This window comes from Papaver somniferum, chromosome 5 (assembly GCF_003573695.1).
Source record: "Papaver somniferum cultivar HN1 chromosome 5, ASM357369v1, whole genome shotgun sequence".
NCBI classification, from domain to species: Eukaryota; Viridiplantae; Streptophyta; class Magnoliopsida; order Ranunculales; family Papaveraceae; genus Papaver; species Papaver somniferum.
In genome coordinates this window covers 163,902,247-163,971,875 of record NC_039362.1, presented here as the reverse complement: position 1 = coordinate 163,971,875, position 69,629 = coordinate 163,902,247, and the positions used below count along the sequence as shown (strand labels likewise).

Genomic DNA, 69,629 nt, shown 5'->3' with positions numbered 1-69,629 from the left:
AAACAACTTTTCGTTATCATTCAATGGATACAAATTCTAAATATACAATAGTCATTTGTGCATGTGGATTCTTTACTCGAGCGACTTTAATTCTTTTGTGTGTGTTTCGCACACATTGCCAATTCATTCAACCATGCATTTCGATCAAGAAGATAAGAAGATTTTTAAGAATCCTGATGAATATATATAAAAAAGCAAAGAAATCACCAATAACCTAATTCCTCACATCTCTATAATTTTATTACTCACGAACTACCATATTCCCACCCACAAACAATCACCAGTACCAAGCATCACCACCACCAACCAAGACCACAACATTTCAAAATCAGAGTGATAATAAACCAAAAAAAAAACTGAGCATATTCATGTCATATGACATGAAAACTTATGCTAGGTAGAAATAAAAAACGTTGGTTATAAATCATGTTATTGGATAAGCAACTGATCTCGTAAACATTGAGTAATACGCTAAGTAGAATCAAAAAATTTCCAAAACAAAACAAAGAGGATAAGCAACACTATAAGAGTGTTGAATCCGCACTTTTAGTATGTATTTGCCCCGCAAAGGACCATTGTACTATTGATGAGCTCAAAGTTCCCATCCTAATATTTCCATCCGCCAGATTTTGTACTTCTGATGGAAGAGATACCAGTGAAACATTTTGGTATTAGTCCATGCAGAATGGAAAAAACGTAGGTAGTTGCTCAAACGCAAAAGTAAAATTAACAGGAAATGGGCTATATAGCCAAAAACACAAGTTTTCTGGGCCATATGGACTGGTAGAAGTTTCGTCTGGGTCAAATGGACAGTTCAACTTTTTAATTGAAACTGACCCAATTACCCTTTTGTAACTGCACGTTCTCCGTCTCCTCAACAAAACCACGTTCTCCTTCTCTCTTCAGATGAAAACCGCAAACATCCTTCTTCTTCATCTTCTCACAAACTAGAAGAGGAACAAATTCGTCCACTGTTTCCCTAAACCAAAAACCATCAGAAATCGATTTCCTCCACAGTCTCCTAACCATCAACAGTAGCAGATTCATCAGAAACCATCCGAAAATCAGTTTCCTGCAATACTTGTTATGCATAACTGCTTATGCAGTAAAAGCAACTATGCATAACTGCGTAGCTTATTATGCATAACTGCTTATACAGTAAAAGAAACTATGCATAACTGCGTAGCTTATTATGCATAACTGGTTATGCAGTAAAAGCAAACATGGTGAATTGCATAACTTATTATCTATCCTGCATGTTGCTTGTTATGCATATCTATCCTGCATGTTGCTTCAGAAAAAAAATTCTTACTCAAAATTAAAATATCAAATCAACAACAACAAAGATCAAATTTAAAAAATCAAATCATATCTATCCTGCATAACATCTTAGGCAGATCCAAAATTAACTGCATGATTTGTTATGCATTGTTTAGAGTATCTGCATAACTTGTTATGCATAACTGGTTATGCAGTAAAAACAGTTATGCATAACGTTATGCATAACTGCTTATGCAGTAAGAGCAGTTATGCATAACTGCGTAACTTGTTATGCATAACTAGTTATGCAGTAAAAGCAACTACGCATAACTGCGTAGCTTATTATGCATAACTGCTTATGCAGTAAAAGCAACCATAACTGCGTAGCTTGTTATGCAGATCCAAAATTAACTGCATGATTTGTTATGCATTGTTTAGAGTATCTGCATAACTTGTTATGCATAACTGGTTATGCAGTAAAAACAGCTATGCATAACTGCTTATGCAGTAAGAGCAGCTATGCATAACTGAGTAACTTGTTATGCATAACTGGTTATGCAGTAAAAGCAACTATGCATAACTGCGTAGCTTATTATGCATAACTGCTTATGCAGTAAAAGCAACCATAACTGCGTAGCTTCTTATGCAGATCCAAAATTAACTGCATGATTTGTTATGCATTGTTTAGAGTATCTGCATAACTTGTTATGCATAACTGGTTATGCAGTAAAAACAGCTATGCATAACGTTATGCATAACTGCTTATGCAGTAAGAGCAGCTATGCATAACTGCGTAACTTGTTATGCATAACTGGTTATGCAGTAAAAGCAGCTATGCATAACTGCGTAGCTTATTATGCATAATTGCTTATGCAGTAAAAGGAACCATAACTGCGTAGCTTGTTATGCAGATCCAAAATTAACTGCATGATTTGTTATGCATTGTTTAGAGTATCTGCATAACTTGTTATGCATAACTGGTTATGCAGTAAAAACAGCTATGCATAACGTTATGCATAACTGCTTATGCAGTAAGAGCAGCTATGCATAACTGCGTAACTTGTTATGCATAACTGGTTATGCAGTAAAAGCAACTATGCATGTTAAATCCTACTCAGAATAAAATCAAAAATTAACAAAGATTAATCTTCAAATTCATAAAAAATCATCAACAACTAAAAATTACTTCAAAATCGACAGAGAAACTTCAATTGGACAAAAACCAAATCAAAATTATTTCAATTGAAATTTACTGTTCGACGCTATTAGATGAAACTTCGATTCAACAGTTGAAACTCCAATTGAAACTTCGATTCAACAAACTATTCAACAATCATTAATCACCATGATTGATCAACCAGATCTGAAAAAGACACGAGCTCTGAAACTTTGATCGAATTCTGCAGGTGAGGAATAAACGAGCTCTGCCGGGACGGGGAGGTTTTGAAAAGAGAAATAAATTCTCTTTGAAAAGAAGAGTTTAAAAGGTTAGGGGTATTTTAGGTAAAACATATTTTTTTATTTTTATTTTCCTGGGCCAAATATCCAAATTGGCTATATAAACAGTATATTTTTGATGTTTGGCTATATAAACAGTATCAAAAGCTAAGAATCTATTTCACCCAGGATTTTTGTGTTTTGGTCTTTTTGACCAATTTTGTGTACAATTAAAGGCTGTGCATAAAAGTAAAAACACATAAACTTTATAATGAAGAATTAAGAGACACTCAGTGTACCTCTAGATTTGACAAATTTTGTTCTTAAATAAAGTAGTCCTACATTTGCAATTCCACCATTCTGGTTCATAGTTTGTTTATTGATGAATACCAACACAATCAACAGTTTTTGGAACTTGTGTTTCTTCACTTGGTACACATCCGCCATATCTTTGCCAACTTGGTAGTTTACAAATAGGTGTACTAAACATCTTGTATCCATGCCTTAAATCTTTTCCATACCCTGAATTCAGAAAAACCCAAACAAGCCATTATTAAATTGAATGAAATGGAACAAACCCATTTCTGGAGAGGATGAGATGAGAAATACCGCCACCACCAAAAGGACTTAAAAAATTAAGAACTTCAGAAAATATATATACTCGGTGATTAATATGTAGCGAACTTTGGCTGTTTAGGAAAACATCTTTGTCTTTTTTTCTTCTTCTTCGACAGAAGCATTAGCCATACCTTATGTTTGAACCCTCACTGACACCTAGTTCGTACTTAGAATTACCAGCAAAAGATTCAAATAGCACGAGATGCTCTACGTCAGCTGTCAAAGCCGATTATATCCTAATTACATAGTGACTAGAAAAATCGACACTAATCAAACATATTATGGCTCATTATTCAATATACTTATAACTGCAAAGTACAAAAAGACAACACATTCTCAAATGAACACTATAAAGTAGAAAAATGAATGATTCCCAACTATTACATGGATCAAATCATAAAAATCTAAATTATATCATGGATCAACTATAACATGAATGATCCCATCTATAACATGGATCAAATCATTAAAATCGAAACTATAATTTATAAATATGTTGTACTCACCTTGTATGTTCTCATTTCAGAAATTGAAAAAGTAGATTAAATTAGGGTTTTGATAAAATGAAAAGGTTTACTGTTATCATGCCTTCATATAGTTTGTGTTTATTCGAACGTCACAATAAAGCTACTTCCATTGATGCTTCGGAATCTCATTCCCTTTCTCTCTTCTGCAGGAATAAGGAGGAGCTCAATATGATCGTGTTTGGGAAGGTATTTTATGTGAACAGTCACAGCCGTAGATTTACAAAACTATAAGAATTTTAAATGCTCCATTACTTCCACGTCCTGTAACATCAAATAGAAGATAAATAATAAGAATTTTCATCTGATCTATCTACAAAATTACTAACACAATAAGAAAGTAAGAATTGAAACAAAAACGGCAATAAAAGGAAAGCCCAAAACTTATATCAATCGATACCTGAAATTATCCGATTTCAAAACTATTAAAGCAGTTAGAGAAATCATATTGAACGGAAGTCTCTGATTGTTTTCTATTTTCCTGGTTTTTTGAAGTGTTTGGAAGACAACCAAATAGTTTCGCCTCTTGGTTCTCTCTCCACCCCTCCTTCCAAATTTTGGATACGAAAAGTGGCCTAAGCCACGCGTGTGAGCCGACTCTATCTCATGCCTAAACATCACTTCTCAATCGTAGATTTATCTTTTTGAGGACAAATCTAGATCACCACTAACATAGGCAAACTTAGCCAAACTGTATTTTATACTCTAGATTATAATTAAGTAAAATACACAAGTGCGTTAACTCCGTAATACTTGATATTGATCCTATATATTTTCAGTTATTTCCGAACCTATTATCAAGTACATACTTGTTATCGTATCGTCTCGATAGTGTATCCATAGTCAATCACACGAAGTGTGAACCGAATTTTTGTATTGTCACGACTCTGCCCATAGACGATCACTTTCGGTAGAGGACTCATAGGTGAATAAAATAAAATATTATGGTGTATTTGGGTACCCTCGTCTTTTCACCTGTGATATTTCAATTATAAAGATAAACAACATAATGCGGAAAAAGAAACAACATAGACACCAGAAATTTTGTTAACGAGGAAACCGCAAATGCATAAAAACCACGGGATCTAGTCCAGCTTAAACACCAAACTGTATTAAACCGCTACAGACACTAGCCTACTACCAATTAACTTCATACTAGAATGTACTTAAGCCCTGAAAGGTATCCCACCGATTATGGTACAGTCGCGCTCCTACGCCTCTTGAATTCCAGCAGGACTCTGCGGAATTGATGACCTTAGTTGACGTCACACCAACTAAGAGTTGCTTCAATTCAATCGAAGACTTTGAACCAATATGCCTCCCATAATTGATCCTATATATATGATTTCCTTTACGATAAAAAATATATCCATCAAGGTGATATGGAAACCGATAACAATAAACGAAGTCTAGCTAATCTCAAAATCGGGACTTATGCAACCCGAAGTGCGACCTAGATTATTATTCACCTCACAAGTATAAAGCTTGTGGAATCAACAAAGTTTGATACAAATAGAACTCTGATGATTTCCATCTATGTTGATCGAGTGAGTAGCTCAACAATCGATCAAGATAAGGATACTCGAGTTATTAAGGAAAGATAACTGGACCTGGCTTCACGAATCCCTTATGAAGTATTTGTAGTCGCCAAACCCTAAAAGGGTTAAGAAGAGGACGACACTAGTTACAAATAGGACACACCAAAGTAGTGTCGGGATTCAAAGATCCTAGTTGCTTGAAGTTCCCCTTTTATAGACATTCAAAGCATAGGTTGCTTTAGATTTAAGCTAAGATAGCATTGGAACCAAGCAATAAATATCCGCCGCTAGATGAATCTGAATTACATAAACAAAATATACACTATGGTTAGATGAAACCGTAATCGAACCGTGTATAAACACTATATTCAAGGTGGTTAGCCGAAACTAGCCGATTTGAACATTTTCATGAAAATGTAAGACATTAACCTTGAGTCACTATCATGTGATCAAATAAGTATATTATTTTTAGAGAATTGATCAAATGCTAATTATCTCGTAGAAATAATTTAATCGCACCTGAAAATAATCGACATGGTTAGTATGTGTACAAAGTACAAATACCATTGTCCTTCATGAGTCATTTCAGTCGCAGTACGCGTACCGGTTTTCAAGCTAACAAGCCAAACCAAGTTTCGGAGTTAACAAAACTATTTAGGTATGCGTACCTGTATGGATACCTTAAGACTATGACCGCTTCCGGAGTTGACATAATTATTTTGGTACGTGTACCGGTTTGGATACACAACCGAGTTAGATAACACATAACTATTTTGGTAGGTGTACCGGTTTGGATACTAACCCGATTCTGTAACCACGGTTCCTAAATGGTTTGCATACGAGTATATGTACCGATCTGGTTCACGAGTTGAACAAATTTTTACATGGTGTTCATAAGGATATGCGTACCACAAATCTGCAAGTCGATATATATAACTACTCCGCTACGTGTAGGAGTACATGTAATACGACTTCATACTTGTAACAACTTTCCCAGTTTGTAAGCCTGATAACACTGTCTTGTATCTGAATCTATAGTAGTTATATATTTTTCTCTAAATCGATTCGAAACAATCCCGAATAATATCGATGACACATATCACTGTTCCAGGATATTTTAGAATGATAGAACTTAAATCATGATTTTGATTCCGAATAATAAATTGACCTTAATCGAAATTCTTCAAGTATGAAAAAATGTTCATTAAGCTTAGTCATTATATTTCGAGAAGTCTCTTAACTTGATAATTAGTTCTCAACTCGAAATTCTTGTATATGCATAATAGTCTAATTAGTTATGAGACGTCGTCTCAATGATAGAAAAATGAATATAACTTGAGAAATATGTGGTCCAGTCTTCACTTACCTTTTGTTGATGAAGTTATCCAAAAGATTCGGTTGATCTTTGCTTTCAAACGGTAGAACGTAATGATGACTGGCATGATCCACTCTTTCTCAACTACATTTCTATCCGAGTCCTAGACTTAAGTAATTGTAGACTAGAAATCAAGATATATTTTTTCCAACTAAATTTGACAATAAGCTTGAGATAGAAACACTTGTGAGTTCGACCAAGCAATTCTCGAACAATTAGCCTCTCTATTTACATAAGGACAACTCTTATACTTTTTGAACAAGCATCAAGTTCTAGTATGAATGACGTATAGAAGTCAGGTAGAACTAGGAAAAGGAGTACTACTCATTGCTTGCTTCAATTCCTTAAAATCCCTATCATCTTGACTTTACCATGCAAAAATATTTTCCTTAGAAAGATTAGTGAGTAGTTTTCAGATCACTCCATAACCCTTTACAAACTTTCTATAGTAACCAGTTAAGCCCAAGAACCCTCTCAACTCGTGTTTTTTGTGTCGACCAATATATCATACTAGATATCTTAGAAGGATCAATAACTACTTTTTTTTTAAGTAATTAGGTTTCCATGATACTTCAACTCTGGGGAAAAACAACATTTGGAATTCTTAGCAAACAATTCATGTTGTCTCAATAGATTCATAACTTGCCTCAAATATTGAACATGCTTCAAATGAGACTAGTTATAGATCATGATGTTATCAAAGAACACCAACACAAATTTTCTGAGAAATGGGTTGAACACTTCATTCATGAGAGCTTAAAAAGTTGTAGGAGTATTAGCTAAGCCAAAGGTCTAAAAAGTTGAAGGATGTTATCTGTTACGTTGGTTTGTAGGAATGAAATTTGATTTAATATTGGAATGTTATGGTCAAGGGTTCTCTTGGGTGGTAACAATTTTGGTTCGTTGAAAATATCTTCATATTGATGAAGTAGGTTCTGAATAGTTGGGGGTATTGAATGAGTAATAGTTGCTATAGAAATTGCAAAGAAGTGTCCTACCATTCCATATGCATGTGTTTATTTGAAGAACTGCACTTACACTAATCATCTTCAAATAAGGTACATCCCTAGCACCCGATAGTGTTATTTTGTTTTCTCGATGCACAAAACTGATGTAAAGATTCTCAAAGTTAAACAAAAGATTTCTAAGTGTCCTTAGCCAATCAACTCCAAAACTATATCACATCCACTAAGTGGTAGTAGTCTCAGATTACCGGTGAATTTGCTACCTTTTATTGACCATTGCAGTTGATTGCACATACCAGAATGGACTGTCTTGTCTTTATATTCCACTTTGACTAGACGATGAAATGTGGGTTCTACTACACATTTTAGTTGTTGAGTCATGAAGCTCTGTGTGCGTCCAGTATATATCAAAATGGTTATAAAAAATTTCTTGTGATAACCAGGAATCCTGATGGTCTCACTGTTCGTTCTTCCAGTCAAAGCATGAAAAAAACTTTCCATGTCTGACTCTATTGGAGAAACATCCTCCACTCCTTCTACATTGTGAATTATCTCTTGTTTTTTCTCGTCTTCTGGTTCATCTACCACTAGCATGTAAAGATATCGCTGCTTGCATTTATCACCCGACTTAAAATTTTCATCACACTTATAGCAAATACCCCTATCTCTTCTCCCATTCATTTTCTAATGAGTTAGTCTTTTGATAGAAGGGTAATTATAGTTAGGTATTGGGTTAGAATTTCTGGCTTGAAAAATTATTTTGCTGAAAGTGGGTTTTGCTGATAAGTATAATGAAGTGATTTTTGATGTATTGATAGATGATGATGGAAAGCGAATTTTGGTGGATTGTGGTTTAAAAGTTGATATGTATTTCTTTGAACGCACAATTGGGGGATACTGTTATTAATTGGTGGATATAAATTACTATCCCCATCAAATAGTGTATGTTAAGGGGTGTTTTTTGGGTGCGGAAATACTAAAATACCATATGGTTAATTAAAACATTATGAAAAGACTATAATACCCTTCCTCAAAATAAAAATCTGAAACTTAAAATCAAAAAACCAAATTCATATCCCACATTCCTTTCATCTGTTCCGACACACTCTAGGTTTAGGGTTTTGAATTTTTTTTTTTGTTTTCTTCATCGTTCTTCATCGTCGATTCAAAAATTTCTTCGTCGATTACCCTATTCTATAACCATGCCTCCACGAAAGAAACCCAATCCCAATCCGAAATCTTAATCAAAGTCAGTACCTCAACAAAAACAAGAAGAACTGATCAATCAGATTGCTCTTGAAGAAGAAGAATAAGAGGATTCAGACCATCAAACTCTCGAACAAATGACTTCTATGAGAAGATAGGTGATTCTGAACTGTTCTACAAGTGTTTTAATCGATTTAAGGCAGTGGGTTTAGGTTATAATCGCGAACCCTAACTCAAATAGTTGAGTTACGGTCAATTTCGGCATTGAAATTAGTATGAATACAATGCCGGTTATGAGTTGTGATATTGAATTTAGTATGAATACCATGTCGGTATTGAGTTTCGACATTGAATTAAGTATGAATACTATGCAGGTTAAAAAACTAAAATCATCTGAAACTGAATGTTGATTCCAGGTGAAATACCACGCTGACATTATGTTACGACATTATTTTGAATTTTTACGTCTATGCCGGCGGTGATCTTTTGGTATACAGGGATAACTTAAAAATTAGCTAAGACCAGCGACATTGTCCACATTTTCTCAACAATTCCGGGTTCATGTCCGGGCATAGTTATTTTTTAAATTACAATGTCGTTTTTTGGTCTCGGCATAGACGGTATTTCGTGAAACAGTTCCGACACCTATGATTCTATGCCGTTATTCATAATATCTATGCCGGTATCAGATATGATTGTGAGTTGTCTTATATTTATTTCGTGTGTCTTTTGATATAGGGTTAAATCCAAGGAAGCTAAGGAAGGAAAAGCTAAAGATGTTGGCATTAAGAAAAGAAAGAAGAATGCTCTTGGTACTCCCTCATCTCTGCCTCCTCGAGGGAAAGAACTTGGGCGCAACAAGCGTTTGGGGGCATCTACAAGAGGGGGAAAATGGGAGAGTGGTGGGGACCGTAGAAAACTTGTAATCCGTGAACATACTGGAACAGTTGATGATGAACATGATGAGAGGACTCCGTTACACTAGTTTCTTAATTCCCTTAGTGTCTATACCGGTTTGTCCATACACGCACAAATTTTTCCTTGTACTTATCCAACCATTGCTTCCGAAAATACGAGAAAACACTTGGATACATTTCGTTCCAATTGGCAATAAACATGTTCAGTTATTTTCTTACGTATCCTCGGTGTTAAAGCATTGCTCGGTTGAACCCACTAGCATTGGTATGTCAAGTTAGTTGTCAATTTTAGTTGCCAAAACGCATTCTTGATTTAATATAATAAAGATAGTTTCGGAATAGGTTAAGTCTAAGAAGTATAATCCTTGAAGGATGAAGTTTGAAGGCTACAAGAAGACATCAACAAGGTCATCAACAAAGGTATGTGGTAATTGATTTCATTTGGATTCTTGTTAAGTTCTACCTTTCTAATCTATCGAAACAAATGCTCACTCTATGGAAAAATTCGTGTGACGGTTGATGTACATTTATGTATATATACATATATACTCGGGGTTATTTGAGCCACGAGTTTTGTGACAATGACAATGACCTTTATCCCTGGAAAGGTTCTCATGTTATAGAGAATAAGCTTACGAATTTAACGAGCCAAGAATCACTCAATTCCGAGTTATAACGATTAAGTTATGAGTGATTTATTAAAGTGTTGTTGTAATTGTTACAGTTCGTTAGTAGGAAACAATCCATGAACTGTTTGTAACAGTTCACGTACTTGAGCCCAATTACGTGACTAGAAGCCATTTTTGGTCAAGTTTTTGATGTTTCCTTATCTAGGAAAGATAGCTATTACTCCAAACATATTTCATTACCATATTAAAGTGTTTGTGATTCCTTCCTAAGATAAATTGTGATTTATTCACATAAATACAATATTTGCTAAATTAATTATTTATTTAAGTGGGAATTATATAATTATTCCTCCTTATCATGGGTTTCACAAATACCCTTATGAGACAATAAAAATACCCCCTCTCCATTTATAGGCCCATCAGGGGTCCATTAATAACTTTTTTGTTTCCATATTTACCCACATCACACAAAATCACTTTCATTATTTTATTTCCAGATATGACTCTTTTCTCTCCATCTACCTCCCCCGCCATCACCAAAGCTAGAACCTCTTCACTTCTTCATCGCTGCTACCAGTGTACCACCATCATCTCTTATGCCACCACCGCAACCAACACCATTAGCGCCACCATCTTTATCGTCACAACCATCACCATATTTTCTCTACTTCCTAATCAATATCGATTTTCACCCAAGTCAGTTTCTTCCGCCGTGAGTAATTGAATCCACCATCTGCACCACCACCTCCTAAATTGATTGTATATCGATTTTCCACTTTTTTAGTCGCAGAAATTCAATATGGTGACGAATTGACGAGAACCTAATTTTCAAATCCTAATCTTGGTAATTAAAAACATCAGATTCATTCCGATTTCAGTTGATTTCAGTTTGAAGAACCAGAAATCGATGATAACGATGTATATCGATTGGGAAGAGACGATGAAAATCTTCATCAATAAGTGGATCTGAAATTCAATCATCATAAAAAAATTAAAAGATAAGTTTGATCTCTTACTGTAATTCTAAGTAGTAGCCTAAATTTGATATTGGTTTTGATTTTTTTGGTGTTGATTCAACATGATTTCTTTGTTTATTTCGATTTTAATTGAGCTCTTGATTGTAATTCATTTCTGAAACAAGCAAATGAGTTTGTTTGTACTAGTGAGGTTGGTGGTGCTGATGGTGAGAGAAGCATCGGGTATTGGTGTTGTTGTTGTTATGGTAGTGGAAGGTGTTGTTACAACGGTGGTGGTGGATGTTTGTTGCATTGCAGGTGATGGTGGTGATTTTTATTGTAGTAGTGAGGGTGATGGCGTATTTTTTAAGGGATCAACTATTGTTGTTGACACCACTTATGGGATCAACTCTTGTTGTTGACACCATTTTTATGGGATCAACTACTATTGTTGATTCCATTTATGAATCAATTCATATTGTTGACATCATTAGTATAGTCATGCTTGTAGTTTAAATCATGTTTGTTAAAAAAAATAGATACTTTATAGTACGAGTACCTAAAATGCTCTTCATACTGTGTATTGCCTCTCTTACATCAACATTATAAAGACTAGTGTGCTTATGGATTTCGTTTTTTGTGGTTTTTGAAAGTGTTAGTTGATGGGTGTGGTAGCGGTGGTTCTGAAGGTGCTGGTGGTGGCTTTTGTTGGGATGGTGGAATCAACAATGGAGATTGACTTATTTTGCAACTATTTTGTCTTCAGGAGCAGATTTGGGAACTACTACATTGGGGATTTATGTATGTATCAGGTACTGAAATCACCAACAATGCATGATATTAATAATTTATGGGATCAACTATTACTGTTGATTCAATAAATGGGATCAACTCCTGTTGTTTACTCCATTTGTATGGGATCAACTACTGTTATTGACAGCATTTCCTTGGATCAGTATAATTATGCATGTAGTTTAAATGCTTTGATTTTTATAGATGTAAATTCTTCAAAATGTTGAATTTGTGGTGCAATGGTAGCATGACTGATTCCACGTCAGATGATGCGTGTTCGACTCACGCCAAATTCACTCATTCATATATGTCATTTTGTATCAAACTTTGGTTGTTGTAGGTCATAGATGGTTATTCCAGAGGTTATATTACGATTTGGGTTTGACATTTTTGATTCATTGCTCTAGCACGAAAGGGCTTAACGATTAGGTTTCATACTTGTTGGATGTTTCTTTTTTTTATGCTTTTTTGGGTTGGAGTTGTTATGTTTTGTAACAGCATACATTCTGATTTGTTTTTATGAATGTTATTCTTGTGTTTCTTAAGGATATGTCAGTTTGCAGGTTCCAGGTTTATTGATTTACACAGGAAACATACTTATATAAATATGTTGATCTCATTTTTTGTGGATCAACTTCCATTTTTGATCCCACTTAAAGGGATCAACTTTTATTGTTGACCCATTCACTGGGATCAACTTTGATTGTTGACACAGTAAAAGAACTGGAATATGTATTAGTAAAGTTATTTTTGAACGTTTATTTTTTGGATCAACTTCGGTTGTTGACGCCAAATTTTGACGGCGACGGTGGTGGCGGAAACAGCGGCGGCAACGGTGACAGCAATGATAATGGTGGTGGTGGTGGTGGTGAAATATTAGTGGAGGTGGTGAAATATTAGTGTGGTTGTAGTTAGTAAGTGGTGGTGGTGGCGGTGCTGGTAGTGGTGGAATGGTGGTGGTGGTAGTGGATGTGAAATAAGAAAAAAATTGTTAATGGATAATAAGGTTTGTAAATGAAAATAATTATAAAGTGATATTAAGGTAATCTATTTATTAATGAATAATGTTTTTAAATGATAGGGGTATATTTGTTGTTATATACATGTATATTTGTTAGGTGTCAAAACTAGAGGTATTTAATTAATATATCCTTTATTTAATTATTTTGGCAAGAGTTGTAACTTAGGAAAGATTCCCAAAATTAGGAGAGTCTTGAAAAAGGAAAATAGCTTTGCTAAACTTTCAAGTTACCTTTCACTATAAATAAAGGGTTCGTGAGTGCTACACGTTTTTCATCCCCTTTGGAAAATTGGTGTAAGCTTCATAAGGTTGTTTTCCATGTCTTATGTTCTTCGTGAACAAGAGTGAGATAAAAGTCTTTGTATTGGGGATCACAAAGCCGAGTTGGATTTATCTTCGTGATTGATTATACAACTGTAATATAGGTTTTTCACCTCTTGTCTATTCTAATATTTTTTCTTCTGATATAAAACCATTCAAGAGTTTTTAATCACAAACCCTATGTTTTGATAGATTTCAGTTTCCGATCGTATACCAACACTTGTTAGTCGAAATCGGAAGCTAGAAAGAAAACTTCAATTAAGGTATCTCGTAAAAATCCTTAAGAAGTTTTATACAAGATAACTCTAGATTTATTCTAATTGTTCTTGTTGTAGAATTGTTAGGATTTTCTTAACTTGGAAAATTGATCTTTGGAATCTCCCAAGTTCACTTACGAAAATCAGGTTCATGGACTCCTTGTGTGTACGCATACTGATTGTAAGTTAAAACCCTAATCTACAAGTTTGTTTCAGTATCTCTACTTTTATCTGGTAGTTGTTCTAAACAAACACAAGATTTCCAAAACCTTGATTTACATCAAAAGGGAAATCGATTCGGTATTTTATAAAAACAAAAGATCGAAAAATATCAACTGTGTTGTTGTATCTTTTGAAGAGAACTTTGTTCTGCTAGAAGATTTTCGGGAATAACTTCTAAAGAGAATTTGTGTTTTGCTAGAAGTTATACGAAAAGAATTTCTAAATAGAATCGGTGTTCTGCTAGGAGTTCTACTAATGATTCAATACAGCTAAAGCAGGTATTACATCTAGTCTGAATAGGTAGTAGGAAATTGGTGTAACATCTTATAATCAGTGTGTGTTTATTCTGGACTAGGTCCCGAGGTTTTTCTGCATTTGCGGTTTCCTCGTTAACAAATTCTGGTGTATGTGTTATTTCTTTTCCGCATTATATTTTATTTATATAATTGAAATAATACAGGTTGTACGTTAATCAATTATAGTTGTTAAATCCAACCTTGTATGTTGGATAATACTTGATTGATCTTGGACACTTGACTTTGTCTTTTCACATTGTTAGACTAGTCTAGACTAACCCTGTTTTAAGTGAACACTGTGTTGAAATATTCCTTTAGTGATTGTTGCTTAAAGAAGTTTATACACGGTGGGTCTTAAATAGGTTGTGATAAAAACAAAGATATTGGTTTGATACCGTCCAAGAACTCACACACTATAATCAGGTTTACAAACTTGTTTTTGTTTAACTTTGATTCAGTTGAGAGAGAGATATAACTCTTGGAGATACTTTTATTTGATTGAGTCTGACTGTCTAGTTGATTCTCTTGAAAGTATATTGGAGTAATTCAATTCAGATTTCCAAACGAAATATTGGGTGTGGTTGTTGTACCCCTGCTTTTTCACTCGGTAAGAGACCAATAAACTTTCTCCCAATCTCTTAGAAATTCCATCCACTTTTTATGATTTTCATCATATTCTTTGTCCACTTGCTCTTTAATCTTGCTTCTTTCATCTTCTTCTTCTTCGGGTGATAGTTTGTTCTTGCAAACGTCTTCCTCTAGTTGAACAATCATTCTCTTCTTAATATCCTTCTTAGTAGGTTCAAACAAAGCATGACAAGATTTTATCACATTTTGACGTATATACATAGGAAATTTTGTGCATCCGGAAAGATGTCGGATATTGCATTCATTAATGCATCATAGTTATCGGTTATGATGACCTTCGGAAGATGATTTTCCCGGAAGAGTAATTTCAATTGTCGTAATGCCCAATTATAATAATAATCCTTCTCGTTTTCCATTAAACACCAAGCCAATGTGAATGATACCTTGTCCGATGTTTGCCCCATGATGTTGAACAACATCATATTGTATTTTTTTGTCTTATAGGTGCAATCCATCATAAGAACACCAAAACATGTATGAGCCAATTTTGCAAGCAAAGGAAGAGAAATGAATATTTGAAGGGGATTGTTGTCCATCACTCTTTTAATGATACGCGTGTAGTTGTGATCCCAAGCTATCTTCTCAAATTCTTGCATAACGCTCCTAACTTCCCATTCCACCTTTCTAATAGTTTCTTGTGCGCTATAAATTATACTTAGAGAAGAAACGTTTGTCGGATCCTTTTCCTTGAAGCCTCTTAGAATTTGTCTTGGTTTGATACATGCTTTGGTCAATCTCTTTACATCCTCCATTTCATGAGGTTTTAGCTTCGCAACTAGGGAGTGACCAACAAAATCTTTCGAATCCGGGTGGTTATGGCGGCCGAACCACACCATACAATCCCATTCATTGTCTCTTAAATTAAATTCAAGCTTAAAGGGGAAATTATCCTTCCTCGTACGAGTCTTGTATACCCTATTAGTTTTCTTTGGATATACATAACCCTTTCTCTTGTGGCTATTCTTCTCCTTGTACAAACCACTTCTCTCGCAAGTCATCTCAAAACGAATCTTTGAACCTCCGGTATTCCTCACCAGTACGAACATATTCTTACGAGCCGTCTCTTTATCCCAATTTATTGCTTCATTTTTACTTGTTATTCCCTACATAAGGAAAACCACGGTAGATTATAAGGTTCATTATAAGCAATTCCTAAGTAAAGTTTAAAATACTAGGTGAAAAGTATTCTTTGATAACATACCTGAGAAATTTTATAGTATTCCGACGTATCCCGACCTAGCTGTCTTACATTTGTTGGATCAAAATATATCACAATCTAAGGAACGAATGAAAAGAAAATTAAATTAGTTCCTAAAAAGATTAAAATACTATGTCGGACCACAGTTCCGGCATGTTCGAACTGAACCGAAACTGAAGACCAAATCTGAAATACATCCGGCATAAAAATTTCATTGGAAATCAACACCGGAAACTTTTGTGCCGACATGCTCATTACCCATGGCTCCACGCCGGTACAAAGTGTCGGATTGGTCGATAATTAATCAACCACGTCGATATTTAACTTTCAAAGTCACTCAATCCTGTATGTTTTTTTGGAGGTACTGGCATGATATCGTTAGAATTGAACCATGCCGATAGCATACTCTGTAGAATATTTCGTGGTAGGTAAAAAGTAACTTTTGTACCGGCATAGTTTTTTGGTTGTATACAATGCCGACTTGCATTTCATAATGGGGGATATTATTAGCTGACATGGCTTTATTATGAATACTATGCCGGTAACGGTGCTATCGGCATTGTAGTAATACTGCGTCCATGCCGGCACCGAGCTATTTCAGCTGCAACAATGGCGAATTCAAAGAAAAAAAATCAAATTTTCAACTCATTGACACCTTTACCGAGAGTGATTGTATGTTGAACTTGTTTACTTTCTTGGGTTGGTTCTTCACGAAATACTTCATGCTCATAAAAATCATGATCTAAGAGTGTTGGTTCCAAAAATAATTGCAATTGTGAATTGTTATCATTAACTGAAGATTCAAGATATACTCCTTGTTGTAGTTGAGCTAAAGATTCAGCAACAATTCTCTCTTCACAATCATCCACCATTTTCACCAAAAAAAGATCTCTCTCAAATTTTTCCCTCCTTCTACTCTCACCTCACCCAAATAATAATACACACTAATCATTTATCAAATAATATTATAAATTTCCTAATTATAATTAAACACTAAACCTGATTAGTGAGTGTAGATTATGAATTAGTTAAAATACATAAATAAGGGGTGATCCTGATTTGATATTTGAATCCAGTTTTTGTCCTTTTCCTCTATCCCCAAATTAATATAAGTATCCCCCAATTGAGCGTTCATTTCTTTTGTTGGCCACTCACGGTGAGTTCTTGTAGTTTTGCTAGCTGAAAAACTTCTGAAAGAGTAGTGGGTATTTCTGAGTTCATCTTTCAACCCACTAAAGAAACTTAACACAAAGTAAGTTTCAGTAAGATGAGTTTTTTTTTTTACAAAACATGATATCCTTGAGGGTTTCAAAATTTTCATAATAATCCTCCACATTGGAGATTAGTATCAATTGATTAAACACTCCTACATAGTTATCATTTTCTAAATCCTCAAAACGAGTACAAACTGAGATGAAAATGAGACCAAATGACATAATCTTTGTTAGTCTGACAGTCTAAGTTATGTTAGATTGAGAGAAGTTGTACCTATTTTTTCAGATTTATCTATGGACTTCATAGAGTAAAACCTTTCACACTATGGGTCGAAACTCCTGGGTTCTCCATCAAACTTCCCTAACCGTTTGAGGTCTGTGAGATTGACAGTTTAGATTATTAGAGAACTAGAAACTCATTTCTCCGGTGATGTTGAAAAACCATGATCTCCTGAGTTTTCAGCTGCATCATTTGGTATGTGTTTTCCTGCCATAGTGGATAGTATTTTTGTGCTTTGGATAATAAAATCTCATAATATATCTTGTGTGCTTGAATATTTTTTCTAACGATAATATTTTGAATTACAAGGTTTTTTTTTTTTTTGAATTACAAGGTTGCATATGGTTTCAAAAGTCTCTTATGTCTTTTCTGATGAAGCCATACGAGCTTCAGCTTCTCGTGAAGTAAAAGCTGCAGGATCCTCCATAAACATCTATAAATCCTTCACGTCATTGTCTACATCATTGATTGAAGGACTTGTCATGGTGGAATCGCAACCTGACCTGCTGCTAATACCAACTGTTGTGGTAACAACAAAAGATTAGATGAACCCTAAAATCACTAAAGAGCAGACTCTGCCTCTTTGGTAAAGAAGACAACCTTAGATTTACCTTTTTATTTCATAAGCCAAAATAGAGAATACAACCATCCTTTATATGCATTCTCTTACAATGACCTACCTCGAGATGCTCATAACTCAATCCTAGCCGTTAGCCACATACAGCTATTTAAAGTCTCTCTTAACGACTAGCAGACCCACTAATTAAATTTACTAGGAATTACCAATAGGTACTATTATAGTGATACTAGTTAGTGGCAGGTCCACCCACTAAAGCCAAGTAACTAGAGGTCCATAATAAAAAGAAAACATAAAAATGGACCCAATTTTTTAATCCTAGGTCTTGTACACGTGCGGGACAAATCATGTGAAATTTTCAAATACCTAAACTACCCTTCCAATCCCATATTTAAGCATCCTATTTCAAAGTTTCTAAAAAAAGATACCAGCGAATTCACATCCGGGTTTCTGCTCTCTTTCTTCTTCTCGCGTTTGTACTAAGGTTTCTGAAGATTTCTTTAGTGATTTTAACAGCTATGTTGCTTAATCTTTTCTATTTTCTTCTTTCTGCTACAGTTTCATGGAGATCGGTTGTGTTCTTTTTGTTTTTTATGAATCTTGTTCGTATTTATTCAGTTATTTGGTTAGATTGTTAAGTTTTTAGCTTATTTTAGCTTTCGATTTGATTATCTTTCTGTTTTCTTTTCAAAATCATGTTTGTTTTCACTTTCAGATCGTATTATCCAGCAGTACATATATGACATACTCATTGTTTCTGCTACAGTTTTTGAATCATGTTTAAGATTTGAATTTTGGATCATGGAGATCGGTTGTGTTCTGTTTGTTTTTTATGAATCTTGTTCGTATTTATTCAGTTATTTGGTTAGATTGTTAAGTTTTTAGCTTACTTTAGCTTTCGATTTGATTATATTTCTGTTTTCTTTTCAAAATCATGTTTGTTTTCACTTTCAGATCGTATTATCCAGCAGTACATATATGACATACTCATTGTTTCTGCTACAGTTTTTGAATCATGTTTAAGATTTGAATTTTGGATCATGGAGATCGGTTGTGTTCTGTTTGTTTTTATGAATCTTGTTCGTATTTATTCAGTTATTTGGTTAGATTGTTAAGTTTTTAGCTTATTTTAGCTTTCGATTTGATTATATTTCTGTTTTCTTTTCAAAATCAGGTTTGTTTTCACTTTCAGATCGTATTATCCAGCAGTACATATATGACATACTCATTGTTTATGCTCTTGGATTCTGTTTCTTGCATAGATCTCTCACTTTTTTTAGTTTGACCCATCAGTACATATGTGAAATACCGTATTACGTGCTTCGATTCTGCTGTTTCTCCTAGATTCTTAATTATTCTTTGTCATGCAGTTGATTTTGTAGTTCATGAATCTGCAGTACATATATGGCATACTCATAGAAACTGCTCTTAGAATCTGTTTCTTGCATAGATCTCTCACTTTTTTTAGTTTGACACATCAGTACGTATGTGAAATACTGTATTTTAATACTGTTACATCTTTGTCACATTTGCAGGTTCAAAACATGTCTGATGCAGAGTGTTCCAATCCAAATACCTACTGCTATGCATACATTTTTTATAATCATCATCATTTTGCTCACCTGGTTACTTTTAAGTCTAGTATTGATGACCTGAAATTTCTTATTTGTGAAAACTGGAGAACCTTGAACCCTTCTGAGATTATCATCACTTATGTTGAGAATGGTGTCAAAGTGCCTGTGATTGCTGACTTTCAACTTCATGGTGTCGCTGCCTTGCATTTTTCAAAGAAATCGGCGTTCTTTGAGCTGCATGTGGATTTTCTTTCTGCTGGTAGATGTAGTTCCTCTACATTCAGCGACGTCGACAACAATTCAGAACTGATTAGGGCAGATAGAGATAGTTATGAAACTGATGGAAAAGAAATTGTTAAACCTCTTCTGTCCGATGGGTGGGAGAATGTTTTTGATGATCCGAACAAGCTTTTTCGTGGTGGTGTTGATGCTGTTCGGTTGGCATGTCAAAAGTATTGTTTGAAGACTGGGTATCGCGTAACAAAGGTGAAGAATGATCTTGAAAGGTTCACAATGAAATGCAGTAAAGTCCCATGCACTTGGATGATCCATGCAGTTGCTATTGATTCTACTTGCGATGTTTTTAGGATAAAAAAGTATGTTGGGAGGCACACTTGTGGAGCTGGTGTGAAGTTGAGAAGTCCTAAAGTATCGAAGAAGCTGGTACAAAACCTTATTCATGATCGTGTGATGCACAACCCACTTATCAAGCCTCGCGAAATTGAAGATTATATAAAAGTTGGTGCTGGTGTTAATATCAAATATCACCATGCATATCATGGTTTGGAACGGTCACACCATGAAATTTTTGGGAATGATGTAAAGTCTTACTCTGACCAGGTTTGGTGGGTGAATTCATTGAAAGAAACAAATCCTGACTCTTATGTGGATTTTCAGTTTAACCATGCAACTCATACATTTGAAAGGTTATTCATTGCAATAGGCGCTTGTATTGAAGGTTATAGACTTTGTCGACCAATGATTTTTGTTGATGCAACTTTTCTGACCGGGAGATTTAGAGGTACCCTTATGGCTGCTACTTGTCTGAATAGGAATCAAGGCAAGTGCTCTTTGTTACGTTTTAATTGTTATTGTTTACAAGTTATTCACTGCTTTTAATCGTTGGAACTTTTTGAGTATATGTACTTAAAAGTTATTGTGTCTAACACACACTAATTCATATATGTAAGCATAAGACCTTTTTTTGAGTACAATATGTCTATTATGTACTGGAAATTCTTAGTCTATTTTCCAGTACATAATATATGTTACATCTATTAATATAGCAACATATTTAGTGACAGTATATAATATATGTACTGTTTGTTTTTTGCAGGTTTTTATCCGCTAGACTTTGCATTTGTCCCAGGAGAGGATGTTGACAATTGGGATTGGTTTATGTGCAATCTTAGCAACATTGTTGATGACCGTCCTATCACCTTTATGCCTGATCGTCATGAAGGATTGTTGAGGGCTATTCCTAAACACTTTCCTACTTCCCATCATGGCTATTGTTACTACCACTTGCAAGGAAACTTACCAATCAGGAAATCAGACGAGAAGTACAAAGAAGTTATGGCTTGTTTCAAAAAAGCATCTTATGCTCTCACACCAGCAAGATATGAAGAAGCACTAATGGAAATGGAGTTAATGGGAAGGCCTGGGGTTGCTGAGTATTTCCGCAATATGCCTAGGGAACATTGGTCCAGCGCGTTCTTCACTGGCTGTAGATTTCGTCAGACTACATCAAGCGTTGCTGAGTCCTTCAATAATTGGATTCAGAAAGACAAGAGGTTGTCTGCCTGCGCCCTCGTTGACATGATCAGGTTTGTGTGTGTTTTTTTTTTGTTGGTGTTTTCTTTGTTTTTGGTTCATTTTTTTTTTGTTCAAATTTATTACAGGTGTTCTTTTTGTTCCATTCATAGGTTACGCGTTATGGAGTTGATGAATGAACGTCGCGAAATGAGTCTTTGATGGACCCAGAGAAGCTCACTCCTACCTACGAGGCGTTACTTAAAGAACATATTCAAATTGGTCGAGTTTGGAATGTTACTCAGTCATCTGCGTATGAGTATGATTCACCTAGGTTAGCTTTATCCCGTAAAACAACTTTTACTGTACTATAGCATACATGTAGGAGTGAATCATATGTTTTGTTTTTTTGTATTTGTTTGCAGTGCTGCATATATGTACTGCTTTTAAGTTATTTGTGCTGAAAAGCTTTTTACGCATCTGCAGGTCTCACACTGTTGATCTGCTGAACAAGACTTGCACCTGCCAAAGATGGTGTGTTTATGGTTTTCCATGCTCTCATGCTACAACAGCTATTTCTGCCAAGGGTGATCGATACGTAGATTATATCGAAGACTACTTCAAAGTTAGAAATTTTCAGCAGCTGTATTCAATTGCTATCAGACCAATCCCCAACTACAACAGGCCAGAGCAGTATCTGCCAGAGGATACTATTTTTCCACCCCATCCACGAGTTCCACCAGGTAGGCCAAAGGGAAATCGTATCAAGAATGCATGGGAGAAAGCTAGGAAGTCCGTACGTTGTTCCAACTGCAAGAAGAAAACTCACCACAACAAGGCAACGTGCACTATCATTCCTTCATACCCATGAGTTTTAGATTTTCAGTTCTCCCTTATTAGTTCTATTGGTCACAATGCAGATTTTGTTTTGCGCATCATTTTAAACACTTTTGTTCGGTTTTTTTAGAGTGCTGAAATTATGTATTGTTTGATATCTTTCTGGGACAAGGTACTTTGTGCTCATTTAAGACTCTTTTAATGGTACTTTGTACTGCATTATCCACTTTCAATATTATTGGTTTTTCAGGTTGATTTCCAAGTTTGTTTTAATAGTGATTTGTTATCTACTTTGTAATGAACAACTATCTGGATGGAATTTTTTTCAAGGTGCACTCTGAAAAATGTAACAATATGTCACACCTATGTACTACATAAATATTACAGTGAGTATGTACTATGTGTTTCTTCCAGGTCATTGTGGCTGTTCAGGATTTTTGGAGTACATCTATTATGTACCCTAAGTTCTTCTAGGCCATTATGGCTGGTTGTTCAAGACTTTCTGAGCACAACTATTATGTAATGTGTGTTCAATTAAGACACACCAAACAAAGAGACCAGCTCTGAGATTCATGTTCTCCCCATCATGATTAACAAATTTAGAGAGTCATATTCTTCAATTGAATCTAATAGCTGGTCTATGTTACATAAGACACACCAAAATACTTCATACTATGAACTTTTACCATCCAACATGTCAACATTTTTATAAAGCCAAACAACTGTACATAGATTAAACACAAACACCATAGTTTCGAGAACAATTGTTATCAAAATAAATAAGAATAATTACTAAACTTTGATATTGTCTAAAACAAACTAGCAAACTCTGAATATGTTCTCTATGATAACTTCTATTATGCAGTCCTAATTCATATAAGCATTATCTTAAAAACCTTTTGGAGCATGAATATTCCATCTCTCCTCAGGAGGAGATGTTGCTGAGAGTATGTCGCATGCTAAAGAGATCCTCTTCTTATGTATTTTGTCCTTTAGTTCTTCTGGGTCTCCCAAGATCATTCGCACTCCATCAATTACTTCCTCCTTTGCAACTTTCTTCATGATGTGCATGATATATATTTCACAATATGGATAGTCTCTCTTTTGAGGTGTTGGGTAACTAATCATATTTACTCTGTTTACAAGTGGAAGGCGCAGGCTCGACAAGCGTTCATTAATTGCTAACAAGCAGTATTCTGCCATAAGATTAGCATTATCGAGACACTCGTTTTTGGATACAGCTTCCAAGTGTTGTAGTGGAAGAATTCGCCTTTCTCGCATTCATACACAAGAAGCGTCCAATGCACATTTTGGTGTGACATTGGAATAATAATCTTCCTGGTTCCTTCCTCCATATTCCTGATGGGTAAGAAGACAGCAGTGTTTGCTGCTACTTGATGTACTGGGTCACTTAAATAAAACTGAAAAAGAATTAAATTTATCAGTGTAGTAAATATGTACTGAAAATTATAGTGTATAACACATATATGAAAGCATAATATTTGTTACAACATCAAAAAAAAATTGTTTCGTTTTAGTTTCGCAGATATGCTATTCAAATTCTCAATATATAAAACAAATAAGCATGAATTCGAATTCAATGTAAAACAGTATCAGAGATATGCACTGCACTTTACAAATACATGATGCATGTTGTTTATCGAGATAAATTGGAAAACATACCCAGCCTGTTGGATCAATGTGGAGTACTGGAATGTACTTTCTCTGTCCATTCACCGGTTGCTCATTATGATATGCTTTTTTCAGTTGGTATTGCCAGTAATTTATAAGATCTCCCTCTAAAGCCCTGTTATGTAAAAGATCTTCAAATGTCTCTGCAGATAATATGTGATGACCAATCACAGCAGGAGCTTTCCAAGCACTGTTGCTGCAAATTCAAATAATCCAAATCAATTATAAGTTTGATTCTAAACGAAGTACATAAATTTTTGTTAAAATGAAAGGGACCTATCCAAGAGAGACTCACATTGAGGTAGCTTTGTCAAAAAAAGGAGAGAGAAACACTCTTTGTTGTGAACTCAAATCCTTATAGAACGGAGATTTCCTTAGGCTCAACAACTTGTGTGCATTCTTCACTTTTTTAGTAAGTTCTTGCAGATTTGGATCACCTTTAGCTTTTCTCTTTCTCACATTCTCACCATCTTTTTTCTGAACTTTCTCTGTTGGGCAATCTTTTTCAACTGGGTTTTCAGTTCTGGACTTTGTTTTTCGCATTTTAGGTCCCGACAGTCCTTTGCCACTAGCAAACTCAGGATCAACTCTTTTCTGCGGGTGGCTCCGAGTTACTGGCTTCTGAGGGGTGTATGTGATTTTTGGAGTAAGTTTCTTCTCCTTGGATGAGATAGTCGGCTTTTTCTTCTCCTTGTCCATGACTGATGTAGTCGACTTCGCTATTGGTTTGACTTCATTACTCTTTGTAGCCAGCCTATCTTCGAGTCTCTTGGCAAGTGTTACGTCATCTTCCTCTGATGTTTGACTAACTCCAAGTTCGTTATCCTTCAATATACCATAAACGTAAAAAAAAAAATGAGAGACTAAAAAAGCAAAAAAAAAAATGAACAGAATAGAACATATGTATTGTCGGGTTCTTTTCAGTACAGAAGTTATGTACTTTTAGTTTCACTGAGTACATAACATATGTACTGTTGGGTTTTCCCATGTTACTGAACATATGTAACATAAGTGGTCCATTAAGTATTGATAAAGTTGTTACTTTTCACTTTTTTGGTAATTATAATTCTTGATTCCAGTACGCTTGAGCAGTTTCAAGATGGCATCTTGTAGCATTGGTCTTGTAACCGTGTTGCTATCACCAAAGTGTCTAATGTAGAATGGTTTCTGCCTCCATCCACCACCTCCCATCAAAAAGGTGTCATCAGTTCTTCTTCCTGCCATTCTTGGCATTCCAAACATTACACCTATTTTTTCTGGTGTCGACGTGATAATGTGTGTTTCACCTCTTCTAACAAACTCAAATATGAGCTCATTCTTGACTCGACCCCTTTTGTAACACTTCAAGTACTTTTTCACTGCACCTTCCAACTTTTCCCAATGACTTTCTGAGTACTTAGTGTGCCAGAACATCAGAAACATCTGTCCGTAAGAAGATTCGGCTATCTTTTCCAATGTGGCTTCACTCAAAGTATATTTACTCGCCTTCATTCTGGCAACCAGGCTATGTAATGCTGTGAAACCAGACCTATACAACTTCCTAACAGATTTTGGCACAACCTTACCTGCAAAATTTAATTGGTTTTATTTCAGTACAACATTTATGGACTACACATTCATCATCTCAGAAACACAATCGATCACTATTGGCCTTATGTACTTCATATCCAAAGCTCATTATCACATAAACAAAGAAACTGATGAATTTAGAGTACATAAACACTACAATGTCTCAGTTTTTTAGTTATGTACTGCCAATTATGTGCCAGAAACACAAACAATGGTAAATAGACACATAAACAATGTTACCCATTCACTACTGGACTTATGTACTGTCAAAAAACAACCTAATTAAGAAAAAACCTCAGTATTTGATATATGTACTGCTGGCTCTATGTATCAGAAATAAAATGAAACACATTGCATATCACTTTTGATTCTTATTCTACAGTTTTATAGTTATGTACTGCCAATTCTAAGTGCTAGAAACACAAAGTAGAAGTTGCATGTAAACTCTGATAGGTTTTCATAAATTTTTAATCAGTACTTCTAATATGTACTGGTGGATCTATGTCCCAGAAACAAAAAATATACTGAAAGTGTTAGAAATAGTACCTTTTTTCTGAATTGGTGTGTTGTTACTCGGTTTTCTTCGTTTTCTTTTTAGTACATCTATATATTCATCGCCCGATGAACTTTTTGAAGTTTTTTCTTCGATTTCGGTGTTTCAAGCTTTTTACTCTTTTTCCTCTTTGATTTTCGTCTTGAAATTCTTGAATCGTCTTCTGATGTTCTAGGAGCAGTGTTATCATCCATTATTGTTTCTTCTTCTTGGATTGTTCTTGTGATTTTTCTTGTTTTAACCATTATCGGAAGAGAATATAGGTTTTAGGGTTTTTCTCTATTCTTGTGAATCAGAATCGTTGTTTGCAAACTATTCTCTGAATGAATTTTCTTGTAGGGAAACTATTCTCTAAATGAATTTTGGGTTTCTATTCTCTGTGTGAAGAGAAAAATTTTTCTCTTTGAAAATTTCTGAATGTGAAGTCTAAAAACCCCAAGAAGGTGATTGTACGGGAAAGAAAAACCGTAAGAAGGTGGTTGATTTCACACGTGTTTAGTTATAGGGTAAACCGGTCATTTTGCTTGTTTCAAATAACTATGGACCTAATGATAAGTCTAAAACCGGTTGGACCCTACTATAACTAACTTAATGGGCTTAGTACCAAACAACAAATTTTCCTTCAGCAGAATCTACGTTCATGGGTTTATTTTATAGTCTACTAATATTACTACAAGTTTATAACCAGGGTGATTCATTAGAATTTGATGCACCTGGACATCATCCAGTTTGAGGATTGTGGTAGCAATCACGTGATTCACGTCCAAGTTACAGTAATAAAAGGCCCATCTTGCAGTTTTATAGAGTATCGAAAACAAATCAATGGTTGGAACTTTAAACTTGGAGTACTTGTAGCAAGGAAATCCATGTTTAACTCTTTATCTTTCAGGTTTTCAACCATCAGTATATGGAGGCAAATAGCGCTGCTGATATTCTAGCAGAAACTGATGCAATTTTTTTTAAGAGGTAGTTGGACTAATAGTTGTTTAAGTGAAGACTCAATGGATATGGTGCACACTCGTTTTATTCATTCTTTAGATTTTAGATGTGATCAGGTTTTTGGACCCAACTCCAAAGTGTTTCAGTTTTTAATGACAAGTCTCATGCAAAATAGAGTTTATATATGTTGATTGCGGATCCACCACTTCCTTGTTTTTTCTCCAACAATATTTCATTCCATACACGAATTTTATATTAAAGAATCCTTGGATAACATTTTGCACATAGTTAATTCAGTCGGAGAACATCAACTTCTGAACCAAGAAAATAAATCTTTAAAGTACAATGGAATTTGCAAGTGATACATCAAGTTCCAGCTAGCAAAAGATAGACCAACTATTATTGCATGACCACCAGAGAAGCACAAGAAGAAACCTAAACTTGCTGTATAGTGGAAAATGATGCACAGGCCTTCAATTGCAACAACCCCCGGCCTGAGAAGGAGACCCGTTGTTCCCTCCGGACGTCCCTAGGACTCCTCCTCCATATCCCACTTTTATAATTCCATATGACTCGTCATTTGATACATCAATCACACCATCCTGAGTCTTCTTGTATATTATGGCAGCTGTGCTTATGAACGCCTCATCAACATTTTGAGCAGTCTTTGCCGAGGCCTCCATAAATATCAATCCGTTCTCCCTGGCGAATTGTTCACCTTCCTCGGTGCTAACTGTTCTTCTATGAGCAAGATCACCCTTGTTGCCAATGAGCATAACTGTGATGTTTGCATTCGCATGCTGCCTTAAATATTTCAGCCAACTAGCCAAGTGATTGAAAGTTTCCCTCCTCGTGATATCGTAGACCAGCAACGCACCAGCAGCACCTCTGTAATAGAATCTCGTAATTGAGCGAAACGATTCTTGACCAGCCGTATCCCATATTTGGAGCTTTATTGGCTTGTTGTCGATTGTGATCATTCTCGCCCCAAAATCAACACCTATAGTTATGTCATGCACTGGCTGGTACCGCTTGTCGGTAAACTGCAGAAGAAGGCATGATTTTCCAACTCCGGTGTCTCCGATTATAATATACTTGAAGAGATGAGCGTAAGACATCACTACAGTTTTTCAGAATCCCAAATGTGTGATGATCAAATGTACACAAGTAAAACAAGAGAAAAGGAGAAGGAAGAAGGTTTGTTCGATGAAGCAACGGCTCCACCACTTAAATAAACCTCCTAACCTTTCTAATCACATTTCGTTTACGCATATATATTTATAACGAAACACGTTTCGCCAAATCAATCATACTTTTCATCTAGTAGTCATGGGTTATGACTCCACTGTTAAACTAAGTTACACCGACATCAGTACCATAAAATAGTAAACCTGGAGATAAAAGTGATCAAGCTTTAATCTAAATTCACAAAAAGATAGCAATTGTTTTTTTTTTTGGTAGCGGTTGAATTTGGTACAGTAAATTAGAAAAAACATCTGGCCATAAACAGATTGTTATCGGGTTTACACGAGGGAACGACCACGGCGGTGTCGATGTGATGCTTCTTCCTTACGGTCTTCATGTTCATCTTCATGATCATGGTCTCCTCCATTCAAAACAATGTCGTTAGAAACCTCAACAGTAGTACCAATCTCATTAATATCATGTGCTACTCCTTTTGTCGATGTTGTCGAAGATGACGACGACATCCTGAACGCAGATTTTAATCCATTCATCAACTTCCAACCGAATGTTGTCCTTCTTTTTGGATTGTCGTTAAGAGAAGATAGTCTTTCAAGAGAAGGAGTAGAAACGGAAGATGAAGTTGACGAAGAACCAGCACCACCACCATTTCTTTCACCTCCTGATGACACTCCAATATTACTGAAACGATAATTGACCAATGAAGTTGACCCTCTTTCTCCTCTTTCAATCTTATTTTCTGACGATGGCGTATTAAACCGGAGACTTACAGACCTACCCGAAGCAATGTCGTTACCGATTTCCCTCTTCTTCTTCTCAATATCATGATCATACAATACTTTCTTCATGCTCAGTATTTCTCTTTCTAAACGTTCAATCTTAGAACTGGTTGATTCAACAGATGCTTTGAGCTGAGCGGATTGTCGAAGTGCTGCGTCTCTCTGGAGAATCATGCCAAGACTAAGAACTGCAGACTCTTCTTCCATTATCTCTTTGTTTTCACTAACTTTCTTTGGTTGTTTCTTGTATTGCTGCTGCTGCTGCTGCTGGTTGTTATTCTTCATTGACAGAGTAGTGACAATCGAGTCGCGGGTATTAAACTGCTCAACTAGCATTGCTCGAATTATGAACCTCAATGGCATTCTGGGATTCTGTACTGCATTCACAATTACATTTGATGATAACTTGTTACAATCTATTGAACTGCATAGTTTGTTCTTCTCTTCTTCCTTCAGTCTGTCACAGTTTTCCTGTACAAAAGGAGAAGTGTAAGCAGCGGAGTGTAGTAGGAAAAATGAAATGGTCAAAAAAGGTCAAACGAATTTTTACCTTCAGATAAGAGTCAACGATTTTGTAGAGAAGATCATGACTGCGAGTAAGCAAATAATGCATAGAATCTGCGATTAAATCAAAATCATCAACATTCAAGGACCCGACTTCGTCCATCCAACTGCAAATGCCTTCATTCCCATCCATCAAATCCAACGATTCAATACATCTACTAGCTAGTAACGCCGTTTCCTCAGCCTCAGGAAGTAAACCCAAACAAGAACGGAGAATGATAGCGGCGTAATCCTTGTTACCGGTGACAGCTTTTGAAAAATACGATTCCGTTATGAATTTCAAGTTCTCTTCGCTGTGATTATTGTTGTTGTTATCCTCGTTCATATCTAACAACTCAGCTGCAATTCTAAGGGCAGCCACATTAAACGGCGTTATAACGACGTATGAACTGTAACAGAAATCTGCCACCGTAGAGAATGTTTCTGCCGTTATATTCAACGGTGGAGTAAGATTAATAACGGAAGAGTCCTTCAATTCTCGTTTTAGATATCCACTTTTCGATACCAGAGGATCCTATGGAAACAAAATGAAGAAATATTTAATACACCCTGTCTGGTTATTAATTACTGAAATGTACTACTCATTCAGTCATTTCCAACAAAATAAAATAAACAAATTATGTTAAAAAATTGTTTAATAATAGCCGTCGGATGACAAAGATTTGGTTCGATATACGTGGGAATTAATAATTTTACGGCTAAAATCATTAAAATGAACTTGGTAATATCATATAATCATGATTCATAAATTATATACCGGTACCATTACTACTCACAAATATCAAAACAAGTTCTCTGAAAATGCCTTCAAATTCCACCAAAAAGGAGTTATTTGGGTTTTAACTTGTAAGTGCTGATTTACGATGAGTTTATGAACATGCAAAACGTTTCAGTTGAATTGGCGTAAAAAATTTAAGGTTAAAAAAACGTCAGGAAAAATGCGTTTATGCTTGTAAAAATAAAAATAAAATTTACCTTGTGAAGACGAAAGGATTGATCTTGAACTTTGATCAAGACATCAGTTTGGAATCCTGTAGCTAATGACCTAATTAAACAAATCGGAATAAGAAAAGGAAAATGAAGAATCATCAATTTTGTAGTACTAATTTAAACAACAAGAGAGGAAAATCTAAGAATAATGAAAAGTATATATATGATTATGATAATCTTACCAAGCTTGTACCGTGTTATCGAGGCTTGATGATGGTAGATGAGTAGAAGGAGTGAGTAAAAGAGAAGAAGATGTTGAAGTAGTAGAAGGAGAAGAGGAATAACATTCTTCTATTTCTTCATGATCTTCTTCTTCGTAAATGGTTTCTACTACCTCTAAATCTTTCCAACCCCTCATTTTCTCAGTCACTCTAGAGAAGAAGATATTCTAAAATATTGAGTTTACCAGAGATTTTTTGCAATATATAAGTTAATCATACAGATGTTCATCTACAAGAAGTGTATGTAGGTTAATAGGGGTTGGGTTGTTAATGAGAGGGTTTAGGTTGGTGCATTGAATGTGGGCATGTGAAGAATCATAAATGCTATTGCTAACATTCACTTCCATTCCATTTTATTTTTACTATTTCAGAATTTTGAATCCTTTTGGATTTCGGGTTCAGTGGTTTGTGTTGGGTACACTCACATTGAAACAGTGTCTAAATCTGGTTTTACCAAAATTGAGCTTTTTTATGGACCATTCCAACTTGGTCTATGACATCCGGATATGCTTCATTTCTCCTTTTTTGAAAGCTCTAATGTTTTGGAGGGAATTCCTCTTTGTTGCCTAGTTGATGAAAATGTCATGTCCTAACAAGTCTAGTTTTGCTTCAGAAAAGAAGACATAGAATTATTTTTATTTTATTTTGCTGATATTTTTCTTGCGGTTGAATTGCTGATTTGGTGTTCTTGGTGACCCATAATTTTCAACTATGCACTGCATGCCAAGTAATCTCCAGGAAAAGAGAAGTGTGAGAGTATTTAATTAAATGTGGCGCCATCTTCAAAATGGTTTGTTTTATGGTGTGTTGCTCTCGTTTCCTTGGACCATATAGGTGGATATATGTTTATATCATGGGTAGATATTTGGTATCTCTTTGAATGGACCAACTGTACATACAATACCATAAATACGATTTGAAAGCTTTTAGTGCCAAAGGCTAGCTTCTACAGAAGAATAATTGGCCGATTAAATGGCTTTCTGTACGGTTTAAAATTTAAGTGTTCATCTTATCTGATCTTTTTGTTAAAATATTGGCGCCTTTTTAATTGTTTAATTGCAGTGGAGAAGTGATTTTGACAAAAAATCGGAAATCGGTTATCAACCTAAGCATTATTCAGTTCAAAACAAAGCAACTGTTGGTCAAAAAACCATTTTTTGGGTACTTTTCAGATGCAATCTACACTCCGACCCACAGTTCTATAATTTTTCTACCCTTATGTGTGAGACTGTTGACAGTAATCATATAGTTGTCCACACTTAAGATTCTTGTAATGCATAAAGTTTGAGATGAAATTACGCTTTACCCAGATGGTTTTACCGGTATGAGTTATGACTTGGTAATGTTGCATCTCTAGTAATCAAGCCTATGCGGAATGAACATATTCCTGAGAGTTGTAAGAATAATTCTCTCAAGTAAATTTTGATTTGGAAAATCAACATACAATTATATTGTACATGCTTGGTTGAATCCAAGTCTGAAGTTGTTTACTAAGTAACAAAATTGCCTTGTGTGGGGAGTCTCAGACACGTATGAGGAGGTCTTCAATGTCAGTTATGCTACTTGAGCCTTTAGCAGGAAGGCTCACAACCAGCTGACCACACGCACCCATTATATCCTGACCCATTTGCTTTCTGATTGTCGTCCGAATATTATAAGTACCTCTAAGAATCTGTTGGAATTTTACAACTCCTTGATCAGTACTGGTACTGAACTTGCTCAAGCTCCCAATTGGATTGAAAGGTATGAGATTTATAACCTGTTCCCAAAGAAAACACAAATTATTATATCAAATATTGAAAAAACAAGTCTTTCTCAAAGCGTCAAGTATTATCACTTGAAAGATGATTCACGTAATCCTGTCAAGAAAACAGTTAAGACTGGTAGTCATGAATCAAAATCCAAAAAGGTTTTTCTAGCATCCTTCAAGAGTAGAGAAGGAATCAGCAATTTTTCCATCTTAATCTAGACTTGAGAGTAGAGATGTCCTCACCACTTGGAACTTCTCAAGCAATTTTGCAAGATCATGGGCCTGCTGCTCGCCATCATTTACCCCTTCGAGCATGATATACTCGATGAATATTTTCTGTTGACTGACAATCAAAGAAAATGAATCAGATTATGCTCCACAACCCACAATTTTGGAGTATCAGATCCATACCTTTTCTGTTGAAAGACATGTAGAGAATCCATGAGCTTATCCAAAGAAAAACTTGCCGCTGTGGGCATTATCTGACAACGAAGTTTTTGATCCGGTGCATGTAGTGAAACTGCCAAGTTTACACTCGGTAGATCATCGTGGAGCTTTTTGATAGCAGGAATTATCCCAACCTACAATATTAATCACAGTGATTACACATAAACTCTGTTTTAACTAGTTACTGAATTAAGAATCTCACGTCTATACGTTTTTGACTAGCAACATCCTTTAAATACTTCAGCAGCAGAACTTGACCACTGAAATAAATGGCACTTCTCATTATCCAAGATTATATCCAGAAAGATGGAGGCTCCATTTTGGAAGTTATGGTATTAGTTTTCTTTCTATTAGGCCTATCGTTACACTACCTACAACTTTCAGATGCTCAAGCCTCAAGCAACATAGTATGAAGTATCAGTATGTTTGACAATGGTTCGTTTGAGATTGGGATATTACGCTATACATTTTGCAACGAAAAACTTCAGAAGAATTGGCATTAAAACACAAATACAGTATTTACTATTTATTAACTCCCTCTTTGAAGTGTTTCACTTTTTCTTTCACTAAAGTGTTCGCTCGTTCTATGGATATGGGAGAAGAAAATGTGGTTATTCTAAGAAACATGTGTGATAACTGCAGTTCAAATAACCCGTGTGCAGAAAATAACAAGAGAGAAAAGAACTGTTGGGTTGCTTATTCTAGGTAAGTACCAAATAAAAATGTGAGAAACTTAAGACTTTTACTCAGCTAAACAAGCGTTTTGGAGGCTACACAAATTCATATCAGGTCTTCTGCTAACAAAAAACACTTCAACTCTCAATATCATCATAACAAAACCCTATGCATGGCACAAATAGGATTTAAACGTTTGCAACTAGTTGCAGTCTACCAAACATGAACAGAACTTTTCGAAAAATAAAAAGGAATTATGAGCTAAAATTATGAAAGTGGAGGACACACCAGCCAGTAACATGGAATAATTAGTAACATCAGAGTGGAAAATGAATGGAACTAAGTTAAGTTTGTAGTACCTACAGTTGATACAGTAATTTTCCTTGGTGATATCTGAAATGGGTATCCAATCATGCTCCTAACCGCTTCCACCACGTTAGTATAGTTGTTCAATGGTTCACCCATTCCCTGTTAACATTTCATATCAACAAAAGCCATTAGTTTTTGTGGACAAAAAGGTTACATGCCTTGAAAGCAAGAGGATCAAGTGATCAACCAAAACCTCTCCAACAGTTATGAATTACCCATAATTTTCTAAATCACCATAACCAACAAGGTGAAATCAAGCAAAACAAAAAGCTGAACGAAGCACATGGCCACAAGCCAAAACCAACATTACCAAGCACACACACAACAGATATATCAGGCCTTGATAAGTAATCGGGGGATGTTGCATAGGAATTTTATATTTTATAAAGTAACGCAAATGAATAAGAAAACAATTTTGCCAAAGAAACTATATTAATATTGTAAAGGAAGGGCAGAGGTTTCAACTCACTCTAGAAACCAACCAAAAATATGAAACTGAGTTTAGGTTCAAGGATCTTACACCCTACTAATTTTTTTGGGAAAGGCAGTCATTCATAATAACAAGTAACAACTTGCCTTGTCTTTAACAAAATTGCACTTGCTCCCAAATCTCATTTTCAACTAGTTTCATAGTGTTACCAGTTTAAACATTTGACCAAGGAAAAAAAGATAATCCATGTCTTGTTCCCATGATATTAAAACCCACTAGTACGAGTAAATATTTAGTCGATCCAGTGAGAACTGATTATCATATTACCTAAGTCTGAGCTTGATAACTGATTTTATGAGCCCTGCCCCTAAGCCCTTACCCCAGGTTGATATAAGGCTAACATAGACTGAGATTAAAATGAAAATATTTTCATGTTGATATAAAGTTGGTGCCAGCCGTTCCCAGATAGCGAGCCCACGTTGTACAAATATGCTTTTTAACCACTGTCTGCGCTATGTTTTTGCGATTCTTTTACTAGTAAAGTCTACTGAAAAATTAGGATAAACAGCTCCAAATCCCTAAGAAAAATACTATAGAACAATATGTTGTAATTTAAAAAAAGAAAGAGCCAAGTAAAGAAAGTTACATACCATGAAAACAATGTTCCTTATTTCACATAAACGAGAAGCGTGAACCAATTGTTCCACTATTTCTCCTGATGATAAATGATTTTTAAACCCCATGCTTCCGGTTGCACAAAACGTGCAAGCCATTTTGCATCCCACCTGTGATAGAGAGAAAAATTGACTTAGGACTTAGAAGACTATCATCATGAACCAGGCTACTGGCCATAGTTAGGTTACTGATGTACTGCTGAAAAGGGGGCTAATCTAAGCCCAAGAAAAGGAAAGCATAGATATCAGAATTTGTCAGAGCATTAGCTAGATAAATAACTCCTAGGAGGCGCTATAGCTATATAAGGGGATGTAAGGTATAGCAGAATCGTATGTCTTTTATTCATATAATTTGAATTTTGACTTTGTGGGACTTATCTCTATGTGTTCTAGCGTTTAGACGAAGTTCTCAATTTTCCACTCTATACTTTTACTTCTTTTTAAAAAATAGAGAGGAATGGAGTTTTATTCAAACATTTGAGTCACTTCGTTTTCTTTAGAGTGAACCGACAAACTCAATTAGGGGTCCATGAATAAACAGACACTAACCTGGGATGACACACACAGGGTTGCCCTTACACCACCTGGGCGTGGCTTTCCTCCGCACATCCCCAAACGAGAATCATATCTCATTATCACAGCTTCTACAAAAGCTCCATTCTACAAGAAAGAATAAGTTTTGTCAGATTAGTGAAATTCATGAACAGACACAAAGATGAACACAGTATTGGTGGTGAAACATATGCATCTTTATTTGTGTGAGAATGCCATTGACATTTCTCTTTAGTAGTTCCAGAGCAATTAGTTGTCAATAATCGAAGGCTACACACATGATTTTGAGCATTGTCTAACCATTCAAGGGTATTAAATCTTAATCCTCCGAATATTCGTACTGAGATTATCTGACAACAAAGGGCGGAACTTAAAGATAACCAACTCATAACTATCTTACAATTACATCCAATTTACTTACAATTAGTTAAATAACCAATTAACTAAAAAGCCATTTGAATTCAGATTTAGGGTTTTTATGACACCTCACAAAACCCTGATTGAGAAATTTAAAACGAGTTTGTGAGAGAGAGGGATATAGAACCTGCAGCTTTACAAGAAGCTTGGTAGTGACGTTGTCGAGAGATTCAAGAACGGTATCAACAGTTGAAGTAGAGGTTTTAAACTTAGATTGAAGTAGAGGGTATAGAGCTGATGGTAACGAAGGTATTTCATCAAACTTACAATTAGGGTTTTTAATTACATACCTGCACATTCACATTACACAGATAATTAGCTAGACATATAAAGAATAAAAGAGAGATTTTCTAAAGGAGAGAGTTGTGGTGTTTTTCTTACTTCCATATTTGAGGGATGAAGCTGGTATTAATTCCGGCCTTTTCTAATTCAGTTCTGAGGGCAGGTGAATCGAAAATCGATTTAACCGCCATCAATTTCCCCTGACTTTATACCTTCTACCTTGATTTCTGTTATCGGCTCCACTTCTCTAAGATCGCAACAAGAGATCTTCTAAACTTCCAAACGCTGCCTTTTATTTATGCCGCCTGACATTTCAACACGACAAGAATCCGTTTTACTATTGGTATACTTTAGCAGAGGGTGCGCGGCTCAATCGGCCATATTAGGTTAGGTTATTTGCTTATTGAGGGTCACTCCCATCTGTCGGTGCCATTTTAAATTTTGATTGGCTTTACCTGCGTGCGATTGGAGCATCTCCAACAGAAGGTGTAAAAAATCCCACGTGGATTTTTTATTTAGAGCAAGTCTTATGGTGGAATCCAAACTATTTCAAGTGTGGAAAAATCATGAAATGTCAAGTCTAGTGGCTTCCAAGTTGGGGTCTTCCACAGAAAATCCAAGCAAGGTTCCACGGTTTCGTGGAAGGGTTCGTGGAATCCATCTGAACGCCAATAAGAATAGCGTTAAACGCAATTAAGAATGGAGCTAAAAAAACGCAATTAAGAGTTGTGTTTTTTTTTTGTCCGTAGATTTAAAATGAGTTGTTGAAATCTAACGGCTGAAAAAAAGCTTCATTCTTAATTCCGATATTTTAGCTTCATTCTTAATTGCGTTTTTTTAGCTCCATTAAGAATAGCGTTTCTACTATTCCACCATTACACTTGCGCTTCCATCCACAGTTCCAAGTGCTGAGGTGGCGTGGAAGATGGATGGATTCCACCATAAGACTTGCTCTTAGTCCTTTTATTTATGGGATCTACACATAGAGTAAATATAGGACCTCATATCTAAAAAACCATCTCCAACAATGAGAATTTTAACCCTTAGAATTAAAAGAAAATTGGTTAAAAACATGACGTGGAGGTGCAACTGGAGGTGTAGATAACACTTTCTTGAACACCTTCATATTTAATAATTGGTCCCTCCTAATTTATAGGACCATATTGTTGGAGATGGATTTATGCCAAATGGGAGTCTAAAATCCTATGCGTCACTAAAAATAAATAGATCCACCATCTCTTGGAGATGCTCTTATGCATTTCTTTCTTTTCTTTTTACAGTCAGTGGCCAAGGTATAAATATCACACACTTATGATTGGTAGCCGATTGAGATTTCAAATGACTTCAGAAGAGTTTCCAGAATTATAACATGTTTGGATACAGAAGTAGAAGTAAGAAGTGTTTCTGTACTTCTCAGAAGTTAAAAAGTGGATAAGTTAGTTTGACAATTGCATGACTTTTAAGCAAAAAAATTAATAAGTAAGTTTGGAAACATAACCAAAATCAATAAGTAAGTTTGGCAACATAATCATTGTAAAAATATTGTTATTTATGTTTGTTCTTGTTCCTCCGTCTGTAAAAGAACGACTTTTCCTTTTTCTTATGGTTCAGGGTTCAGCCATACAGGGTTGGTAGGTGAATCCTTAAACAACGGTAGTAATCCTTAAAAAGAAAATTATATAACCTATAAATACCAAGCATAATCCTTTTGCGTTTGTAGTAGTTTAGGATGGTTTAAAGTTACGAAAATTAATACACATTTTTCATAATGGAAGACGATAATACATGGACATGCCTAGACGAAACCCATCTAGGTAAGAATCCATGTCATGTCGTCTCCTTTAAGCCTCACTAGTATATAAGTTGGCATAAGTCACAATTTCACAAATATCACTTGGTCCTTCACCTTCGAAATCCCAGTTTCTTCGAACGGAGGCATTGTGGCTTGGTTTGAACTTGAAGCTATAACTATTCTAACAAACAATGAAGAACAATATCCTAAATACCTCCTAATTAATGTAAAACATGTAAACTTCATCGTCTAATAATTTTAACATCCAAGTCCCCAATGCAACCAAAAATCAGAAAACAATATGTAGAGACAGAGATTTTAAGGAGGTTTTAGATCTTAAACCCCAATGTTGATTTCTACTTTTGTAGATCTACATCAATCACTATCAGTAAAGAAAAATTATCAAACAAAAAAAAAATGAAATAAGAAAACCAACATATATTAACAACGATAAAAGATGCATACAATCAGATGTACATCATCCATGTCATGTAATGTATGCTTATATAAGGATTAAACCCCAATGTTGATTTCTAATTTTGTATATCTACATCAATCACTATCAGTAAAGAAAAATTATCAAACAAAAAAAAATGAAATAAGAAAACCAACATATATTAACAACGATAAAAGATACATACAATCAGATGTACATCATCCATGTCATGTTATGTATGCTTATATAAGGATTAACTAGATAAAGATGATTTATTATTTTTGAAAGATACAAATTATAAAACCGAATCAATTCAATCTCATAACAAAATTTCATCATCGATCTTACCATGAATAGTAATTGATGAGAAAAAGAGAAAAATAAATTACCCTAGTTATTGTTTCAGAGCATGTTGTTCTTCTCTTACAACTCTTTTGAGGAAATAAAATTGGTGAGAGTTAATACCGAGGAGAGTAATAAAAGATAAAGGGAAGGAAAAAGTATATGAACACGGTTAACAAGGCGAAGCAGCTTCTCGAAGAAGTTGAAATCCAAAAATTTCGGCTGTAAAAAAGGCACTTTTCGACTTTTAAAAGTCCATCTATAATACGCTTCCCACCCTAACTTTCGAAATTTCAACTTACAGAAGTCGAAAAATAGCTTTTGTTTTCCTATCCAAACAGGCTATTACTGTTAGTCCGTATAGATTTTTGTAGAGTCTCCTAATATCTCATGTTATTGATTAGAGATATTTTTTAAAGAATTTAAATTCTCTGGAACTATATGTTATTGGATTAGGATTTCATAAGAGTCACTCCGGCATCCCTATTATTCGCATGAGAATTGAAAGTCATTGATTTGTACTTTTCAGAGATTTGTGGCGATTTTTCTAATGAAAATAGGCATGGTAGGAATCTCTCATCAAGATGTGATATTTTGGGAGACTTGGAAATTTATGGAATATTTATTTTTTGAGAGTAAGACCTTTTTTTTGTTGAGCTGGTGACCTAGAGACCAACCATTTGCACAGTGATCCAGCCGACCTCATCTGAATATATTGGACATCTCATCTCTCTTCTTCTTTTCCCCCGTGCATACTGTTAATACATGAAAATAACTACCCCTTAGTAGGTCCATGGAGCCCCTAAAGAAAGGGTAAACCCATTAGGTAACATGGGGACTTGAGAACTAAGGCCCAAGTCCAATAGGATATATTTATGGAAATATGAAGGATATGAAAGGAATTAATAAGAAGTAGAAGGTTATATTAGGAGAAATGACAATAAAGATAAATAAAAAGACTTCTATGACATGTGGCATAATGTCATGAGAAGAGGTATTTTGGGGAAAGCGTATGAAAGGAAGGACATAGTATAATGGAAAGCAATCTCTATCTCATACTATTATAAGAAATGTGTTGTCATTGTTGCTAGGACGTGCAGGACCCTTGTCATCTTTACCTATCAACATTTGGAGACCACAGTGGGAGGCTCGTCTCTATCCAAATATCAATAAGGGAGCACTGGAGAATCAACCAGTCGATTAGCCGCTCAACCTTGAAGGTGAGAGAACAAGAGTGGCACGCGGAGGAATAGTGCAGAGTCCGATCATACAAGGAGGAGGGGCGAAAGCTTTGCAAGGAAAATACAAATAGCAAACGCTCGAAAGAACACCACCCGCTCGACCAACTTTACGAGACATTCAAAAATAATTGGAGGATAATATCATAAAGGAGCAAGAACTAAATAAATTAATGAAGGCAGCGGAAGCAGGGCAGGGCGCTACTAAAGAAAACAATGCAGATGGGGAAGGACCCGCGATCATGACAAATGAGGCAATAACAAGATACCTGGAGGCCAGCTACCGACTGGCGAAACAAGACAACTACGATTTCATGAACGTCCATACACTTCGGAAGTCACAGAGTGCGAACACTTTAGCCGGTTCAAAGTGTACAACGGATAAGGGAATGCGTGCGAAAACCTCAGCCGGTTCCTATCAACTATGAACAATTAGGCGACGATTGGAAAGTTGTGCCTAAGGGAATTCCCCAAGTCACTCTCAGATACATCATTCACCTGGTATGTGATAAGCATGATAGTGCGATGCTTTTTCACCCATAATTATAATAGTTATGACTCATTATTTCTCTAATAAACTTGTTTTAGATGTCTTTTCAAGGAAATAAAATCTTATGGAGAAAGTTGCTCGAAAAGTGTTTTTTGCATCCCGAGGACAACTGCTAAAAGAACCCCTACTTTGGATAAGGGGCACCTCAGCTGGACACTTCCTATTTACACTCCACATACGGATAGGGGCGACCTTCTTGTTCCTCATTTAAACAACATAAGTTGGCGGGAAAATGTTGGAGCACACGACCAGATTTAGGGTTCGATTTTTAGAAATCTTCTAAAGAGACTCAATGGCTGAGATTGATTGTATAGACGAGAATTAGTCAAACAGGAATGATATGGGCAGTGGATTCCAAGGAATTGGGCTGGATATTTGGTTTGAAGAAAACAGAGAATATTATTCTCGGGTTATTTACGGAAAGTTATGATGGGATTTCTGAGGAGGTTTAGTGAGACTTAATCACCGGAACCGATCGATATTTACCTGTTAGCATAAAACATGGCTGATTCAGTTGTTTGTTTCGACTAGACTTGGCTGAATCATTGGAACTGAAGAAACAGGGACGTGTATTTCTTCCGTGAGAAAAACTAGGGGTTATGTTGAGTTTACTTGTGGAAGATACGTGAAGATTTGTTGCTGCATGAGTTTGACTCAATCTTAGATGAGTATTCAGCGTGTTTGGAGTGTGTAAACACAAGTCAGTTGCGTGAGGAGTTAAAAAAAGGGAAGAAAATATTCTCAAGGAGATATTCTTTAGTGCCGAGCGAATGGAGAATTATATGGAGTTATGACGGGATATTCCGGTGCTGCGAGGCTATATAAAATGTTGAGGATTCACAGAACAGGTGATGGAGAGCTAGGGAGAAGAACCAAAGTGAGAAAATTAGAGTTGCAGAGCAATTCTTCTGCTGTTGCAACAAGATAAACATGAAGAACATAATGTTTTGAAGAACAGTCATTTTTAGCGTCTTATATTTCTATATTCTGTAACAGTCTATTAGTAACGTTTATCTTCAGTTCGCAACACCTGTGTTGTATAGAGAGTCTGTAAGGCCCAAAAATCGTTGCAAACACGTTGCTTTGATTATTTTCTCCAATTTCATCATTGTAAGAACTTTTGAGCCATCAATAAATATTCTAAGTGTGTTTTCGACGTGATGAGCTAAACCCCAACACTGAGACGACGGAGGAAAACGAATTTCATACATGGGTAAAATTATTTAATTCTTTTTAAGACTTTTGCATTAATTTTAATTATTTTGTACAATATTTTCATTTTGTTTCATTTTTTCTTTTTTCTTTTTATGCGTTTCTTTTTGTATTTGTTTTCAGGGACTTTTTGTGGATGATGACTTCTTCTGAGGAGACGTCACCTAAGATGATACTGGCTGAATATAAGCGTAGAAATTCAAATTATCAGTCAACCTCATCTGAGATGACGCTTGGTGAATATATGCATAGGCAAAGCTATGGAGTTTTTGCTCCACAAGTGGAAAGTGAAGAATCGCCTCTAATGATATATGAGAAGTATTACAAACACACACTCCCTAGTTTGGAACAAAGAATGAGGAATGTCAAAGACTATATGCTGATGATGATCAGGTATGTAGCGACTCTATGATTCCGACAGAATATATAGATAACCCTGTGGATGATTGTGTAGATGATTTATTAGAAGAATCTATCTCACAAGATATTTCACCCGACTTAGAGGTTGTTTCTAGACCCCTAGACTTCCGAAAGTTACCTAATTTAGGGTTAAAATTATGTACTTCTAAAACTTTGTTGGATTACTTTGCATCCAAATACCCAGAGGACGTCCCTGATACCGTGCATGAGCCAATTGAAAATTTCCCAGTCCCAATAGTATCCCCATATTATGTTCTTTACACACTTCCCCGTGCTGTAAAAACTTGGTTTGGAGGTAAGTCTCTGTTTTTGATAGTTTTTGTGTCTCCGCATCGTTATAACATAAGTGTGAAGCTATCATTTGTAAATGTTGTATTTTGGGTTGATCCCCAAATTTTCAGGTTGTTAGTTTATGGGGATCCTTTTTGTACATTCTAGTAGGTGTATTTTTATTTTATTTTTTATATTTTCGTTTAATTTTTGCATCTTATGAATTTTGATGTATTTTCAAATGGTTGTAGAGATAGTGGTAAAAAGGGGTCTTTTCAGACTTGTGAAGAAAACAATTTTTCTAGATTTAAATTAAACAGGCAAATAAATAAATAGTTCAAACCTTTAGAGAAAATACCAAGACTAGGATTCCACCATTGACCAATTAAATAGTAAACTCTAAATAATATTCATGCAATTCTATCTTTAAAAATAATTCTAATATTTGCCTCAAATATATTTTTGAAAAGTAATAATTGTAATCACAAAGTATAAAACATCAAAAGTTTTTAAAACCCAGCATGCTTCATCAAAATAATTCACAACTATTCAATAAAAACTAATATTTCAAATTCAATTCCATGCAAATAATCAAATAATAATATTGCAAATAAATAATAAAATTAGAATTATACCAATCAATATGGACCAATGGATTCCTCCGTCGTCTCGGCTAATGGGTTTAGCTCCTCATCCCAAAAACATACTCACAAGATGTGTTCATGGCTAAATAGGTGTTTTTATTGATGAAAATAATTTAGAATTGAAGTTTGTAACGCTGTAAAAGTTTTACAGCGTCACTGTTACAAAATGGTAAGGGTTGAAAATAAACGATATAAGGAAACTGCTGTATAAGAACGATACTTGTTTCCGCTTTTAAGACTGTCGAAGAACGACGGATCTGCGAGTCTGTTCTTCATCTTCTTCTTCCTCCTCGAGCAGCAGCAGCAACAACAACAATACCTCTTGTAACTTCTTCTTCTCGTCTCTCGTGAACTCCCAACTCTCTCCTAAGGGTTTCTAAAACTTTCTCACCCTCTTTATGACTTGAACCAACTCTTATATATCCCACAGACCCGAAATATCTCGTATAAATTCAAGATTTCTTCTCTGTGCAGTTAAGAGAATATCTCTCTTCAATCCTCCCTGTACGCGTCTTCTGACCTCTTCTGAGTTATCTAAACTCTCCAAACTCCAACTAAAACTTGAACAGGACCAGGTACATCCATATCCTGGCGTAAAACTCTCACAAAATCTTTGAAAATAATCAGAAAAATACGTATCCCTGTTGAACTCTGTTTTACTTCTGCCGGGCAATTCAGCCCAATTGGTTGGGTCCAATCAATCTCAACGAACCTTATATGCTATAACAGGCCCAGAACAATCGATTCCAGTGATTTAATCTCTTAAAATCACGAACTACAATTCAAACCAAAATCTGGTTTGCTGTAACATGCATTCCCGCAATTTTCTATTTTAAATTATAAAGATGACCTCCCCCTTATCCAGTTCCGGTGTCCCTTTAGTACATGCCCTGAAATGGGGTGCCCCTTATCCAAATTAGGGGTGCCTTTAGCAATTCTTCTGGGATGTTTTCCGCACTTTTTCAGGGTTCCTCCGGGGTATTTCCGGTACACTTCTGTGGAATTTCCGGTACACTATCAACGACAATCCCAGGGCCACATTTTTAGCCAATTTTGCAGCAAAGCCTTATTTATCCAAAAACACCTACAAAAGCATAAAAGACCATAATAAGTACAAAATCGAGCACTAGTAATATATACAAATGAGATATATTAGACACATAAATGTGTCTATCAAATACCCCCAAACTTATTATTTGCTAGTCCCGAGCAAATCAAAACTACAAAATAAAATCCTAACTCACTGTCGCAGGCATCATCGATTGCATTTAGCGTATGCAATAAGCCTTTAAACCCCTAGGTGGCCCTAGTGGCCGAGTTATAGTCTCGGGAGGGCTTACTAGAGATATACCCACAAAACCTTAATACTCCAGACCCCAGCTATCTACAACGAACCTTGGAATGCACTAAAGAATCTCCTTGGTTGGCATACTTATTGACTACAAGAGGAAGTACCCTGATGCGAAATTCCAATTGATGTACACGAGTTTGCACTCAAGCATACTAAAATTCATATATAAGTGACAGAGCTCTACTCAGATAGTTGCACTATGGACATCATATTCGGAGTCAAACTAATCACATGGAAAGATTAAGAGATGGATATAGAAAAACATAAATGGTTTTGATGTTTACTAAGTGAACGGCGTTTCCCATATCTGTCTGAAGGCCTCCGCCAAAATGAACCTATCCTAATGGATTGAGATACTAGTATGACTAATATCAACACAACTGGCATATACAAGGGAACCAGTGATTGATAATCCTAACTCTAGGTCAACACAGCTGGCATATACAAGGGTACCAGTGGTCGACTTTATTAAATTTATTCCTTTTGGTCAAATGGTCTGGTCTCAAAAAAATTTCTCTCTTTTTTTTTTCATTTTTTTATGGTATCTCAATCACTCTAATTCACCCTAGCATTGGTAACAACGTGAATCGTGAGCCCCACCAAATCACTTAGAAACATATTTAAAAAGAAAAGTAAAAATAGAAGTGAAAAGGACTCAACGAGATATGGTGAAACTATCATGTTATTTCTAACACCTGAGCTCTGTGCTTTTATGAATAGACTCTTCTAGATGTTTCCACCTAATCAGATTGGTTCCTCAACTCCTACAACCAACATGCTTCCATCCACTTAGATTATTTAGTGCAATCCTCAATAGGCATAAATTTCTAAGCTCTGGAGTTTATTTATTGCAAAAAGGTGACGAAAAGTGTTTCTTCCCCACCCCCAAACATAAATCTAACATTGTCCTCAATGTTCTAAAGATGAAATTAAAAGCATGAACAAGGAGAAACTATTACCACTGGAGGGAAAAGAAATAAGTAAGGATATTACCGTATCACATGAACGCGGGAGCCTCCCAGTAAATGCCAAATTTATAGTCATTAGCTAGACATCAAATACCTCTAAAAGAATTATCACCTTCCAAAGTCGTATACCAATAGTCGAAACAATTGTGGGTCCATAAGACCAAATAAAACTGCCACGAATAGGAGACAAATGCTCAACATCATAAAAATGAGCAGATAGAGCACAACCTGATCTAAAGTTTCTCGCAAGACAACTGGATTTATCTGAGGTGCACACTTGGGATTCATATGAGTGTCTCGGCAAACAGATTCATCTGAAAAACGGGTCTCTAACATATGGATTTTCTCCTGGACAGTATCAGGCGGATCAGGTTGTGGAGTCTGAATAGACTCAAGCGATACCTTAGATGCACTAGGCTTGAGTCCCAAGTTAGGGACTTCTACTGTGGATAGTTGACAATCTCTACCCCCAAATTTAGGGTAATCACTATTCTCCGCAAGACCTTTAACTATGGCTTGAATTTCCGGATCCGGATAGTATTTAAAATACTCTAGAGCTTCTTCTAGTTCACTACCCCCAAACTTAGAGTTTTGGGTGTCTCTAGATAAACTAGTCACAATATTCCTAATTTCTAGACCATCCGGTTCCTGAAAAAGGTCAATTGCTTTCTCTGAGTTATAATCAGGTGGTTCATCCTCTAAATTCTTTTGAGGTATACTAGCTATAGGACTTATTGGTGGGCCCGGGAAAGCGTATAAAATTGAAGCGAAATGAAACGCGGGCCTACAGTAATACCGCAAGTGCACGGTCGTCAGATGTAGCTCGTGCAAGTACGGGTCGATCCACAGAGACTGGGGGTGTTTTGTAGTGTTTAGCTATTTTGGGTTCTAGTTGGCTATTGGGCTTTAGGTATCAAAGGGTTGTGGTACCAATGGGTTATGAATACCCTTTGGAACTGTTGGGCTTTATGGGTTTGTTGTAATGATGAAGTGCTTTAGGCCTTGGCCCTTTGAATGATTTTGGAATGAACTGTGAACTAGGCTTTGGCCTTAAACTTAGGCTTGGGCTCAATGTAGTGAACTGAGCTTGGGATTAAACCTGGGCTTTTGGTATGATTTGGGCCTTAGCTGGAGCTAGGCTTTTTAGCTATGAACCTGGGCTTTTAGCCTTTGGTTTCAATGAACTGAACTTGGGCTCAGTGTTGAAGTGAGCTTTGGGCTCAGTTGGCTTGTATGAGGATCTGGGCTTGACAGTGACAGGCCTTAGCTTGGAAAGTGAACTGTGAGCTGGGCTTGATAGAGCTATCAGTTTGGTTTTTGAATGAGTCCACAGTGAACTGGACTGGGCTCTTAATGATCAATGCACTTAGGCCACAATGAGCTTCAATGGACTAATGGGGAGCAAAACAGAGAAACTAGAAGAGCAAAAGATAGCAAAAGAAAGAGAATAAAAGAGAACACAGACAGAGATGAGGAACAGGGAAGATTAGGGAACAATAACTAAAGGATTAACAATGGCAGTGAAACAAACTAACAATGATCATGGGAAAGAAGCAAAAATCAGTGGCAATGAGGCACAAAGGCAGTTAGCCTAAGGCAAGGGAGCAGCAATGAAACAAATGGTAACAGTGGAGGTAAAAGCTAAGGCTTTGAATCCACCCTTGTGACCTAGCCAGACAATGTGATCCTAGGTTGAGTTGAATATCCTATGCATACATCTAGAATGGGAGGAAAATCTGCTTGCTCACTGATATGCCCCTAGTATTGACTGTCTTTTGACATCACAGTCAATCACAGGCATACCAGAGCACTAATTTCTTCCCATTGCACAAGAAAAACAGGCACTAAGGCTTCTAACCTAACATTCCACTACCTAACAGTCCACTAAAGCTTCATCTGAGCCTCAGCTAGTGAGACTTAGCTCATGACTAACATGCTAACACTAACATACATCATACAAGATAATTGAAACATGAATTCAGAAATTAAACATAAACAGAACATGAACATTACACAGTGAATACCAAGAATAGAACATATACAGAACAACAAAGTTCTGGACACTGGCTAGTCCAGCATAAGCCTTTACATCACACCCACAGTCATATTTATACCCAATTACAAGTTAGGGTTCTTCCCAAAAAATCCCTAAAATCAAACAGAAATTAGGTAAATTATTTCTACCTAATTTGACAGTACAAATCAGACCCATATCTTCTATAATGCTCCTCCATGCTTCTCCCTAACAGTAATTAGAGTTTACTCGAAAATCCCCAAATTAACTGAAATTAGGGTTTGGGTTTTTTTTTCTTACCTTGATGTGACAAATCTCCTCAATTAGCATCGACCCATGTCTTCTCTGCTTCTCCTGGTGCCTTTCCCATACCTTGATTTCTTCTCTAGGTCACCTACTTCATCAACCTCTCACGCTTAGGGTTTCAGGGAAGAAACGTGAGAGATTGAGGGAATAGGGGGCTATATAGTTAAGGGGTGATGATGGGTTGGTAGTTTAGGGATGATGTGAGACAGGTAGAGGTGGTGGCGTGGCAGTGGAGTGGGTAGTGGTGATGATGGAGAAGGTGGTTCTGTTGCAGAGAGGGGGGGGGGGGGGAAGAGAAGAAGTCGATGGAGAAGAAGGAGGGGGCGTTTGGTTAGGGTATAGGTATAGGATACTAGTGTGTTGAGCAGGTGTAGAGGATTTTGATGTTTCGCGAAGATGGACCGTAGGATTATAGGATGATGGAATGATCCAACGGCGCGATGGAAATGGATGAGGGGAGACCGTTGGATGACGAGATACATCAAAACTGACGGCGAAGATCGAGGTTAGGTGTTGTAGTGTTAAGCGGAAGTATCGAGATTTGATGAGCAGGCAAAGAAGCGACCGTAGGATCTAAATGTGATCTAATCTGAAGGCTTGGAATTTAGGTACTATGGTGTTTTGCAGGGACTTCAGATTTTGATGAACGATGAAGAAGCGACCATTGGATGATGAGATGGATCCGATCTCACGGCTGAGAATGGAGGCGGGTATGGATATAGAAAATGGGTTTGGGTAAGGGTTTTGGGCCTTGGGTATGCCAAGCCCATATCTTCTTTAAGAACAATTCTTCTTCTTCAAGACCATTCCTAGCCTCTTGGTTTTGTGCAAAACGTTCTTCGCGGCTTCCTTGCGTAACTCCTCCTGGCTTTTCACCACTTTTCTGCTCCGCAAGTCATTCGACTTTATTTATTACCTAAAAATGCAAAATTAATTAAGAAAAATATTTATTCTTGAAAACAATGAAAATACAGAATATGGGATAAAATGTAGAATTAATGCACAAAAGATGAGTTAAATTCCAAGAAAAATATATAGAAATATGCGCTTTTTAGCACTCATCAAATACCCCCAAACCTGAATTTTACTTGTCCTCAAGTAAAACAAAACTAAGGAAATCCTACCTATACCACTGTCGCTGGTCTCTCGAATGCATTTAGCGTATGCACTAAGCCTTTTAAACCACTAAGTGTCCCTAGTGGACGAGTTAAGTCTCGTGAAGGTTTGCTTAGAACGTACCTACAAAGTTCTAGGTCAAAATATAAGCTCAGATTCCATCAAATGTGACATGTGCAAGTCAGTTTAAGCTCACAGCAAAATGGAGATGTCAATCTAGCTATCAAAGGCACAATCCTAGCACTGATAACAAAAAAAAGACATGTGATAAGAGTGTAAAGTGTATCTACACATGTGTAAAGAAAAATCTGAAGTTATGACTACTAACCACCAAGAGATAGTTTTTAGGCTAAGAACCGAATTCTAAGCCAAGCTAGCTGTCCGGCTTTACGAGAATTGTGAATGTTCACCCAATGAGTTGGTGATATTTCAGTTTACCCGCGTTATACATCGATGGCTGCACCCTCCTTGCTTATTACAAGACTATTTACAACAAAAAGATGACTCTTTACATGACTCTTATTTACATTGATTACTCTCTTTTATTTTTGGAACAAGAGAGAACTATTGTCTTTAACATGACAAAACATGGAATAAATAAATACTTGATGATTTTTTTTTTTATTTTTTTTTTTGATTTTTCTGAATTTTTCTGATTTTTTTTTTTTTTTTTTTTTTTTTTTGTAAGAAATAACTTTGATCTTTACAACATAGTGACACTTTTGATACATGAACAAAAAGAAAAACATAATTACATGACTCTTAGCAAGAGGTGGCCCTTATCGAATGCATCCGGTCAAATTCTATGGTTGCTTTTCTTAACGTATTCTCCAACTTCTATCCCAGCCAACCAAAGAACAAGCTAGTCAAGTCTCATTCAGTATTCTAAAGTGATTGGCAATCTAACTTCCTATCAAACACCTTGAAGATCGAGGCTATACATGTATTGGTAGATCGTGCGCGTGCAAGTTTCTTATCACTATGTGAATTGTGCTAGAATCAGGGTGCCTAAATATCTAGACTAAGACTCCTAATAATTACATATTTGCACAATAGTCAACATTTGAAGGTAAATGAGTTCCATTTTTTATTTTTATTTTTTATTTTTTTTTATTGAACAAGGAAACACTTTTGATACATATACAAAAGGAAACAAAAGATTACATGACACTTTGCAAGAGGTAGCCCTTTTTGATGCACCCAGTTAAATTCGATGGTTGTCTTTCTTAATGTAACCTCCACCTTCTATCCCAACCAACCAAAGAACAAGCTAGTCAAGTTTCGTTTAGTATTCTAAAGTGATTGGCAATCGTGACTTCCTATCAAACACCTTGAAGATCGAGGCTATACATGTATTGGTAGATCGTGCGCGTGCAAATTTCTTATCACTATGTGAATTGTGCTAGAATCAGGGTGCCTAAATATCTAGACTAAGACTCCTAATAATTACATATTTGCACAAGAGTCAACATTTCAAGGTAAATGAGCTCCATTTTTATGTTTGTTTTTTTTTCAATTTTTTATTTTTTATTTTCATTTTTCAATTTTTTTTTTTTCAAAAAGAAGGAGTTCTTGTTTTCAATTATGGCATATTATCAAAGTATCTACTTTTCACCCCCAAACCTAAACTAAACATTGTCCTCAATGTTTCAAAATATGAACAAAATTATAATACAACATATGAAGAGGATCATGTTGAGTAGAGAAAAAGGAAAGAGAATACCCGATTTCGACGAAAGCAATATTAGAACTCCGTTATTCAAGGCAAGAATCCAACATATGTCAGCCGAGATCATATTGGATTAGCAAAATATATACAAAAGGAACAAAAAGGTTTTTAAGAAATTTTATCTACTGGATTATATACAAAAATTCACCATACACTAACAATCTAAAGAGTTGAGGATCAACCCAAAAGACAAAGTGTAGAGGTTTCAACAGCTTCACACAATAATAATATGATAGGCATGCAAGTGAAGCTGTGAAACAAAATGAGCTACCCCCAAACCTGGATTTTTCAACAGATAAAATTTTGGATACAAAATCTCGCAGTTTTTGGGGTTCATCATGCACAAGGTCTAATTCGAAATGAACTTTGCTAGGGACGGGTACACATGCTAATTCCAACTGTGGCTCCTCAAAGGTATTATACTTAGATGCAAAATAGTCCAAAAGGACTTGGGAAGCACACAGTTCCAAACCTAGATTAGGGACTCTCAGTAAAGTCGGTTTGACAATATGGGTACAAACCAAATCTAGGTAGGATGCAAGGCTATCAGATTGTGACTTAGGCAAGAAAGTGACATCTAAGCGTCTCACATGCATGAGATCAAGAGTATCAATATTATCAGTCACATCAGCATTATCTAAGTCACACTCAAGATGTGTAGCATGCTCATCATCACAAAAAATTTGCACAAGTCCTAATTCAGAATCATGGTTATCCAATATATTCAAATTATCATCAACAGAAGCAATATATTGTGGCTTAAGTATGGAATCAGACACATCAACTATGTTTTCATGCATAGGATCATTAGTGTCAACAGAAGATTTACCTAAGTCATGCTCTTCACAGGATAATTGCACAATATCTAAATCAGTATCAACATCACATGCATATGAAATACTAGAAGAAATATCATTCATGAAGGTCGGGGCAGAAAAGCCTAATGTATTTGAAACCAAAGGTTCCACAACATTTTCAGCATAGACATGTTCTTCTAACATAACATCATCATCATCATTATCATAGTAATATGCATACTTGTCCCTATTAGCAGTTGTGGTGTCATTAGTCAACTCATGTTCCTCTAGATTAGGTTCATATTCAATATCATACACATGAGAAGGACTAGACATGCTATTTCCAAAGTTCAATTCATTACCACCTATATCATGTGACAGTGTCTCAGTTTCCCTAATGGATTCCCAATGACGGGTTTTCTCTGCAATCTCAGCTAAAAATTTCCATGCATCATCCACAGTTTTATCAAGAAATTCACCATTACACATACACTCAACCATGGCTCGAGATTTAAAGTCTAGTCCCTCATAGAGGATAGCGACAAGTCTCCACTTCTCAAATCCATGGTGTGAACATTCGCTCAACAAATCATTAAAACGTTCAAAATAGTCAAAAACAGTTTCCTCATCCAATTGGACAAAACAATTGATACTTTGACGAATAGCGATGGTCCTATGATGTGGAAAGAATTTTTTGAAAAATAGATCTGTGAGTTGGTCCCAAGTGTTGATTGATTGTGGTCTCAAACCGTAAAACCATGTTTTGGCCCTTTCCTTTAGAGAAAATGTAAACAAACGCAATTTCAAAGAGTCTTCGGACATATGATCAGGTTGCATAGTCCGACAAATTTGTTCAAACTCTCTTACATGAGTATAGGGGTTCTCAGAATCGAACCCTCGAAATATAGGAAGTATTTGTATCATGCTTGCATTTATTTTAAAAGGGTTATTGGTTTGAGGTAATACAATACATGATAATGGAATTTTTATTGTCGGATACATGTATTCATGGAGAGCACGAGGTTGGCCCATATTGAAAAGACACAAAGCCCACTATTTGGTTTTAATGGGTTTGGATTTTTGGGAAAAATATTTGGTTTTAATGGGTTTGGATTTTTGGGAAATTTTTTGGTTTTAATGGGTTTGGATTTTTGGGAAAATTTTGGTTTTTGAAATAAGGAGCAAATTTATTTATTTATTTATTTATTTATTTATTTTTTTTTGAACTTAGCCTAGCATAAATTATCACACCCCACAAAAGAAAATAAAAACAACAATAAATAATTACAAGCCCATAAAAGAAAAATAAAAGAAAATAAAAAATAAAAATAATTATTACAAACCCAAATTAAAAATAAATTAATTATTACATACCCAAATTGAATATTTAATGGGGCCCAAGTGGGTTACTCGTGGTTTAGGCTTACTTGGTTAAGGAGGGAAGCCTAGTTAGGCTTTTGTTCCCTTTGGTTGCACTAGCCCAGTTGGGCTTTAGGATCGTCCTAAGCAGCTCACGCCCAAGCCCAGCAACAGTTGGAGTTGGTTCAGCAACACGAGCCCAGGAGGATCAGCTGCGAAGCCCAGGAGCAGAAGATCACGAGCCCAGCAACAGAAAAAGGCAGAGCCCAGCAGCAGCAGGTGGCTAAGCCCAGTTGCAAAGTTTGGCGAAAGCCTAGCAGACCACCACCAGAGAAGCCCAGCAGTGAAACGCAGCTTCAGTTGGCAGCCCAGTTACTTTGGCTTGGCAGCAGCAGGCTTGGTTCACCAGCTCCAGCAATAGCAACAGCAGCAGCCAAGGTTCCAGCAGCAGCAGCCAAGGTTCCAGCAGCAGCAGCAGCTCAGGTGGCCAGCAACACAGCTTTGCAGCAACTCAGTGGCACCTGCAATGATAGTGATGAAGCTTATACAACTCAGTGCAATGATTGCAGGTCAGGACAGCAAAGGAAATCAGCAGCAGCAAGCACCACTCCCCGGCAGCGGCGCCAAAAACTTGGCAGGCCCGGATTGGTGTATACAATTGAAGCGAAATGAAACGCGGGCCTACAGTAATACCGCAAGTGCACGGTCGTCAGATGTAGCTCGTGCAAGTACGGGTCGATCCACAGAGACTGGGGGTGTTTTGTAGTGTTTAGCTATTTTGGGTTCTAGTTGGCTATTGGGCTTTAGGTATCAAAGGGTTGTGGTACCAATGGGTTATGAATACCCTTTGGAACTGTTGGGCTTTATGGGTTTGTTGTAATGATGAAGTGCTTTAGGCCTTGGGCCTTTGAATGATTTTGGAATGAACTGTGAACTAGGCTTTGGCCTTAAACTTAGGCTTGGGCTCAGTGTAGTGAACTGAGCTTGGGATTAAACCTGGGCTTTTGGTATGATTTGGGCCTTAGCTGGAGCTAGGCTTTTTAGCTATGAACCTGGGCTTTTAGCCTTTGGTTTCAATGAACTGAACTTGGGCTCAGTGTTGAAGTGAGCTTTGGGCTCAGTTGGCTTGTATGAGGATCTGGGCTTGACAGTGACAGCCTTAGCTTGGAAAGTGAACTGTGAGTTGGGCTTGATAGAGCTATCAGTTTGGTTTTTGAATGAGTCCACAGTGAACTGGACTGGGATCTTAATGATCAATGCACTTAGGCCACAGTGAGCTTCAATGGACTAATGGGGAGCAAAACAGAGAAACTAGAAGAGCAAAAGATAGCAAAAGAAAGAGAATAAAAGAGAACACAGACAGAGATGAGGAACAGGGGAGAATAGGGAACAATAACTAAAGGATTAACAATGGCAGTGAAACAAACTAACAATGATCATGGGAAAGAAGCAAAAATCAGTGGCAATGAGGCACAAAGGCAGTTAGCCTAAGGCAAGGGAGCAGCAATGAAACAAATGGTAACAGTGGAGGTAAAAGCTAAGGCTTTGAATCCACCCTTGTGACCTAGCCAGACAATGTGATCCTAGGTTGAGTTGAATATCCTATGCATACATCTAGAATGGGAGGAAAATCAGCTTGCTCACTGATATGCCCCTAGTATTGACTGTCTTTTGACATCACAGTCAATCACAGGCATACCAGAGCACTAATTTCTTCCCATTGCACAAGCAAAACAGGCACTAAGGCTTCTAACCTAACATTCCACTACCTAACAGTCCACTAAAGCTTCATCTGAGCCTCAGCTAGTGAGACTTAGCTCATGACTAACATGCTAACACTAACATACATCATACAAGATAATTGAAACATGAATTCAGAAATTAAACATAAACAGAACATGAACATTACACAGTGAATACCAAGAATAGAACATATACATAACAACAAAGTTCTGGACACTGGCTAGTCCAGCATAAGCCTTTACATCACACCCACAGTCATATTTATACCCAATTACAAGTTAGGGTTCTTCCCAAAAAATCCCTAAAATCAAACAGAAATTAGGTAAATTATTTCTACCTAATTTGACAGTACAAATCAGACCCATATCTTCTATAATGCTCCTCCATGCTTCTCCCTAACAGTAATTAGAGTTTACTCGAAAATCCCCAAATTAACTGAAATTAGGGTTTGGGTTTTTTTTTCTTACCTTGATGTGACAAATCTCCTCAATTAGCATCGACCCATGTCTTCTCTGCTTCTCCTGGTGCCTTTCCCATACCTTGATTTCTTCTCTAGGTCACCTACTTCATCAACCTCTCACGCTTAGGGTTTCAGGGAAGAAACGTGAGAGATTGAGGGAATAGGGGGCTAGATAGTTAGGGGGTGATGATGGGTTGGTAGTTTAGGGATGATGTGATACAGGTAGAGGTGGTGGCGTGGCAGTGGAGTGGGTAGTGGTGATGATGGAGAAGGTGGTTCTGTTGCAGAGAGGGGGGGGGGGAAGAGAAGAAGTCGATGGAGAAGAAGGAGGGGGCGTTTGGTTAGGGTATAGGTATAGGATACTAGTGTGTTGAGCAGGTGTAGAGGATTTTGATGTTTCGCGAAGATAGACCGTAGGATTATAGGATGATGGAATGATCCAACGGCGCGATGGAAATGGATGATGGGAGACCGTTGGATGACGAGATACATCAAAACTGACGGCGAAGATCGAGGTTAGGTGTTGTAGTGTTAAGCGGAAGTATCGAGATTTGATGAGCAGGCAAAGAAGCGACCGTAGGATCTAAATGTGATCTAATCTGAAGGCTTGGAATTTAGGTACTATGGTGTTTTGCAGGGAATTCAGATTTTGATGAACGATGAAGAAGCGACCATTGGATGATGAGATGGATCCGATCTCACGGCTGAGAATGGAGGCGGGTATGGATATAGAAAATGGGTTTGGGTAAGGGTTTTGGGCCTTGGGTATGCCAAGCCCATATCTTCTTTAAGAACAATTCTTCTTCTTCAAGACCATTCCTAGCCTCTTGGTTTTGTGCTCAACGTTCTTCGCGGCTTCCTTGCGTAACTCCTCCTGGCTTTTCACCACTTTTCTGCTCCGCAAGTCATCCGACTTTATTTATTACCTAAAAATGCAAAATTAATTAAGAAAAATATTTATTCTTGAAAACGATGAAAATACAGAATATGGGATAAAATATAGAATTAATGCACAAAAGATGAGTTAAATGCCAAGAAAAATATATAGAAATATGCGCTTTTTAGCACTCATCACTTATATGTTTTATATCCTCTATGTCATCCCTAGAGTTTCCTTATTGTGTTGAAGCACAGTTACTGGCCTAATCTCATGATCACTATCCAAATTGGAAGTTATAGGCAAAATCTCAGATGGGCCTACAAATGCATAATTGGGGTCCAACTTAGGAGGATCTTTAGGCTCTTCGAAATAAGGGCTTAAGGTAGATTCGGTAGCTAGTAATGGTTCAAACCTAGATTTCCATCTATCGGTATCTAACATAGGAATAGAATCCAACAGAGCATTTACTTGTTCAATGTTGCTATCACCGTCAAAATCCATGCTAAAACGGGCTAGAAAACTCTCTAATGGATCTTCCCATTCGGTGTTTGGTACAGACTTCGGAACTAAGGTTCCTATCATGTTGACCTCTTCAATGCACGTGTCATCTAGCTCAGAATGTATCTTGTTGACATTAAAAATATTCAACTCAATAGTCATATTACCAAAAGATAGATTCATAATACCATTTCGACAGTTTATGATCGCATTAGACGTGGCTAAAAACGGGCGACCTAAAATCGCTGGTATTTGGTTCTCTGGGTCAGGGACAGGTTGGGTATCTAGGATAATAAAATCCACTGGATAAATAAACTTGTCAACCTCTATGAGAACATCCTCGATCACACCACGAGGAACATTAACGGACCTATCAGCTACCTGAAGTGTTATCTGGGTAGGTTTCATCTCACCAAGTCCTAGCTTGAGGTACACATGGTATGGAATTAAGTTCACACTGGCTCCTAAGTCAAGCAACTCTTTCTCAACACGGTATTTACCTATTGTGCAAGAAATGTTCGGGGACCCTGGGTCTTTATACTTATGAGTAGTGGTATTCTGAATAATAGAACTCACATGACTAGCTATGAAGGCTTTCCTCTGGACGCTGAGCTTACGCTTTCACGTACACAAGTCCTTAAGGAACTTGGCATAAGAGGGAATCTGCCTAATTGCATCTAATAATGGAAGGTTGATATTAACCTGCTTAAAAACCTCCAATATATCATTAAAGTTGGACTCGCTCTTAGTCGGAAATAGCAGCTGGGGAAACGGGGCTCTGGGAACAAAGTCGGGATCAACATGACCCTCATTAGTCTCTTTAGAGACTCTATCAGTCTCTTCATTCTCTGGCTCAGACGGGTGAACTATAGCATGTTCACTATCAGGCATGGCAACCTTGTTGTCAACTTTCTTTCCACTCCTTAGGGTTGTGACAACATTCACATGATTGTACGATTTCTCTCCTTTGGGGTTAGGATCGGTATGACTAGGGAACCTTCCATCTTCTCTCTCACTTATAAACTTAGTTATTTGTCCTACTTGAAGTTCTAACTTGGGAAGACTCTGGGAAGTATTCTTCAATTCCTTCCTAGTTTCTTGTTGAAATCTCATGTGGTTCTTTGATAGCATGTCATGGTTACTTACTAACATAGTGATAGCTTCCTCTAAGGTAGAGATCTTTTTCTCAGAAGTGTTCTGAAACTGGGTTTGACCTGAAGAGTTCTTAAAAGCAAAACCTGGGGGAGGCTGAGAATTGCTAGACTGGCCTTGACTCTGTCCCTTAGACCAAGAGAAATTAGGATGGTTTCTCCAACCAGGGTTGTAGGTTTCTGAGTATGGGTCAAACTTCTGACGGTTCTCAAACCTAGCGTTGTTATAGACATCATGGGCTTGTTCTTCACTAACCTGACCTTCCCAAAATGAATTATCTGGCTCTATTCCACAACTAGAGACTTGAGAGGCTCTATTAGGTTCAACAAGGGACCTATTTTTAGACTAACCCATTTCCAAAGCTTCTAACCTTCTAGACAAAGCAGCAAACTTAGCATCTGACGCAAAACTCGTATCTACCATATTGGTGCTACTTCTATTGACCAAGAGTCTTTTAGGGGGTTCAACACAAGACTCCCACTGTTGGTATTTTTCAGTGATAGCTCCTAAGAAGATAAAAGCATCATCAGCATTTTTACTAGTGAACTCACCAGAGCACATAGACTCAACCATGGCTTTGGTCGAATAGTCCAAACCATTATAAATAATCTCTACAAGTTTCATCTTATCAAATCCATGGTGAGGACACTGGGATAGAAGATCATTGAATCTCTTTAAAAATCTATAAAGAGACTCTCCCTCTTGTTGCACACTAGTACTAATGTTCTGCCTAACAGCTGCAGTTTTATGCTTAGGGTAGAACTTCATATAGAAGGCAGCGATAAGTTCCTGACATGTTTCTATGGATTCAGACGGTAGGTTGTTCAGCCAGGTCTTGGCTTTGTCTCTCAAAGAAAAGGGAAACATCTTAAGTTTCAAGACTTCATCGGTAAGGTCCTTTATCCTAATTGTTCCACAAATTTCCTCAAAGTCCCTAATATGGAAATAAGGGTTCTCATCATCTTTTCCTAAGAATATTGGGATCATCTGAAGAATACTAGGTTCTATCTCGAAATTAGCCGTAGTGGCTGGCAATTTAATGCACGAAGCTCGGTTGGACCTAGTTGGGAACATGTAATCTTTCAAAGTTGCCATCGGTGGGACAGCAGAAATACTAGGGGTACTTTCCTCACAAAGAGACAGATTCTCAAAACTGAAGTTTCCAAAAACAGGGCTCTCAAAAGAAGAATCTTCGAGCTCCCTGCTTATATCAGAAGAACTACTAGGTTTTTCGCTAATCAATCGACCTAGAGTATCTCTTTTCCAAGCCCTATTAACAAAATCGGGCATACACTAAAAAAAATTCAAAAAGAATAAAAACCTAACAAGGAAGGTTGTTCTAAAAAACACACAGCAGGCTGACTCGACTTCACCAAAGCAAACCTAAAGATTTCTAGCAAACAAAAAGCATGATGGCTCCACTTAGATTGTTTCTAGACCAGCTTCTAATCCTTCGAAAGGGAATTCGTTAGAGTTTGAGCAACCCCTCTGGATCAATCCGAGCTAATGTGAGATGAAACTGAGGCGAGGGAAGCTCAATGGAGCTTTGATACCCAAGGCCTCACCGGCGTTACAAGGCGGCTTGTTTCAACTCCCAGAAGTCATCATGAACTTTGAAGTTGCTTAAAAGGTGACCAATATCCTTCGAAAATTTTTCCTAACAAGCTCGATACCCTATAGGTCTCTTTCTAATCAGATTTTAAAGCTTGGGTTCGCGTTAGGTTTTGTTTTCCTAAGGCGGGCAAAAAGGGAATGGTGATGAAATCCGAACCCTTATCTTGTTTTATCCAGGCCTTTCCCTTTACTAGGAATATAAAAACAATCTGGTTCGTCCTCAATCAATTATCACCTTAAGGATTACAGTAACCCGCTTGCAGGAGATTCGCGGGTGTTTCGATTGAACTTACCTCCCGTACCAGACGGGCGAAGAACCGTTGTAGTCGACTCGGGCCACGACTCCTATGTCATGTACGAACCCGAGGGGCCAAGACGATATTGTAATCGTCGTCCTTCCCTGCAAACAGTTTGTATTTAAGGATACCCTTCCGTAGGGTTTAAAAATAAAAATAAAAATGTCCAAAGTTTAAAGTCCACAGTCCACCAAAATAAAGTGCAAAAACAAAAAGTAAATTACAAAATATTTCCTAATACAATTCTAAAAAATAATAATAATAAAACTAAATCCTACAAAAAAATAATGCATCTTATAAATTTTGATGTATTTTCAAATGGTTGTAGACATAGTGGTAAAAAGTGGTCTTTTCAGACTTGTGAAGAAAACAATTTTTCTAGATTTAAATTAAACAGGCAAATAAATAAATAGTTCAAACCTTTAGAGAAAATATCAAGACTAGGATTCCACCATTGACCAATTAAATAGTAAACTCTAAATAATATTCATGCAATTCTATCTTTAAAAATAATTCTAATATTTGCCTCAAATATATTTTTGAAGTAATAATTGTAATCACAAAGTATAAAACATCAAAAGTTTTTAAAACCCAGCATGCTTCATCAAAATAATTCACAACTATTCAATAAAAACTAATATTTCAAATTCAATTCCATGCAAATAATCAAATAATAATATTGCAAATAAATAATAAAATTAGAATTATACCAATCAACATGGACCAATGGATTCCTCCGTCGTCTCGGCTAATGGGTTTAGCTCCTCATCCCAAAAACATACTCACAAGATGTGTTCATGGCTAAATAGGTGTTTTTATTGATGAAAATAATTTAGAATTGAAGTTTGTAACGCTGTAAAAGTTTTACAGCGTCACTGGTACAAAATGGTAAGGGTTGAAAATAAACGATATAAGGAAACTGCTGTATAAGAACGATACTTGTTTCCGCTTTTAAGACTGTCGAAGAACGACGGACTCTGCGAGTCTGTTCTTCGTCTTCTTCTTCCTCCTCGAGCAGCAGCAGCAGCATCAACAATACCTCCTGTAACTTCTTCTTCTCGTCTCTCGTGAACTCCCAACTCTCTCCTAAGGGTTTCTAAAACTTTCTCACCCTCTTTATGACTTGAACCAACTCTTATATATCCCACAGACCCCAAATATCTCGTATAAATTCAAGATTTCTTCTCTGTGCAGTTAAGATAATATCTCTCTTCAATCCTCCCTGTACGCGTCTTCTGACCTCTTCTGAGTTATCTAAACTCTCCAAACTCCAACTAAGACTTGAACAGGACCAGGTACATCCATATCCTGGCGTAAAACTCTCACAAAATCTTTGAAAATAATCAGAAAAATACGTATCCCTGTTGAACTCTGTTTTACTTCTCCCGGGCAATTCAGCCAAATTGGTTGGGTCCAATTAATCTCAACGAACCTTATATGCTATAACAGGCCCAGAACAATCGATTCCAGTGATTTAATCTCTTAAAATCACGAACTACAATTCAAACCAAAATCTGGTTTGCTGTAACATGCATTCCCGCCATTTTCTATTTCAAATTATAAAGATGACCTCCCCCTTATCCAGTTCCGGTGTCCCTTTAGTACATGCCCTGAAATGGGGTGCCCCTTATCCAAATTAGGGGTGCCTTTAGCAATTCTTCTGGGATGTTTTCCGCACTTTTTCAGGGTTCCTCCGGGGTATTTCCGGTACACTTCTGGGGCATTTCCGGTACACTATCAACGACAATCCCAGGGCCACATTTTTAGCCAATTTTGCCGCAAAGCCTTATTTATCCAAAAACACCTACAAAAGCTTAAAAGACCATAATAAGTACAAAATCGAGCACTAGTAATATATAAAAATGAGATATATTAGACACATAAATGTGTCTATCAAATTTACCATCTTAAGTTTTGCGTTGGATGACTCAATTACATTGAGGACAATGCAATGTTTAAGTGTGGGGGAGTGGTTAACTTTTTACTTTACTTTTTCAAGAATTTTCTTGCAAATTATGACCAGCTGTGTAGCGGGTTAAAAAAAAGATAATAATTGTGATTCTTAGGGTTATGACCAGCTGTGTAGCGGTTTTTTTTTTCGTTTTTCTTGCATGTTATGACTAGCTGTATAACGGGTCTTTTTCTTTTTCTTGCATGTTATGACCAAAAAAAATTTTGATATGACCAGCTGTGTAGCGGGTCTTCTATTGTTTTGCTCGAGGACTAGCAAAATGTAAGTGTGGGGGAATTTGATAAGCATGATAGTGCGATTCTTTTTTACCCATAATTATTATAAATTTATAATAGTTATGACTCATTATTTCTCTAATAAACTTGTTTTAGATGTATTTTCAAGCAAATAAGCTCTTATGGAGAAAGTTGCTCGAAAAGTGGTTCTTGCACCCCCGAGGACAACTGCTAAACGAACACCTACTTTGGATAAGGGGCACCTCAGTTGGACACTTTCTATTTACACTCCACAGACGGATAGGGGGCGACCTTCTTCTTCCTCATTTAAACAACATAAGTTGGCGGGAAAATGTTGCAGCACACGACCAGATTTAGGGTTCGACTTTTAGAAATCTTCTGAAGAGATTCAATGGCTGAGATTGATTGTATAGACGAGAATGGGTCAAACATGAATGATATGGGCAGTGGATTCGAAGGAATTGAGCTGGATATTTGGTTTGAAGAAAACAGAGAATATTATTCTCGGGTTATTTCCGGAAAGTTATGATGGGATTTCTGAGGAGGTTTAGTGAAACTTAATCACCGAAACCGATCGATATTTACCTGTTAGCATAAAACAGGGTTGGTTCAGTTGTTTGTTTCGACTAGACTTGGCTGAATCATTCGAACTGAAGAAACAGGGACGTGTATTTCTTCCGAGAGAAAAACTCGGGGTTCTGTCGAGTTTACTTGTGGAAGATACGTGAAGATTTGTTGCTGCAGGAGTTTGACTCAATCTTAGATGAGTATTCAGCGTGTTTGGAGTGTGTAAACACAAGTCAGTTGCGTGAGGAGTTAAAAAAAGAAGAAAATATTCTCAAGGAGATATTCTTTATTGCCGAGTGAATGGAGAATTATATGGAGTTATGACGGGATATTTCGGTGCTGCGAGGCTATATAAAATGTTGAGGATTCACAGAACAGGTGATGGAGAGCTAGGGAGAAGAACCAAAGTGAGAAAATTAGAGTTGCAGAGCAATTCTTCTGCTGTTGCAACAAGATAAACATGAAGAACATAATGTTTTGAAGAACAGTCATTTTTAGCGTCTTATATTTCTATATTCTGTAACAGTCTATTAGTAACGTTTATCTTCAGTTCGCAACACCTGTGTTGTATAGAGAGTCTGTAAGGCCCAAAAATCGTTGCAAACACGTTGCTTTGATTATTTTCTCCAATTTCATCATTGTAAGAACTTTTGAGCCATCAATAAATATTCTAAGTGTGTTTTCGACGTGATGAGCTAAACCCCAACACTGGGACAACGGAGGAAGACGAATTTCATACATGGGTAAAATTATTTAATTCATTTTAAGACTTTTGCAGTAATTTTAATTGAAATTGATTTGAATTAATTGGTTGTCATTTAATTTGATGAGGTATGCTTAGGATTTACAACTAATCTTTTGAGAATCTACCTTGGCAAAATAAGAGTCCATGTTAATTTTATTTATTGAGCTTTAATTGTTGAGAATAAATAAATTGTACCCTATGTTATGAATTCGACGAAGTCCTAGTCCCGGTAACTCTCTTCATCATGTGACAATATTTTGTATATATTTTTCTTTTATTTTGGTTTATTAATTCTTAAAATCAATCTCATCAAGTCCGAGTGAATGACAACCTATTTACCAGTATATAAAAAATCGATCAGTATGATAACTTAAAACCAAGTAGTGTAGATTCATGGGCAGGCATGTGCGTCCTCTTTCTCAGAAAATTTTATTCATCCAAGAGAAAGATTACGTCAATAGATCTGAGTGGATGCACGGGTAGGATAAGAAATAGTAAAATTCATCTCCATATTCTGACATTTTGCGTTAAATTGTCATGAGGATATCAAGGAGGGCACATTGGTAGAAATTTGCATACGGGGAATGACTCCTTCCTTCAGAAGAAATATCTTCAATTTCCGATTCCAAATATTTGTGGAATTAGAAGAAGCGGCAGCAAGGATCATGTTAGAAATTGGATTTGGAATGGTTAATGCGGTGGTCATTCAATATGTCTGGACGAAAACCAAGGTCGCACCAAACAACACTATTGTGTTTTTGTTTTGTATTATATACAAGGTTCTAATATATACTAAAATTGGGAATTACTCTTTTCGATCTTTCTTTCTTTCTTGACTTCATATTACTCTTTCTCCATTTTTTTTCTACAAAGACAGTTTATGAAATAAGGATACTTAAATAAAGTGACAATTTTAAATTTATGTATAGATGCAAATGTTTAGTACACAAAAACAAGAAGAAATTTTCGATGTTGTTAAGGTCACAAATCAAAACTTATTATAATATTTTGTTATTTTTATACATTTTGATTTAGTTTTTTTTCTATTGATGTAGGTTAAAAAAGTTTTAGATAGAACTTGATGATATTAGGAGAAGGGTAACACTTGTTAGAGTGTTGCTTGGTCAGACTCGGGAGTTTTGCTATCTCAAGCTTGTTGTTGTCGATGTTAGTTGCATAAAACTATATCTATATTTCTAGTTCACTAAAGTTAAGTCTCGAACTAGGAATAAAGTATGGTAGTTGAGAATCAGAAATCACTGAGTAACCGTTGAAGAGTAAACAAGATCAAACGAAAATATTTGGACTTCATCGACAAAGAGGTATGTGAAGACTGAACCATCCGATTTTAGTAGATTTAATATTGAAAAGAAGAAATTTAGAGTCAAGCTTGTCTTGATAAATTTCTTGAAATATGATTCAAGCAATGGATATTCGTAGATCCTTAACAATCTTGTTAAAAAACAATTTATTGTTTATGGGCTATTTTTGTTTCAAGTTGATCATTTGGAAATTTCCTAATAAATGATATTAATTATCTATAGTGATTCAGGATGTTTCAAATTGTTTAAAGATGGTTTTCAGAACTAGTGAATTCTGGACACATCATAGGTACCCATACCTAGTACACGTTCCCTAGACATCCAAGTAACGAAATGGGGGTAAGTAGTAGGTACGCATACCTAGTATGCGTACCCCAAGGTTCTGAGTTCGTTTAAAGGGAGAGGTACTCAGACCAAGTACGTGTACCCCAAAGATCCCGAGTTCAAGAAAGACTAACAGTGCACACACTCAGTAGGCGTACCCTAGCAGCTTGAATTCAGGAAATGGTCCATAGGTATGCGTACGCCTACGCATACCTGCCCAATATCGAACTAAGCAGATGCTCATAAACTATTTTCTAAAATACGTTTAACATTGCTACAACTCTCATAAACACTCCGAAGAAAACTTTCCTCACTAAATCGCTTTGTGTTTGTGAATAATAGTTTTAAGTCTTGAGTGTTAATGAACACGATTATGCTCATAATTTCATAATGCATATTTTCCAAGAACTATCATTATACACGGTTCCAAACCATGGACCATACTGTATATTCTTTGGTTTAATTTCAAGGCAAAATTATCACATGCTTATATGAATTCCTAACAAATATTTTTATCTAAACTGAGAAAGTTTTTGCTTAAATCTCAAGTTATCTTAGCTTGAATTCAAAGCTTCCTAGAGCCTTAAAAATCTTAAAAAAAAAAGAGAGACTCAAACAACCGAGAACTTTAAAACCTAACACTTTTGTGTCCTAGTTGCTTGCTAAAATCGTCCTCTATTAACTTAGGTTTCCTCGAAGAAACATAATTAGGTTTATGACTTGAAGATTTAACTTAGAGATTTGTGAAGCCAAGTCCGGCTACCTTTTACCTGATAGTGAAAAATCGGGGGTCTAACAACCACACCCAATATTTCGCTTAGCAATCTGTATGGACTAACTCCAATATACTTTTAAGAGAATCAACTAGACAGTCAGACTCAATCTTAATAAAAAGTATATCAAGGAGTTATATCTCAATTTCTCGATTCAATACTTACTCAAGCAAATAGAAATCTGCGAGTCTAATTGAATACAAGAGACATCACTTGAACGGTACCAAAGACCAATGTTCAAGTATCAATCAATTTCAATCAACAACCAAAGGTTGGATTTACCAATTGATCGATTCAACGCACAACCTGTGATATTTCAATTGTATAACAACATATAATGCGAAAAAGAAATAACAAAGACACTAGAAGTTTTGTTAACGAGGAAACCGCGAATGCAGAAAAACCCCGGGACCTAGTCCAGATTGAACACACACTGTATTAAGCCGCTACATACACTAGCCTACTACAAACTAACTTCGGTCTGGACTGTAGTTGAACCCCAATCAATCTCACACTGATCCAAGGTATAGTTAATTTCCTTACGTCTATGATCCCAGCAAGATACTACTCACTTGATTCCCTTAGCTGATCTCACCCACAACTAAGAGTTGCTACAACCCAGAGTCGAAGACTTTAACAAACAAATCTGTATTACACAGAAAAGTCCACAGAAATAGATAAATCCGTCTCACACATAAATACCTACGAGTTTTGTTCCTTCTTTTGATAAATCAAGGTGAAGAGGAACCAATCGATAACCCGAACTTATATTCCCGAAAAACAGCTTAGCATTATCAATCACCTCACAATAATATAAATCGTATGATGGCGAAACTAGATATTGTGGAATCACAAACGACGAGACGAAGATGTTTGTGACTACTTTTTTTATCTTGCCTATCGGAGAAATTAATCTCAAGCCAATCCTACGATTGTACTCAGACACGATAAAAACAGCAAGATCAGATCACGCAACTACAGAGAAAATAGTTGGGTATGGCTTCATAATCCCAATGAAGTCTTCAAGTCGTTAACCTACAGGGTCTCGATAGAAACCTAAGGTCAAAGGAGAATCGACTCTATCTTATACAACTAGTATCACACAGGAGGTGCGGGGATTAAGTTTCCCAGTTGCTAGAGTTCTTTTTTATATAGTCTTCAAATCAGGGTTTGCAATCAATGATACCTTGGTAACAAAGCATTCGGTATTCACCGTAAGATAAAACCTGGTTAGATTTAAGCTAATATCTTTCAACCGTTCTATCGAACCTTAGCTTGTTATACACACATGAAATGTAACTTCATTTAGGTTTGAGTAACCGTACGTAAACGTGTATAAGTCGTTGGTTCAACATTAGTTAACTATAGGTTAGCCATATGAGCACTTTCATATCAACCTTATTCTTTTTACCACAACTAGTTCAAGTGACTCAAATGAACTAGTTAGAGAGTTATTCAATTGCTTATATCTCATAGAAGTATACAAGACACAATCGAAACAAAAACAGTTTTGATTCACTCGAATCGATTCATGAACATTATAGCCACGGTTTGCAAAGATTGCATTCCTTAAAGTATAAATGTATTAGTTCACGAATTAAACTGTTTTTAGAAAACAACCTACTTAAGTATGCATACTGGTACGCGGACTTAAGTACCCGGATTAAGTTTGCTTTCAGTTCACGACTTTAGTTCCGGTTATCCTGAGCAGCAAAGTACGCATACTTTGGTTCAAGGATATTGGACTTACACACATATGAGTTGTCTCACAATGTTTATATCTAACCATGGTTATGTATTCTAAACTCTCATTTCAATCATCGAAACATTCTTAGAGGACATTATAAAGTTGTTGTTCACAAACTATTTTTCGTCAAAGCGATTTTCAAGTAATTGAAACTAATATGACTTTCGTCACTAGTAAAGATGAACTTGGACAAAGCGAAAGCTTACCAACACATATTTCGAGAAATAGATAAGTGAGATAAATTCAGCTTGAAATAGTACATATATATAATCATAGTCTATATAGCAATACGACTTTTGTCTCAAGATAGGAGATAAAGTATACTTTTGAGTGATAGATAAGTTCAAGTCTCCACATACATTTTTGTCAATGAACTTCCACTAGTTCCTTGAGTAGTTCTCCGTCTTTGCATGATGAACATCGTGGAGTCTAGAGTTCAACTACATTTTTTATCCTAGTCCGAGACTTAGCTATTCGTAGACTAGAAATCAAGACTTATAGTTTTGGCAATTAAACTTGACAAACAAGCTTGCGAGTTCAACCGAGCAGTGCTCTAACAGATAGTTTGTGTGTGTCATGACCTTCGTCAATCTAAAATCACGAACGAAATAGATAGAAAATCACAAATTTCTTTTCGTATTAGAATTTGTGATTCCTCAAGATAGATATCTAAACCCTTGTTCGATTTGTTTGGATTGTTCTTGAGAGGTGGTTAATTAAAAATCCAGGCTTCTCAGCTAATTGAGTGTAAGTGTTCCGGATTCGTGAGGTGTGATGGACTTTGTCTATCGCAAATAGATTTCCAAGCCTAGATTTAAAGATCAAAAGGGAAATCAAATAGGCTTATCTTTTAGAGGCAGATTAGTATCAAAAGTTTTTCACTTAGGTTGAAACAACTCTTGGTCTGTAAACAACGTCATCTAAGGAAATCAATTGCGCAGAGCCTTGCGAGGTTTAAGAGACGTAAGGGGCACGACTGCAGCTGAATTATTAGAGAGTTAATTCGATTTCAACTATACTGAAGTATGACAGTAGGCTAGTATCTGAAACAACTTCATATATTTTAGTGTTCAAAGCTAGACGAGGTTCTGAATTTTTCTGCTGGTGCACTTTTACTCGTTAACAAAACTTCTGATGTCTTGTGTTTTTCCTTTTTCATGTTATATTGTTTTATCTTTATAATGAGAATAACAGAAGTAGTGTGTATTCAATCTAGATAGTATAAGTCCTTATTAATTGTGAAAAAAGGACTAACAATTAAGATTATCATTGATCTCAAGTTTATTTTGTGTGTTCATTGCTATATTCAATTTTTTTTTCTTCTTATTCCTGCTTTTGGTATTATGCAGCAAACACTTCGTTGGATGTTCATGACGAACTAGAATAAGAGTACATAAGACTGCATCAGTGCAAAATAAATCCAAGCAATTAATGCATTCTTTGAGGCATGCAAGTTAAGGCCAACTCATGCCACTAAAAATAGGTCACATGCTATTGAGATTCTATCGCCGCTTCCTGACTTTGATAGGTATAAAAATTATGAATATTTTCATACTCTATTTGGATATTCTTTATGTTGCACGACTGTACATTGGCTCTGAATCCATCATGTTATTGCATATGTAATGAATAATTGAGAGGAATTAAGAAACTGAAAACTGAAACTTAGAATATGGCTCAACTATTGAACGAAACTTGGTTCTCAGCTTACGAAGCTTCGTTATTACTTATTCAATGCGATATGTAATCTTTGATCTCACGTTCTAATTTCTTTCTTTTCCCTTGAGTTTGTAATTTTGTAAATCATTGTTATTGGTGAATCGAATATGACTTGACTTCTACTTCAATTAGGGCGGGGTTGATAATTGCCACTAATTTTTACTTTCCCGTCAAATTCAAAATTTCATATGTAGTGCTCTAACACGAGACTGCACTTTTAGAAAGGGACCAGAATATAATTTCCGGATCATTAGATTTGGACCAAGTAAGGCCAGATTCTTTTCCCACCTAACAAAATATTTCAATTTTTGGGTTATAGATAGAGTAAATCTATATTTTCTAGATGTATAGATATTCACATGTACCTGGTGCTATTCACTTCGAAACGAGGTTGAGATTTTTTAGGTCATACAATGATTCCCCGTACTCATATAGTTCAATTAGGAATTTAAATTTAATAACCTATTATTTTTTTGAGGAAAAAGGTTAAATTTATTGAAGAAAAATGTAATAAGGC

The 69,629-nt window shown here is 36.3% G+C and overlaps 4 protein-coding genes across 4 annotated transcripts; 1 reads left to right on the top strand and 3 right to left on the bottom strand.

Moving 5' to 3' along the window:
• Window positions 1-11,613: 11,613 nt before the first annotated feature.
• Window positions 11,614-21,799, top strand: LOC113279976. Its single transcript, XM_026528607.1, has 4 exons — window positions 11,614-11,743; window positions 19,986-20,885; window positions 21,162-21,651; window positions 21,751-21,799. Exons 1-4 carry the CDS (start codon window positions 11,614-11,616, stop codon window positions 21,797-21,799), a joined length of 1,569 nt encoding a protein of 522 aa, XP_026384392.1.
• A 5,616-nt stretch (window positions 21,800-27,415) lies between these two features.
• Window positions 27,416-28,399, bottom strand: LOC113278060 (ras-related protein RABB1c-like). Its single transcript, XM_026526995.1, has one exon. It carries the CDS (start codon window positions 28,283-28,285, stop codon window positions 27,641-27,643), a length of 645 nt encoding a protein of 214 aa, XP_026382780.1. The 5' UTR covers window positions 28,286-28,399; the 3' UTR covers window positions 27,416-27,640.
• A 45-nt stretch (window positions 28,400-28,444) lies between these two features.
• Window positions 28,445-31,117, bottom strand: LOC113283494 (BTB/POZ domain-containing protein At3g49900-like). Its single transcript, XM_026532768.1, has 4 exons — window positions 30,886-31,117; window positions 30,689-30,758; window positions 29,700-30,227; window positions 28,445-29,620 (listed from the first exon to the last, which is right to left on the bottom strand). The coding sequence occupies exons 1-4, from the start codon at window positions 31,059-31,061 to the stop codon at window positions 28,691-28,693; spliced, it is 1,704 nt and encodes a 567-aa protein (XP_026388553.1). The 5' UTR covers window positions 31,062-31,117; the 3' UTR covers window positions 28,445-28,690.
• Window positions 31,118-32,219: 1,102 nt separating this feature from the next.
• Window positions 32,220-36,907, bottom strand: LOC113283493 (dual-specificity RNA methyltransferase RlmN-like). The gene is made up of 8 exons (XM_026532767.1): window positions 36,620-36,907; window positions 36,366-36,528; window positions 35,819-35,929; window positions 35,246-35,380; window positions 34,160-34,264; window positions 33,086-33,255; window positions 32,918-33,017; window positions 32,220-32,683 (listed from the first exon to the last, which is right to left on the bottom strand). Exons 1-8 carry the CDS (start codon window positions 36,709-36,711, stop codon window positions 32,447-32,449), a joined length of 1,113 nt encoding a protein of 370 aa, XP_026388552.1. The 5' UTR covers window positions 36,712-36,907; the 3' UTR covers window positions 32,220-32,446.
• Between the last annotated feature and the right edge of the window lie 32,722 nt (window positions 36,908-69,629).

What these genes read in the sequence shown, in the direction of transcription:
- LOC113279976 (XM_026528607.1), top strand. Translation starts at nt 11,614, where the DNA reads ATGAGTTTGTTTGTACTAGTGAGGTTGGTGGTGCTGATGGTGAGAGAA. An exon ending in GGATGTTTGTTGCATTGCAG is followed by an intron (nt 11,744 to 19,985) that starts GTGATGGTGGTG and finishes ATGGTGTCAAAG; the next exon opens with TGCCTGTGATTGCTGACTTT. An exon ending in TTGTCTGAATAGGAATCAAG is followed by an intron (nt 20,886 to 21,161) that starts GCAAGTGCTCTT and finishes TGTTTTTTGCAG; the next exon opens with GTTTTTATCCGCTAGACTTT.
- LOC113278060 (XM_026526995.1), bottom strand. Translation starts at nt 28,285, where the DNA reads ATGTCTTACGCTCATCTCTTCAAGTATATTATAATCGGAGACACCGGA.
- LOC113283494 (XM_026532768.1), bottom strand. Translation starts at nt 31,061, where the DNA reads ATGAGGGGTTGGAAAGATTTAGAGGTAGTAGAAACCATTTACGAAGAA. An exon ending in AATCCTTTCGTCTTCACAAG is followed by an intron (nt 30,228 to 30,688) that starts GTAAATTTTATT and finishes TTGTTTCCATAG; the next exon opens with GATCCTCTGGTATCGAAAAG. An exon ending in TCGTTGACTCTTATCTGAAG is followed by an intron (nt 29,621 to 29,699) that starts GTAAAAATTCGT and finishes CCTTTTGTACAG; the next exon opens with GAAAACTGTGACAGACTGAA.
- LOC113283493 (XM_026532767.1), bottom strand. Translation starts at nt 36,711, where the DNA reads ATGGCGGTTAAATCGATTTTCGATTCACCTGCCCTCAGAACTGAATTA. An exon ending in AGCTTCTTGTAAAGCTGCAG is followed by an intron (nt 35,930 to 36,365) that starts GTTCTATATCCC and finishes TCTTTCTTGTAG; the next exon opens with AATGGAGCTTTTGTAGAAGC. An exon ending in TAAGGAACATTGTTTTCATG is followed by an intron (nt 34,265 to 35,245) that starts GTATGTAACTTT and finishes AAATGTTAACAG; the next exon opens with GGAATGGGTGAACCATTGAA.